At 44.3% G+C, this 71,887-nt stretch overlaps 1 protein-coding gene across 2 annotated transcripts; it reads left to right on the forward strand.

The window, feature by feature from the left end:
* The first annotated feature begins 447 nt into the window (after positions 1 to 447).
* Positions 448 to 13,768, forward strand: MIS18A (MIS18 kinetochore protein A). 2 transcript variants are annotated; one of them, XM_041735074.1, is made up of 5 exons: positions 448 to 791; positions 4,663 to 4,729; positions 9,459 to 9,581; positions 12,120 to 12,216; positions 12,781 to 13,768. In XM_041735074.1, exons 1-5 carry the CDS (start codon positions 458 to 460, stop codon positions 12,859 to 12,861), a joined length of 702 nt encoding a protein of 233 aa, XP_041591008.1. In that variant the 5' UTR covers positions 448 to 457; the 3' UTR covers positions 12,862 to 13,768. The 2 variants fall into 2 exon arrangements, with proteins under 2 accessions (XP_041591008.1, XP_041591009.1); XM_041735075.1 differs by lacking the exon at positions 9,459 to 9,581.
* The last annotated feature ends 58,119 nt before the right edge of the window (positions 13,769 to 71,887 follow it).

Raw genomic sequence — 71,887 nt, forward strand, 5'->3', positions numbered from 1 at the left:
CATGAGAGACACAGAGTGAGAGAGAGGCAGAGACACAGGCAGAGGGAGAAGCAGGCTCCATGCAGGGAGCCCGATGTGGGACTCGATCCTGTGTCTCTAGGGTCATGACCTGGGCCAAAGGCAGATGCTCAACCACTGAGCCATCCGGGCTGCCCGGCCTATTCATTTTAATAACTAGTAAAGGGGCTCAACACGGCCTCCCAAGCCTACTGGCCGCCAGATCTGCAGCAGCTCCAACCTCCTAATGATGGAAAATCTGACTCAGCCCCAGAGATCACCCGGTTGGGCTCAGCCCGACAAGGAGCATGCGCACTAGCGGGTTGCCCGCAGTTTCATCTCCCTCAGGCTCCGCCCCCTTAGGCCACGCCCCTTGCCGACCTCCGCCTCCTTGCCCCGCCCCGCGCATGCGCAGCGGCGCATTTCCCGTGACGCTCCGCGGCGCGGGCGGTTTGGAAGAATGGCGGGCGCCGGGTCGTCCGGTTGTCTGGAAGGATGCCCTTCTACGAGCTGTGCGTGTGGCGGCGACAAGGACAAGTGGGGCAGGCGGCTCTCGGAAGACTCGAGCCGTCACCAGCTGCTGCAGAAGTGGACAAGCATGTGGAACTCCGTGAGCGGGGACGCGTCGGTGGCCTGTGCAAAGGGGACGCGGCGCGAGGAGACTGCGGAGCCGGCCGAGGAGGAGGAGGAGGACAGGCCCCTGGTGTTTCTGTGCTCTGGCTGCAGGCGGCCGCTGGGCGACTCGCTGAGCTGGGTGGCGAGCCAGGAGGACGCCAACTGCATCTTGCTGCGCTGTCAGTTGCCGCGCGGAGGGTGGAAGAGGGGGGTGGGGGTGGGGAGGAGCCTGGGGCCGCCGCCTTTCCCGGGGTGCAGCAACCGAACGACCGGGGAGGAGAAGGGGTGGGGGTTATTTCGAGTATGCCCGGGGTTTTTACAAGCAGGAAAATCTGGGAAGGTGAGCTGTCCTGGGAAACGGGGAGGAGGATGGTCACCCTGGCACCTTGGGCTCGCGAGTGATGAGTCCCTTTTCTGGGGTTCCCCCCCCAGGCTCCCCAGCCCAGAAGAGCAGCGATTCAATCAGCATCTTTGTGTGCATTGCTCAGTAAAAAATGACCAACTAAACCGTAAGCATTTGGGGTATTAGCTAGCTGTTAATTGGTAATTAGCTAGCTGCCAGTTGGTAAGTAATATTATTATTGGTTTATTTGGGAAATTAAGCTTGTCAGCTACCTGATTCCTGCAGGGGGATGTCAGGATTGATTTTTCTTATCTTATTAGTTGTGTTAGCGGATGCCTTTCCTCTCGGAAGTGTTAACAACCATAGAGTTGCCAGAACACGTTACTATCAGAAAAAAAAAATTTCAAAAAGGAAACTTGTAATAAAAGCACCAATAATCCCTTGAGAATTGGGGAGGAAGGAGTTAATAGTAAAAAAAAGTCAAGAAGGTGGCTTGAGTTCTAGCTTCTAACACTAGCTCTGCCAGTTACCTGTATGTTTTCCCACTACTCTCTCATATTGTTGATTGCGTAGTATTTCTTTAGGGGAGCAGTTCACGTGTTTTTCTGAATGGGCGTAAAAATGGCTATTCCTTTTGGACTTGTGGTTATCAAGATCAAGTTTACGCTCTGAATTCTAGAAATATTTTAGTGGCAGAAATTCACCAGGGATTTATTGACCTATGTGGAATGTTTTCCCTTTTGGGATAGAACATTGAGAAGACAGAAGAACAGCACGTCCGCCAGTTACCTGGAACTTTTTGGGACCTGCTGTTTTCCAAAAAATGCATTCGCTCATTGACATTAACTGCTGGGTCCCTTTCGATTGTTAAACATAAGCCTAAGAACATCTATTTCCTGTGGTAATTCATTGGGATTTCTTTGCACCTACTAAAGGATATTGGAGGAGATTAGAGCTGCTGGAGATCTGGCGGCCAGTAGGCTTGGGGAGCCCCTTTACTAGTTATTAAAATGAATACGCCGCCCCACGCATCACCCAGAGAAGAGGATTTAGGAACACACCTGCTTTCTACAGCTTCGTTCCCCCCACCCTCCGGGCAACAGCCCCTCAAATGTTAGCATGCCTAAAAGTCACCTGCAAGCTGATGGAAACAGATTTCTGGGCCCTGTCTTCACAGATCTAGTTCAGTGGGTCGGGTGGGCTACAAAGTGGTAACCATGAAGATTCTTTGCACTTTAATAGGTGCAGAAGGGTATACAAGTAAAAAAGACTTCTCCCCCAACACTGACACTCACATGCCTTAGTTTCATTTATCCTTCCAGATACCCTTCATGCATGTATGAACAAATTTAAATTAAAAAAAAAAAAACCACACTTGAGATACTATTTATGCATTCTTATTTTTAAAAATTGTATATATATTGAATGTTTCCACATGATATTTCTTACATTTTTAGGAACTTCTGGTGTCCTCTTGTTGAGAGGCAATATTGCATGGTAATGGAGGTTCTGGACTTGCTTATATTTGAATCCTGACTTGCCACTTAATAGCTGTGTATTCTTGGGCGGATTAGTTAACCTGTCTGTGCTTCAGTTTTGTGCTCTGTAAAAGGAGGATAGTACATTCGTGGGGTAGTTAGGATTAAGTGGGTTACTGTGTATCATGAGCTCAGAATGTCTAGGAAGGGCCACTTAAGTGATTTTTCTAACGGAGGTACTGTTAATCCTCTTGATCTGTATCTGTTGATAGAAATCTAGATTGTTTTCAGACTTGCTGCCATTAGAACAGCTTGCACTTGGGTTGAGATTTTTGATACAGTAGGAGCATCGCTTTTTTAGTAGGCAAGAAATAGTATGTTTGGTGTTAAATCTTTCATTTTGCTTGTACTTTCTATCTTGCCTCTTTTCTATCTTGTCACATGCTTTTTTTCTTTTTTTTTTTTTTGCCTGTTTTCTTTTTTGTTTTATATATAAAAACACTTACGTTATTTACTTTTTCTGTATCAGTTTTTAAATTTTAAAAACTGTCAGCTTTAGACCATTCGATTTACTCCTCCCATTCACCACTACAGCCATGAAAGATAAAGAAATGAACTCTTGGGTTAACTTCCATTCCCTCCGCCTCAGTTTGAGTTAGTTTGATTACTTTTACTTCGTCAAGGTTTGTAACATTTAAGTTCAGTTCTCTAGCCATAGCAGGGTCATTGAGCCTTAATGTAACATTTGCATGATTTTGTTTTTCAACTCCAGGACTCTTACTAATACAAGAAAGCTTATTAATTGCTTTCTCATTCCTGAGTTGTTTATTTCTTTAATCGTCATCAGTAGACCCTCCCAACCTCTGCCCTAATCCCCAAGAAAACTTCAAGTTTGAGTGGTTGAAAATGTCTTTCTGTTCTCTTTTACATGAATGACAACTTGACAACATGTACAATTTTGGGATCATGCTCTTTGCTTTTTCCAGGCACGGAGCAGCTAGTTCAAAGGCCCCGAGGCTTCTGTGACTGAAGAGCAGAATGAAGAGGAAGGAGGCAATAAAAGAGAGGAAGGAGGGGGCTAGCAAATTCAGGGCCTTGGAAGGCGTTCTTCAGAACTGGAATCTATTCTATTGAGTGAGGTGTTTAAGCAAGGGGGTGATAGGACCCAGATGTTTCTTTGGAGGAAGCACTGAAGGGAAGAATAAGCATGGATGTGGAAGGTCAGTAGGAGCTAGTGCAATAGTCTGGGCAAGAGGAGGTAGTGATGGCTTGGGAACAGAAGTGCAATGTGTGAGGTGGAGTTGACAGGACTTATCAGTGGAGTGGAATATGGGGGATCAGGATGGAGGGGATGAAGAATAAAGGGTGATGCCCTGCTTTCTGATTTGGGCAGCTGGGTTGATGAAGGTGGAATTCACCCAGTTCAGGGGGACTGTAGGAGGTGAAATCAGTCGCTTTGGACATTTTTAGGAGTGATGTCCCTTCTTCATTTCCCTCCATTCCATGCCCTTCCTTTAGTGTATCTTGGACCTGGACCCTCTGGAAATGTTTCCTGTTCTCAAGTTATGGTCTAAAGGAGAGATTTCTGTACAGGTCCCGGAGATCTCCGCACTTAACATCTAGGGATGTGTACATTGGCTTTTAGCATCTTTCTTGGTTTTATCCCAATTTTATTATACCTTATAGGCATTCTTTGTAGTCTGTGATTGAGGTTCCAATTGTTCCAAGCTTTACTGGCAGTGGAATTTTCCCCTTAATTTTACTCATTTTATTAATGTCAGTGGTTTTCAAGAAAGAGAAGGAAATAACTTTCATTCTGCCATCTTTTTTCCAGAAGACCTCCGTACATTTAATTTTGAACCACCCTTGTGTATGTGTGACTTTGGGCTGTTATTTTCTCTGGTTCTTTGAGTTCTTTTTTTTTTTTTTTTTTAATTTTATTTATTTATTCATGAGAGACACACACACAGAGAGAAAGGGAGAGAGAGAGAGGAGACAGAGACACAGGCAGAGGGAGAAGCAGGCTCCATGCAGGGAGCCCGACTTGGGACTCAATCCTGGGACTCCCAGATCATGCGCTGGGCTAAAGGCAGGCGCTAAACCGCTGAGCCACCCAGGGACCCCCTGGTTCTCAGAGTTCTAAAGTAAAAATTAAATTAGAGGTTCTCTAAGTATCTGCACGTATATTATAGCAAACCACATTAATGAATTATTGTTACTTTGCTCCAGGTGTTTCCTGTAATGTTTCTGTGGATAAAGAACAGATACTATCCAAACGTAAGAACGAAAATGGTTGGTGAGTAAAGCTTTTATCTGTGTGAATATGTGTATTAGGGAAAATGTTTACTTTTCAACTAAAAATCTTTAATAAAATCATTACCGGTAAGATTAATTGGGGTAAGACTTTATTCATGGTGATCAGTATAGAATCAGTCATTTTAATGTATCAATTCTTGAGTGATGGCCATCTTTTTTAGATATCGTGTTGGAAGAATTTCTAAATATATTAAGTTACGTACTGCGCTCTTTTTGGTCTTTGGGCTTAGTGCTAAAGCAAACTGAAAATAAAAGTAGAAAAAGAAAATGTATCATAAAAATCTCAAAGTTGCCTTAGATCAATAGTATTTTTTTTTTAATGTCATGTAACCCATAGAAAATGCTAGTATCACACTTATACACATGTACATGCCTCTCTGCATGAGGCCAGAAGCAACCAGCACAGGGGCTCAGTGATCCCAGGCCCGGTACTGCCATTCCAAGGGTCAAAGGGATCACTCTCTTGGCATTATCTGCCACCCACTGCTACAAGTAGCATCCTCAATAAACTGAATGGGAGGCTTTCCCTTATCTAATTGTTGCCCAAAACGGGTCTTAACCAATATATATGAAGTAACTTTAGGTGATATACAAACAACCAAACAAATTAATAATCATGTATGTTTTTCTAGTGTGTATTTAAAAATACTGGTTTTTCATTTTATTTTATTTATTTATTTATTTTTAAAGATTTTATTTATTTATTTATGAGACACACACACACACACACACAGATACAGACAGGCAGAGGGAGATGCAGGCTCCATGCAGGGAGCCCGACATGAGACTCCACCCCAGGTTTCCAAGATCGCACCCTGGGCTGAAGGCGGCACTAAACCGCTGAGCCACCGGGCTTCCCCTGGTTTTTCATTTTAAAGTAATACTGGAGTATCCATCCAAATAAAGTCTTTCTTTCTTTTCTTTTCTTTTCTTTTTTTTTTTTTTTAAGATTTTATTTATTTATTCATGAGAGACACACAGAGAGGTAGAGACATAGGCAGAGGGAGATGCAGGCTCCATGCAGGGAGCCTGATGTGACATTCGATCCTGGGACTCCAGGATCGTGCCCTGAGCTGAAAGGAGGCACTAAACTGCTGAGCCACCCAGGGATCCCCCTAAAGTATTATTTCAATGAAAAAATTACTCTGGGATCTCTAGGTGGCTCAGCGGTTTGGTGCCTGCCTTCGGCCCACGGAGTGATCCGGGAGTCCCGGGATCGAGTCCCGCATCGGGCTCCCTGCATGGAGGCTGTTTCTCCCTCTGCCTGTGTCTCTGCCTCTTTCTGTGTCTCATGAATAAATAAATAAATAAATCTTTTAAAAAAAAAAACTCTAAGGAGAATTAAATTAATAGTAGTACACGTAGTATGTGGATGTGACAGATGTGCTGCAGGTGACCTCAGTTTGGAAAACCAGCCTTAGATATTCCTCATTTGAAGAAAGTAAGGCTTTAGGGAGATTAGAAGTTTGCTAAAGCCACAGGACTTTTTAGTAGTTAGAGCTAGGATGATGCCTGTATCTCTCCTTCCTTCTTGCAAAGTGTTTTTTCTTCTTTCCTTCCCAATTTTAGCCATTTTGAGGCCAATTTCACCATTTTTGCCATATCCATCTACCACCTTTGCTATCTTGTACTTCATAGCTTTTATTACATTGACTCAGGATTTTTATTTAATAAATTTAAAAAGGAATCTAATATTACTGCCATATCATTTGCTGTTAACTAGAAGTGGACCACAATGAAAACAGATGTTATTTAAACTCTAGCAGAGATGCTATTGCCTGCCTGATCTGAGCCTAAGGTCTGTTTTCTCACTGTTAAAAGATTTGCAGCTGTGAGGTTTGTGTTAAAGACTTCCTAGCACTTCTTAGGATTGATAAGAACTGTAAGGGGGCACTGACTCTTACTCTGTGAGCCAGTGTTATTTAGTCCTGTTTATGTGTGTCTCTTGAACCCATCATTTATGCCACACAAATTCAAATTCAGGACATTGACTAAGGTCCCATATTCTACACTTGAGGAGATAACCATATTGCCTTAGGATGCCTGTCCTATGGAATAGTTGCCTGAGCTGCCTGTAGCTGGTCAGCAAGAGTCCCTGGGGCTCAGAAATGTGTTGTAAAGGTAGCCGTGCTGTTTCCTGGGTTCGTTCTGTCATTTGTTAAGGTTCTCACATCCTTACTCATTTCTGTCAGAAAATCACTCCATGATTTCTGGCACTGCTTTCTCAGTATTGTTGTTCAGCGTTAATGGTGAGTTCTGGCCAAACCCTTGCCAGTGGTGAAAGCAGAAAGACACTGCAATAATTGTAACTACACTCTCGTCATCATTCCTTAGATCACTCTGGAAGTATGAATGGGTTTGTGTGTATTCTTCACTGGTGTTTACTTTGATTTTGGTAATTTGGGATAAAACAATGCTATCCGTTGATCAGTGTGTTTTGTATTTTGGGTTTATTTAAGTAGCTTTTCTTGGCTGATTACACCTACCTTATATGTTAGTTCACAATCTTGGTAATTGTGTATGGCAGCCTCAAGATTATGAGATTAGAGATGTTAGATTAGATGTTAGATAGAGGTTAGATTTTCCTGTACACTCTTGGTAGTATAGATAGGGTTGCCTCCCGGGCTTTATTTACTAAGAAATATAAAATATAAAAAACATATATAAAATATTAAAATATTTAGAATATACATAAAAATATAAAATATAAAAAATAAAAAAAAAATAAAATATAAAAGCATGTGGGAGCTTAATATATGACCAGTGTCATACTATCTAGCTAATTTTATCACTAGTGAGAACTTAAAATTTATTGGGCATTTTCTTCCATATGTAGATGCAGTAGTTAAGTCTCTTGGTATATTTAAGTAAACAATAATGCAGTCTATAATATGTTGTTTGAGTCTTGGTTGGCTCCATTTTTTCGGTAACAGGAGTAGCTATTTAGTTATTACAGGTGGCTCAATATCAATAGGAATTATATAATTCTTTTGAAATAATAACTATCTTTTGGGTTGTATATTATGATCACTAGATTTATGTATTTATGTATTTATTTTTAAAAGATATTATTTATTTATTTATTTATTCATGAGAGACATAGGCAGAGACATAGGCAGAGGGAGAAGCAGGCTCCATGCAGGGAGCCCGATGCAGGACTCGATCCTGGATCTCGAGAATCATGCCCTGAGCCAAAGTCAGGCGTCAAACCGCTGAGCCACCCAGGTGTCCCTGATCACTAGATTTCAATCTTCAGTTATCATCAATTTGCTATATGTTGGGATTGTGGTTTATTATAGATATTTATAGAATGGCAAATTTGGATAGATCAGCTTGGCAAGGCATTTGGGTGACTGGATTCTAAGATTTAAAGAAGACATGAATCAACATTGGTAGGGGAGATTATATTCAAATATGCAGAGCCTGAGCTGAGAAATAACTAGAATGAAGGAACAATTATGTAAAGAACATGAATCATTAAGTAAAATATTTGTGAGTTGCCTATGTGGAACATATCCATAGTGGAAGAAAAGTGTTAGGTCAAAGTATAATTATTATTATTATTATTTTATTTTTTTAGGTCAAAGTATAATTAAAAAGAGAAAGGCAACCCTAACAGATAGATGAACATGTTAGAGATTTATTTAACTCATTACTGAGGCAGTCAGAACATGGCAAAGCTGGTTTAGAGGAGGATACTCTCTGTAGAACAAATTTAGTTAATGTCCCACAGGACAATAAAGCCTCAGCCTTTGAAGTTTCCTTTCCTACTAGCAGAGAACATTTGTGTCTTTACTAGACTAAAATTATTTATAATTTTACAAATTACTAATTTTACTAATCTTTCTGTAAGTTATCATCTAACTTCAGAGAGTCTGGGCCCTAATCAATAGTAACTAGTGAACAACCAGTGTTACCTTCCAGGAGAGCAAAGTATGGCCCATGGGCCAGGCACTTTTTTTGTAAATATACTTTTATTGGAACATGGACAGTGCCTATTCAGTTATGTCTTGTCTGTGGGTGCTTCTGTGCTACAATAGTAGAGGCGAATCATTGCAACAGATACCACATGGCCTACAAACCTGAAATGTTTGTTCCCTGGATCATTATAAAACAAATCTATCTATGGTCATATTGGACAATATGACATTGAAAGGGCATGTGGAATCCTTATCTTATTTTCAAATTTTAGATACTTTTTCTTAATACCAGATTGAGGCATTTACATCCTAGAAAAACACTACATCAGTATTCTTTCTTGTCACTTTTCTGTATGTCACTAAGTGCTTAAGGCACTGTAGCCTCGAGGTGACTATCTACATTTCTTTTTTTTTTTTTATTAAGATTTTATTTATTCACGAGAAACACAGAGAATGAGAGAGAGAGGCAGAGAGACACGGGCTGAGGGAGAAGCAGGCTCCATGCAGGGAGTCTGACATGGGACTTGATCCCGGGTCTCCAGGATCACACCCTAGGCTGAAGGCAGTGCTAAACTGCTGAGCCACCCGGGCTGCCCTTAACTGTCTACATTTCTAATATAAACATTTTACTATCATTTCCCGCCCCCCTTCTTTATACACATGACTTAGTAAGGTTGGACTGACATATTTTAGCAACTTAAATGTTAAATGTTTATGGATTTGTAACAATGGGATTTTTGTTATAACGAGTTGCTACTTTGCTAAAACAATGGCACTTCTTCATTGCAGCATTCTGGAGACTTTGTACTGCACAGGGTGCTCACTCAATCTTGGCTACGTATATAGATGCACACCCAAGAATCTAGATTACAAGAGAGACTTGTTTTGCCTCAGTGTTGAAGCCATTGAAAGGTAAGCTTGAGGGCAGCCCTGGTGGCACAGCGGTTTAGTGCTGCCTGCAGCCCAGGGCGTGATCCTGGAGACCCGGAATCGAGTCCCACCTCAGGCTCCCTGCATGGAGCCTGCTTCTCCCTCTGCCTGTGTCTCTGCCTCTCTCTCTCTCTCTCTCTCTCTGTGTCTCTATGAATAAATAAATAAAAATCTTTAAAAAAAAAAAAAAAAGAAAGGTAAGCTTGATAAACAAATGGATACCTCATAACTGATTTCTCAGTTTTTTGCAGAAAAATTAATATGAAAACATCCAAACTAAATCAACACTATTTGGTTAAAATGTAATTTTAAGTAATAATTTCTGACAATAAAGCCAGTGATTTTTTGTTGTTTTGTTTTGACCTGATGTATTTGGTATTTGAAAATCATACATTCTAAATTATAAAGAGCAAGCACGGTGAAAACATTTTTCCAGAGTAAAAAATATGTTCAATTTTTCCTAAAAATTGAATTAATTCAATAGGACTTTTTTTAAGCAGTTGTGTGGATCAATACGTGTCGTTCATTTTATTTTCTCCCCTAGTTTTTAGCTGCCTAAAATATCATCAAGAATTAGGAATTTAAAAACTGGTTAGGAGAGAAGTCCCTTTGGTATTCTGGAAAAAGTAGAAATACAAAGTCCAGCTATTTTCATGGGTCTAGTAAAAGGAATCGCCTATTTTTTCTGAGGTATGCGAGGAAGTGCCTTCATTCTCCAAGATTTCTATACAAGTACATGTTCGGAAACAAGGTAAATAGGAGGCTGATGACAGATGTCAGTTAAAGCGTTTCAGATATCTTAAAGGTCTTCTAAATTCATTAGCCTTATTCAGTTAGAAACACAAAATTGAATAACTCATTTGACCCCAATGTATTTTCACTTATCCTACAAAAGATGTGACCTTCAAGACTTTAAAGACGTTTAAAAACCTCCTATATCAGGAAAGAACAATTTAAGAAGAAAAGAATGCCTATATTTTTCATTACTTGAGGTATTTTGTCACTGCCATTGAATTCCTTAGATTTTCTCCTGAAAAGATATGACTGTGTTTTTTTTCCTAATTATGATTTCTCAGCTACTTATTCTTTGATAACTGTAATATGCCACCTTGTTTGAAAGTAGACAGGTGTTGATCAAAATTTTAAACTCATAAATCTCTTACAGTCCTTAAACAAAAGGATGATAGAACAGGTATTGCTCATTGTTGTAAGCATGTATGTCTATCTGGAGAGAGATCTATTTTGGCTTAAATATATAAATAGAAGACCCAGGTCTAAACAGAAGCTCCCTTAATCTCCATGGGAATTTTACTAAGATGTGTGAAATTACTAAGATGTGTGAAAATTAAGTGAATTTCATGAAAGGCATGAAATTCAGTTGGGTTAGTACAAAACTTTCAAAAGTGATGAGTTTCTGTATAAAAGAAAACATTGGAAGACTGTTTGCCACAGGAGATTATAATATTGAAGTTGTTTTTTCCTGAACAGCTGAAGTTTAGGGTAAAAGTTACCTCTTAGGGCAGAGTTTTAATGCCAAGGAACCTGGCTGGTTTTAGAAGTGTTTATTTACTTTTTTGTTTAAGACTTTAAGTAGTCTCTGTACCCATTGTCGGCTCAAACTCATGACCCCAAGACCAAGAGTCACATGCTCTATGGACTAAGCCAGCCAGGCGCCCCAATTTACAGTTTTGTAAATGATTCACTGCCCCTTCATTTCCTTCATCTCATTCTTCCTTCCTAAACTGGATGTTAATTGGCTTCTGCAATTTCACCTCCCATGCAATTTTTCACTGAGGTGTCCAAAGCAAGCTTGTTCTTATTTGACAAAAGAAGTGACATTGAAGTTGCTACAAGTGATGAAAGACTTAGAAAGAAATGCAAGTTAATCAAGTTTTCTTCGGAGAAATCTAGCACCTTCTTGTTTGCCATTTAGATTTATTGGGTTAGCAACAGTGGGCCTGTTTTCCTCATTTGCAGGCCATATTTCTCTTATCCCGTATTTTCTACAGCAGAGTGTCTCCTAACCCAGGGACCCGAGCAGAACGTGAGTTTGAAGATAACCGTTGAAGTTGCCAGATTAAAGTAACGAAGAGTTGACTCCATACGTTATTTACTAAAAGTCAAATTTGAAAGTACACATGTTCCCAAAAAGTTATAGAAAGTAAAAATGCAGTGGCTTCTTCTGGATCTTTTTAAACTTTTTAATCATAGAATTTTGAACTATGAGTGTTAATCTTTTGCCACTCAGTTAACAAAAGAGCAAACTTGTTCCAGTAATGAAATGCTCAGAATATTGGAAAATATGTAGGAATACCTGGACAAATCTGTTATGGAGAAAAACATGATTTTATGCAGCACAACTTCCTATGTAGGTTGCTATTAACAAAAGTAGTTATTTTGTGTTTACTCAGTACAAACATGTAGTGTAACATACTTAAGAGTTTTAATATTATTTAATTAACATGAATTTAATATTTGCCTCATTTTCATATTTTAACTTTGTACTGCACTATACTTCAGTTATATCTTAGGATCCTCGGAAAAGCAAATTGTGTCAGAAGATAAAGAACTTTTTAATCTTGAAAGCAGAGTTGAAATAGAAAAGTCTCTGAAGCAGGTAATTCCGTTCTGTACTTTTTATATCTTTGTGTGAACAACTTCTTTTAGTGAGCTCCTCCACAAATAATCCTCAGAATGGCATCTGTTTTGATCTTAGTGCTTTCATGGTAAGAGAGTGCTTATTTTATTTCAGTTGTTAGGAAAGTTGATTTTGGGGGTTAGCCAAACTATAAACTAAGCTAAAGCTTAATCAAAAAAATTATAAGACATTTCATGCCTCAATCAAGACAGTATATATTCTAAAACTAGTAAACTATATTTCATTTGATTCAATTCTCATGGTATAAACAACCTGAGTTTTGAATGTTAACATCTTCTCACAGCCAGATAGGCAGGATACCCATGAGTGTATAAAAGAGCTCTAGGTTAGAGGTTGAGAACTACTGATAATAGAATTATGCCTTATTTACATAAAATTTAGTTTATGCCTCTAAATAATTTCATGTGTAATGCATAACATATTCATAAATCTCATTAGCAATACATATGTTAATAATTTAATCATGTGCGATTTTAATCATAATCATATGTGTATCTGAAAATATTTTTTTCAATTCAATAGATGGAAGATGTTTTGAAAGCGTTACAAATGAAGCTGTGGGAGGTTGAATCAAAACTGTCCTTTACCAGTTGCAAAAACTGAAATCTTTTCCAAGCCCCCCACTCTGGACTCCCTGCTGATGGACACTTCTTTCATATGCAGCAATTCTGGTTCTCATTTGATTTCACTTAGAATGGAAGGAATTCTAAGTGGCTGTATGTATATGTGGTGGTCTCGTGTGTTGACTAAGTGAGAAGGATTTCAGAATTACTTTTATGGATGTAGTAAATGGATGGCTAAAAGGATCCTAAAAGGATGGCTGTTTCCCAAAGCTGAATTTTAAAGTCATTTTATGATACTTGCTGAAACTGGAATTTAGTAGTTTTTGCTTTGATAAGAAACTGCCCTCATTTTCTGAAGTGTTTATTTCTCTTTATTGAATTCATTTCCTTTTAAAAAAAATTTTCAGGGCAGCCCGGGTGGCTCAGTGGTTTAGCGCCGCCTTCAGCCAAGGGCCTGATCCTGGAGACCAGGGATCAAGTCCCACATTGGGCTCCCTGCATGGAGCCTGCTTCTCCCTCTGCCTGTGTCTCTGCCTCTCTCTCTGTGTCTCTCATGAATAAATAAATAAAGTCTTTTTTAAAAAAAATTTCATTCACCTCTAATACCTTGGGAAGTATTTAATATTGAATGGCAAGAAAATCTTAGAGGTTTTTCCATCCACTGTTTGATTGACTCTCTGAAAACAGATCCATAAAGCTCTCTGAAGAAACTGGTCAGTTGAATTATTTGTCAGAACTGTTTGAAAACTTGCACAAGAGGAGAATAGAATATATTCTAATGGTAGTAGAATTCCACTTGGTCTGTTTGTTTACTACTATATGGCCCCCAAAACCTGGAATAATACATCTCTGAGGGTAGGATTCTGTGGAATTTTCAATCTTTGGTAATGTGAGACTTATGCAACATGTGCTATTTTTAAAAGTGGGAGAATAAAGATTAAAACCAAGCATTTTAAGATTGATTTTTACAAAACTGAGTTGTGGTATTTAACTGAACTCAGAAATCCTGATGCCATGACTTCAACACATTTACTGGTTGTGGTGATGTGGGAGGCCTGCTCAGGAATGTAAAGGTAACCCCAGATTTCTCCAGGCCCCTTTCTGTTTTGTGGTACAGATGAGGCCACTAATCTGAGTACCAGATTAGTACTCTGTGTGAGTGACAACTCAGTTTCTGCTCAGAAGCTCCCTATTTATTTCTGATAATTCTTAAAGGCATCCTAATAAAAGGTCTTAAGTCAAATCAGCTGACTCACTTACAGTTATTGAATTATTTTTGATAGATTAGCTGATAATGAGAAATGAGTGAGCGCTCTAGGTCTCCTCTCACAGACATGCAACCAGGTAGGAAACGGTGGAGAGAACACACATACTTGTACCTACCAGGAACAAGACAGTCCTCTTACCTCAGCTTGATGCAGTCCCAAGTGTCTGTCCCCTCAGGTGCTTTAGGGGCAGCTTTCCTGAAAGTTCATTCAGAACAGATGGGAGAGTATGGTTACAGCAGGATTCAGCTAACTTCCTGGCTGTGCAGGGAACAATACACCAGCAGTCACTTCAGGGCTATTCCAAAGGACAGGTGGTTTGGCTCCCTAATTCCTTTTTCCCTGCTCATACTGGGGCTAGATATCCAATCCATGCATCTCGAAAACTACCCACTTCACCAATGAAAAATAATTTCTGATATCCATAGTGCTGACTAAACCTCTCTTGTGGATCAGGAGATAAGCTTAGCTCAGGGTCTTTAGGCTACCTCTAGTGTGGGCCTTTGATTAGCCATCCCCACGGTTGTCTTTCCTTTTAGGATCCTACAGATGAAGTTAACTGACTACTCCTGGTACAGATGAAAAGGTCATCCACTCCATGTGGTCATTTGTACCACATGCTCTTCACAGAAGCATCTGATGGGAATCCCCAGGAGATGGTTGGGTTTCATAAGGTAGAGTCTGCATCTTTGGCCTCTGCCCGTGATGTCACCAAGGGGTTTGCCTGCCACTGCCGCGGAGAGAGATGTTGAGGTTCCCAAACTGTTCACCCTGAGGACTCTGAGTGGGACTGCTTTGTCCTCCCTGCATGCTGCTCTATGACACCTTGGAGAAGGAGGTGACCCCCCCACTCTGGACCAGCCTTTCCTGGGGCCACCTGTTTCCCCAAAGCCTGGCAAGCCTGGCTTTTCTGGCTTCACATGAGGTCTCATCAGAATGCTACTTTTAAAACTCATCCTGTATATCCTAAAATCTACAAGACTTGAGGCAATGGGTTCTTCTTTCTGAACCTTGTAACTGAAAAATAACTGCTTTCGTTTCTGGTTACCAAGTTCCAGTAAAGCACTGCTTATGAGCAGGAGTGAGGGTGCGGAAGCAAGAAACAGACGTTCAGTCCGAATTACGGAAGACCTGGCAAAGAGCCTTCAGGTAGATGGATCCAGAAATTGTTCTTAAGCACTTCCTGTAAGGGCACTCCCCAGTTCTTTAGTAAGAAGCTACGGAACCTGCTGCCAGAACTTAGTAGGTGGCCTTTCTAGACTCTTCTAACTATGTGTAGAACATTATAGAGTTTCACCCCAGAGTGTGGGTTCTGTAGTTCTCAGCAAATGGTCCCATCATGTTTTGTAGATTTCTAAGCCAGAGAGCCCACTGAGGTCATTGCTCTGTGTAGCATCTCTGCTTGGACAGAATGCAGTCTACCTGGATGATTCTAGTCAAGCTCTGGAGATTTAAAATGGGCAAAATCAGGAGAATGTCTCCTTGCAGAATTGGGTCTAGGCATTTAGTGGGAAGTTCTTGAACAAAGAAGTCGCGAGTGGGGCTTCCCTCAGCTTGTTTTTGAGAGATGGTCTTACCGGTAGCTGAAGTAAGCTTACCGGTAAGCTGAAGTAACCGGGATCCCAGTTCAACCGCTTTCTTAGCCATGTGACCTTGAGCAAATTATTTCATCATTTTGAGCCTCTGTTTCCTCATCTGTAAAATGAGGATATGATAACCTTCCCTTGAATCACAGGTTATCAAATTAGATAATGCTTATGAGAGTACTTTGGAAACAGTAACACATCACAAAAATCAAGTGACAACAATTTAGCCTTATTTAAAATAGAGTTGATCTGATTGACTCTCCTAGCTAGTATACTCATAAGATTCTATGGATGTAAAGGGAGAAATCTGGAACACCATAATAAATATGTTACCATTTATTGAATTTATTTTTTTCTCCAACTGCAAATATACTACATGAACATTGTAGAAATTTTGAAAAAAAGTGGCACAAATGAAGCACCTGGGGGGCTCAGTCAGTTGAATGTCCACCTCTTTGCTTCCGCTCAGGTCATGATCTTGCAGTCATGGGGTCGAGCCCCGAGTCTGCTTGGGGCCGGGGGCGAGGAGTCTGCTCTGGATTCTCTCCCCCTGCCCTCCTGCTCCCTCCACTGCTCATGCTCTCTCTCAAATAAATTTTAAAAATCTTAGGAAAAAAAAAAAAAAAAAGAATGGCACAAAGAAGGAAATAAAACCGACACATAATCTCACAACTAAAAAAGTTCATCACTTTTTGGGGTATATCTTCGTAGTCATTTTTATCTGCAAATTTGGAACCACACCAAACATACTGTTTTCACTTAAACTGTAACTGTTTCTGCATCATTAAATCTTTTACAACCTGATTTTTAGTGACTACCTATTTTTAAGGAAATGTTTATTTTAAAACCTGTTTAAGTGTAATCAGATGGTATGAAATGCACACTTTTTAGTGGCTTAACAGCTGAGTTTGCTTGTCAAATAAGAGGTAAGGAGCGAGAGAAATCTTAGACCGGTTACTTCTGTCTAGCTCCAGGCTGTGCAGGAGCTGAGAGGCAGCTGTTAAATTGTCAGGAATTTTGTGAGCTGGTTATTAAGCTGTTGGTAGCTTCGAGTGGGCCATGGCTAGGAGTATTTACACCAGAAAAACCAGCCCGAGCTAAAAAACCTGAAAAACACCCCCCACCCCCACCAGATGGTTCCCCAGGACATTACTGTGTCTATTTAAATCTCCACACTGTTTGACTTAAAGTTTAAGAGAAAGAAACGGATTTCTCTTTTCATCACCCAGAAAGACCCATCCTAACATCTTTTCATTTAATAAACCTAAAATGAAACACCATCTTAAGACTTCAGCCACATTCTTCACGGTCTCTGGAGCAAAAGCAAAAATAACCTGAAAGCTAACGACTAAAAATTTTGTATCAATAGTCAATGTTGTATATATATTTTTTTGTTCTTCCTGAATAAGATAAATAGGTGGGCGGTTGCATGCCTATGAACCAGCAGAGAAAGCTCATTTGCAATTACTTTGAACTGAGGGAAGATCATTTATTCTTTGATCTAAGCCAGACTTGTTTTGGGGACTGATCATTAATTTTGTTTAATAAGAGCTGTCTGGCAGGGGTTTTATCTAGGCAGGTGATCACGGTGGCATGTGTGTCAAGGTCAATCTATGTAACTGTAGTCTCTTCGGAATGTGTACACTTGTCTAAATTGTGATAATAACTAGACGGCAGCATGAAGTGAGGGGTCAGAGGAGTGATGTGCCGGCGTCAAATTTTATTGGGCCAAATGTGATTTGAAATAGAACCAGCCTCATTTCATTCAAGGCAGAGCCTATCGACTTCTGCTAGCTTGACAAAATTAAATTAACCCTAACTCTTTCCCCCCCTAAACAATTACCACCAGGGTTTTAGATATCCTCCATCTGACTTTAAGGCGAAGAGATGGACAAGGTCCCCTCAAGGGCCCTTTCAGCCTCTTAACTTATGTGAGCTGAAAAAGGAAATGAGAAATAACTCAAGGGGGGGGGTAGGTGAGAATCCCTGAGCTGATTTTGCAGACTTGAGTTCTCTTCCCCATGCACACTGTCACCTTCACGTGGCTCCCACTGACCCCTGTACCATTACCAGGAGCCCGGGCTTAGAATTCTGGAAGCTTCCTGAGAGTAACAGAGATTCTGGAGAAGTGGGGGTATATGTTTGATCAACGTTTTCCAAACCAAATATAAGAGTAGGTCACCATTTTGGAGAGCAATGTTCTGAAGCCTTCAAAGGTTTTTCCAGACAGCTGCTTCCTACCCCAGCTGCTTCCCCGGGGGATGACTTCTGCGCTTTGGTAGCAAACACCTAGTGATCATACCCTACGTACCAAGCACCGTGCTGGGAGCTGGGAGCTCACCCGGTTCTCACAAAACCCTCTTTCACTGGAATCCTTCCTCCCATTTTACAGATGCGGAAACTGAGGCTCAGAGACGTTAACTCAGGCCTAAATTCCCAGGGCTGTGCCGTGCGTTGCTGCCTCCTGGCTCTATTCGCGAGCTGCCATAGCGATGCCTCCTTGGTTCTTAGTGTTCAAATACGTAAGGGAAGGTGAGTCACTGCCTCTAGTGCTTGCAACCTTAGTGTCTAGAAGGACCTCGAAGCCACAAACCTCTCCCTTTTCTATAAAACGGAGCTGATTGAGCCCCTTTGCCTAGACTTTGCTCCACTTCCTTTGTCTCTCCCTTGAGATTCCCCGCTGGCCTGGTGCAGGGTCTCCCTCTTGCTGCATCTTGGATCTCCTGGCACCACCTCCCTGTGCCATCTGTTGGAGGGTTACCCCCCCACTCCCCCACCTTCCCCATCCCCCTTCACCCCCCCACCCTGGGCGGGCAGGGGTCTCGGGTCCCGGGTCATGCCCCAAGGGATGCAGCCCCACAGCGAGTGCTCAGTGAACATCTTGCGGGGGGTAGGGTGGGGGGGAGGGAATACTGCTGTATCACGTCCCCTTTTGCTCACACCCCAGCTACTGTCCACCCCACTAGTGCCCTGCAAGTGTGCTCAGGTGTCTGGTCAAACCCAGGCACCCGTGTGCTGTCCTGCTCCATCCTTACCAGCATCTGACCTGCCCTCCCACCCTCCCTGCTTGCCCCCCTTCCCTCCTGCCCTCCCTCCTCCTGCCTCCCCTCTTCTGTCTCAGACACCTCTCACCCTGCCATGACTTCAGTGACCATCCTGAGTCTCTAAGTCCCACAGGCTTGACTGTGCCCCTTAGGCCCTGGTTCTGAATTCCCAGCCACCTGCAGATGCCGCCAGGTGCCCTCCATGTGACATCGTCTCCCTCTTGTGCCCTGGACCTGAAACCCTGGTCACACGAGCTCTTCCTTCCTTGCCCCACCTCCACCTCACTGTCCTGTCTGTTGTCCTTTCCCAGACCCATTTGTCCCCCCATCCCCATCCCCACCATTTCCACCTTAGGCTTCATTATCACTTGGTTGAACTATGGTTTAGTTGGTCTTTGAGCTGTTAATCCCCTACCCCCGATCCAAGGAACACGCCGCTGTCAAAGGTGTCTTCCCATCCTTGGCATTACCCCAGGGCGCACAGAATACAGGTGTAAGTCTCTTAAACTGAGACTCTAGCCTCTGAGTCTGGCCCCAGATGGCTTCCTGGCTCTATCTCCCATTTTTCTTATTGGAGACTCTGAGCTTTTGCCAACCAGAACATTCTGTGTCTCACATATGCCATTAGAAAAAATATATATATATATTTACATCTATGTATATATATTTAATATATATGTATATATATTTACAGTTTTTAATTGTCCTTCAAGGCCTTGCTGTGATGCCACTTCCTCCAAGAAGCCCTTGCCGATTTCTCAGAAGTAATTTATCCCACCTCATCGTTCCTAAATTACTTCAGGATGTTTTTCTTGCCTCATTTGATTTCGTACTATGGTTACGTGGGAAACTTTCCGGCAAGACTAGCAGGTTTTGTTTGGTTTTGTTTTTCCAGAGGCCCAACATGTTGTGAGGCCTCATATGCTGGAGGCAGTTAATACTTGTTAAATGAAGAAAAAATTTTCATTCCCCATCTACTTTGTACAGTTATGATGGTAAATGGAAAAATCTGCAAGGAAAAAAACCCACAGAGCTCAGAAAAGTGTTGATGCCAGAGCATTCCAAATTGCTTTCAGTATTTCAGAATTGACATAGAAAAATAAAAAGAAATCTCCCCAAAACGCCATGGTGGTGTGGGGTTAGAATTCACCATTAACCACGTAAACAGGAATTCAAGGGAAAAATGATCAAATTGGACTCATTTACATGTGTAATTACCCACCTGTGATCATTCTCTGGTCTTATCTAGTCCCTCTTTCTCCTCCCACATGGAAGTTAAAAATACTTTGTATCAAACATTTTCTTCCTAACCTAATGCAGTGAATTCTTGGAATGGGGTGTGTGTGTGTGTGAAGACAGCCCTGCTGCTAGAAACAAGACCTGGATCACCGTGGACCTCAGGCCCCAACTTGTGGGTCAGGAGCCCGGCCCATAGACGTCGTTAGCCACCTTCAAAGGAGGTTTGGAAGTCGGTGGCCCTGGAAGCATCCTGCCGGTGATGTTCAGTGATCAGGAAAGCCAGGAAAGGAAACCGTGGCTTTTAATCCCTTGGGAATCCAGTAGGCACAGCCCTATGGCAACCTGAAATAGTTGCTTTTGCTGAAAAGATAGGTGTCAGGGAGTGGGCTCTGGCTCAGGACACTGTTTCCTGGGGGTGGGGTCGGGGTAGCGAAGGTAAACCGTGGAACTGGGGTGGACAGGCCCTTGAGCTTGCAGAGGCAAGAGAACACTGGTTGTCCACGCCTGCAGGTGTCTGGGAGATGGGACCTCTGGGGATGCTCTCCGGGGGCCCTGCAGCGAAGGAATCTGATGGTGCGGCCCGGGTCCACCCGAGGGCAGGGGCCTTCTGTCCAGGCCCCAGACACTCACAGGGTGGGCATCTCCTGGGAACTCTCTGGCCTGCTCTGACCCGGACCTGAGTTCAGCAAGACCCCCCAGGTGGTCCCCACGCGCGCTGGGATCTGAGATGCACTGGTTTAGAGGACGGTGAGTAAGACACCTCGTCACCATGCTCATGCTCATCTGTTTTTATCACGATTATGAAGTTCTCTGAGCACCCTGGTGATTTTTGCTGTCCCTCCATATGACACCCTATTTTTTAAAAAGTTTTATTTGAATTCAATTTGCCAACATAGAGTATAACACTCAGGGCTCATCTCATCACGTGCCCCCCTTTTTTTTTTTAAGATTTTATTTATTCATAAGAGAGAGAGAGAAGGAGAGGCAGAGGGAGAAGCAGGCCCATGCAGGAAGCCTGATGTGGGATTCGATCCCGGGACTCCTGGACCATGCCCCAGGCCAAAGGCAGGCACTAAACCGCTGAGCCACCCAGGGACCCCCATCACATGCCATTTTAATGCCCGTCACCCGGTTACCCCATCCCCCCACCCATCTCCCCCTCTGCAACACCCCTATTGAAGTAGGTTAGTATTACCATCCTGCTCCAGGGTGGATATTTTTTCCTTAATCTGACCACAAGGGGCCGCATTTTACCACATAAATATTCATCGTGTCTGGCTGGCCCAGTGGCAGCAGGAGGCCCCTTGCCCTGGGTGGGTGGGGGGGTGCTTCATCTCGACCTGGAAGTCTATCCCTCTGGTAGCCTTACCCGAGCTCCTTAATTAAAATCACGTTCAAGGCCTTCCCCCCCCAACCCCCCCCCACCTGCTAACCCCCCCACCAGATTGCCGGCAGCTTGGGTTGCTGGGTATTCATTCCTGAAATTCTCTACACCTACACTCCCACGAGCAGAGCATTTCCCCCAAGAGACTTAACGTTTTACACTGAGAAGTTAATTATGTTTTCTCTTGCAGTCACTTCTGGAGTTTCCATGACTCAGGTTCTTTACTAAGCCCCCTCCCCTGATGCTTTCCCAGTCCTGAATGTGGTGTTTCCCAGAGCCCTTGGGAATTGCCAAGTGAGAGGTGTCAGCCTGCCTGAAAAAACACATTTCTGATCACCTGGCTGATCTGATCACCTGGCTGATCCCAGGAATCCTAGCCTATGTATTAACGCCATCCATTCTTCTGGAAATGAGAAGAAATGCTATAATGCTATTATCTTTTTCTGGGATGAGGCCTCAAAAGCATTGTATTCAGATTCATCCATTTTCCAAAACCCTAAGGTAAATTTGGACAATCCCATTTGAAGTCAGACTTGAAATGGAAGTCTTTAGGTATGTGTGTATATACTCGAGCATTACATTATTTTACCCAACAGAAGGTGGCCCAGCCAAAGAGGTGCTGTGACCTCAGACTGGACTGGGAAGCCTTGAGCCTGGGGCGGGGGGAGGGGGTGTCTGGGTCCTGCCGAGCTTAGACTAGCAGAGCAAGTCTTGGTCACTTAGCCTTGGTTTCCCCATCTCTATGATGAAGAGGCTGGACTAGAATGATTGAGAAGGTTCCTCCTTTCATTAACCTAGTAAATCGGAAGGTCTTTTGTTCTAATGAAGCATTGACTTGAAGTGGCAAACTTGATCCCTGGCTGATAGATCCCACAAAGCATCTGGAATCAGATAGACGTTGACAATACTCTCCCTTTTGGAGAACCAAGACCACAAAAGAGCCTTCGAATGGAAGTGCCACCCACATTTGCTGCTGCTGCTGCTTGGTCGTACGTAGGTGGCTGGCAGGTGGCTGTCTTGAAGATATTCTTGAATCAGCTCCTGGAATTCTGAATAGAATCAACAAGCGGGCACGTGAACACTTGATTTAACAGCATCTCTGGCCACCACTGTTTCATTAAGAAGATTAATCAATTTTTTTCTTTTCTTTTCTTTTCTTTTCTTTTCTTTTCTTTTCTTTTCTTTTCTTTTCTTTTCTTTTCTTTCTTTTCTTTTCTTTTCTTTTCTTTTTCTTTTCTTTTCTTTTCTTTCTTTTCTTTCTTTTCTTTTCTTTTCTTTCTTCTTTTATTTCTCTTTTCTTTTCTTTTCCCTTCTCTTTTTTCTTTTCTTTTCTTTTTCTTTTTCTTTTTTATCAGGCTCCCCACCCAGTGTGGAGCTCAACACAGGGCTTGAACTCCCAACTCTGAGATCAAGACCTGAGCTGAGAGACCCAGAGTCAGATGCTCAACCTACTGAGCCCCCCAGCCTCCCTGAGGATATGAATCATTAAAATACTTTGGTTGATCCCTCTTGTCATGGCTCAGGTCCCGTTGAGCTGCACGTTCAGTGAAAAAGACGTACGTCCTGCTGTAGTCATTTTACTTTTGCCTGGTCTCCCCTCCAGCCCCCGTCACTGTACCCCCTTGGCAAAGCCATGAGCAACCAGAGCTGCAGTTAGGGCTGGATGTCAGCCACAGAGCAGGCCCAGCAGAACCCTGTGATGCCAGCCCACCCGGTGGTTTCCAAGGCAACCCCTGCTGTCTCCCTCCCCGGGCTGAAGGGGGGGAGCCCCGGAGCCTCTCTCCTGACGTGGCTCTGAAGAGAACCAGCACCCGGCAAGACAATCTGGGAATGAGGACTCTGGTTCCAGGCCTGTTTCCGATTTTTCTCTGGAAGGATAAGTCCTGCGTTTATCTGCCCCAGTGCTGAGATGAGGATTTGAATTTAAACGGAACTCTTGGGTGGTGGGCACGGAAGATCACTGGGCTGAGAAATCACTGGGTGACCCTCCAAGGATGAAGAAGTAACGGAGTCAGAATTCTCACCGGAAAAAAATAATTTCTGTCATGACATGGGGGGTGGGGGTGGGAGGATTAGCAGGAGCCAAGATGCGGATTAAGGGGCTAGGGATAGCCCCCAACCAGGGCAGCTCTGGTCTTGCAATGTTTTTCTCATTGTTGCTGAGACTGTAAAATTTATTGTCCAAACCAGGACTCTTCCTTCCTTCCTTCCTTCCTTCCTTCCTTCCTTCCTTCCTTCCTTCCTTCCTTCCTTCCTTCCTTCCTTCTTCTTTCTTTTTTCTTTCTTCATTCATTTGTTACATTCATTTATTCATGAGAGACACACACAGAGAGAGGCAGAGACACAGGCAGAGGGAGAAGCAGGCTCCCCCTGTGGAGCCTGATGTGGGTGGGACTCAATCCCAAGGCCCCGGGGTCATGACCTGAGCCGAAGGCAGATGCTCAACCACTGAGCCACCCAGCCTCCCCTAAACCAGGGCACTTTAGACAGGGATCGGGGGGAGATTTAACAATTAAGCAGGCCTGACAGACATAAACCATCCAAGGCAGGCCAGCACACGTCTCCCTGCCTTCTGTGTTGCACAGTAAGGAGTCCTTGGAACAAAGATCCTTCCCAGCCCATGGAGATGGAAAATCACCAGGCTCCTATGATCAAGATTCCTGGTCTCTTTGAGTCTCTCATGAATAAATAAATAAATCTTTAAAAAATAATAATAAAAAATAAAAAAAAATAATAAAAAATAAAAATCAAAGGTATGTTTTAGCCTGTTTGGGCTGCTCTAACAAAATGCCATGGACTGGGTGGCGTATGAACACCAGAAATCTACTTGTTCCAGTTCTGCAGGCTGGAAGTAAAGTCTCAGAGCAAGGTGCTGGCATGGCCGGGTTCTGGGGGGCCTTCTTTCCTGGCTGTGGGTGGCTGTTTCCTTGCTATATCCCCAAGTGGTGGAGAGAAGACAAGGGGCCTCTCTGGGGCTCCTTTTATAGAGGGCACTGACCCCAATCACAAGGGCTCCACTCTCATGACCTAATCACCTCCTGAAGGCCCACACTGTGGGATAGGGTTTCTTTTTTTTTTTTTTCTTAATATTTTATTTATTTATTCATGAGAGACACAGAATGAGGCAGAGACACAGGCAGAGGGAGAAGCAGGCTCCCTGAGGGGAGCCCGATGTGGGACTCGATCCCAGGACCTCAGGATCATACCCTGAGCTAAAGGCAGATGCTCAACCACTGAACCACTCAGATGTCCCTGTGGGTAGGATTTAACATGAATTTGGGGAGCAACACAATATTTGGTCCATTGCAAAGTACTCAAAAAATGTACTTTTGCTATAGAAAAATGAGAAGATACAGGTAAATGAAGACAATAAAATCATCTGTAATCCAAGCACTATTCAGATTTTAGTATGGATCCTTGCACACCCTCTCTTACGCATTTTACTTATGCCTATACCTATAATTATTAAAATGATAGCTGTAATAATAATTATTATCATATTATGAACAGTTTTCCATATCAGCAAATGTGCTTGTAGAACATTGTTTTAATAACTATGTAATGTTTCACAGTAGTGAGTAGTTCGTTTACCCAAATTCTTGGCATCAGGTACGAGACTGTTTCTATATTTTCTGTATTACAGACAACAGGGTATTGAACATCTAGTAGAATCTCTGTGCGTATATAATGAGTGACTCTGGAATGTGTGACTTCAGTGGGCCATCTGACCCGTTAATTCTGGGGTCTGTTGATGATCTGATTGTGGAATGTACACGTGACAAAAACGGAGGACCGGACATGGGTTCTAGTTCTGGCCCAGACACATAATCCCGAGTGCATACCTTAACCTCTCTGTTTAGGTTTTCTGATTTGTAACAGAACAAAAATTAGACATGAGCAATGCTGTTGTTCCTTGAACTGGATTATTGTAAAGATCCAATAAGGTAAGTGTGTGAAAAACCATTTAAAGTCATAAAGCAAAAAAAATAATAATAAAAAAATGAAGTCATAAAGCAATTTACCTTTATAGGGATTTATGACTTTCTTTGCAAAATGCTATTTCATTTTATTTAAAAAAATTTTTTAAAAAGATTTTATTTATTTGTTCATGAGAGACACAGAGGCAGAGACATAGGCAGAGGGAGAAGCAGGCTCCATGCAGGGAGCCCGATGCAGGACTCGATCCTGGGACTGGAGGATCATGCCCTGGGCCAAAGGCAGACGCTCAACCACTGAGCCACCCAGGCGTTCCTCATTTTGTTTTTTTAAAAAGATTTTATTTATTTATTTGAGAGAGAGAGAGATAACGAGAGAGAATGAGCAGGGGAAGGTGCTGAGGGGTAGGGAGAAGCAGGTCCTCCCTGAGCAGGTGGGGCTCCATCCCAGGACCCTGGAATTGTGACTTGAGCCGAAGGCGGGTGCTTAACCTATTGAGCCACCCAGGGGCCCCAAATGCTATTTCGAAAAATTCTATTACATCGACTAAAACTTCTTCCAATTTTTTGACATTCTCTAGGAAAACTGATTTTTATGAACCAACTAACAAACATTGCATAATTTGGAAGTCATGGCGCCTGAGTGAGCGCTTCCAGGGAGAAGCTACTAGAAACTCAGTCTAATCAGACACCTGCCTGCCTGCCTTCCAGATGATGATCACAAACCAAAGGCAGAGGGAGCACAGGCTTTGCAAAGGAAGTAACCCTTGGTGTAAAATGGTTGGGGGAGGGGGAGTGGGTGGGTATGGAGGAGGCATGGGTAGTTCCCCCCTCTTCGCTCCCTCACCCTCAGCCATCAGCCAGGACACTGCTCTGAAACAGGAGAGTAATTTGGGGCTGATCCTGTCCAGCCTGAGAGAGACAGAGGCCAGCCTGCTGTCAGAGATAACAACGGCTGTTGGAAGGCAAGTCTGGGGGAAATATTTTAATAAAGAATCCTGGGAATTCCAGCTCCAGTTGGAGCGGGCCCCAAGGGGGCAAGTCAGGAGCATGAATGGAAATTTGCAGCCTGAATTAACCCCAAAGACGACACACCCATGGCTGGAAACCATGCATGCCTCCCACATACCTGCCATTCACCCATGGGACAGAAAGGCCCGGTGGGGTGGGGGTGGGGGGATGAAATACTGCTCAGCACACAGGAAGGGGTCCAAAGACTCCCCTCCCTCTGACCCTCACCCACAGGCCATCAGTGCACAACTCCGGTGGTGGTGGTGGGGGTGGGCACCTTCTCATCTTGCAAGGAGCAGATAGTAAATGCTCATTGTGCTCCCTGAATGGGTGAGCCAACAGTAGGAGCCACAAAGAGGGGGCTGAGGACCTCCCACCCAGCTTGCCATCAAAGTAACTTGCAGGAATTCCACTGTTAATTCTCAGGGTCCCTAAAGAAAAGAACATTCACTCCCACCCACGTTGGAAGATGGCTTGCATTGGAAGGAAATGGTAAACCCCAAACCGTAAAGACAACATCTTCGAGTTCACTGCAAGGTGTTTTGTAAAGCTAACATATTTTTCTTCCCTGGAGATGACTCGAAAACATGAGTTTCATTGTAGTAGGAGGCCAACTTAATCAACAGAGGGAGCAGACAGGGGAGGGTATTTCTGCCAGCTGGTGTACTGGGGCCGAGGGATGGGAGTACACTGGTTCAGCTCCAGTGGAGACAGACAAGTGCCAGGCTTCTAGAAGCCCTTTCTTTGCCTGCCTGTAGATACCTCCACTGCAATTATTTTAAGTTCCCCTGGATATTTTAAATATGCCATATAACGCTGACCAAGTAAATGTAGCAGTACATTTCCCCAGGTTTTAAAATTGTACTGATGAGAACAGAGAAGAAGGGGGAGCCCTACTGGTATGACCGACTTTTATTTTAGTTGCTATTTAAGTGCAAAGAAAGGCTGGAAGTACCTGATAAATAGAAAAGGCGAGTCTCTACTACGGACCACGAGCAGAAAAACTCGGGCACTTCTGGGAGGGATTAATTCCCACTGCACAGAGATGGTCTCTTGCCTTCAGCGGAGCTTGGGAAAAGCCTTCGTTTGGAATAAGTAGGTAACTTTTTTGGGGGTTGCCTTCAGAGATCCAGTTCCTGTTTCTGTTTGATGACTTCATTTTTTCAATTGCTGACAAATCGTAAGGGGAAGGACAGACTTTATTTGGGGTTCTTCTCTTAAATGATGAGTTTCAGAAGAGATATACAGAAGCCCCAGGTGGGTTAGATAGAGGTCACGTTTGGAGCTTCCTCCCACCTGGGCAGCAAGTGCTTACGGGAAGTGGTTTCTCAAGGGGAGGTGGTGGTTAGTGACCTAAGGGTTTGGGGTTAGGCCAACTTGAAGAGAGGGAGTATGGAAGAAAGGAAAAGAGGAGGAGGGGGAGAGAGAGAGGAGGGGAGGGAGAGAGGTGGGTAAGGAGAGAGAAGGAAGGGGAGGGAGGGAGGGAGAGAGGGGGGTAGGGAGAGAGAGGCAGGAAAGGAGGAGGGGGGAGGGAGGGAGAGACGAGGGAGACTCTGTATTGATCTAGCATCTTTAGGAGCCACAAGAATCATCCTAGAGAATTATCCCTCAAGGCTATTTGCATGCTAGTGAGAAATAGGCTCACTGATACTTCTTCATCACCTCTGAAGGGACAGCCTTGGAGGAAGCTGTTTAAAGCCCTTCTTTGCCCTTCATGGCCCCACCAGGGCTCTTAATTCTATGGGGCTTTCTCAACTGAGAGAGAAGGGCAAGGAAGAAGGCTGCCCAAGGGTCTGTGCCAGAGTGGCTAGTGAGAGGTAAGACTTTACACTGTCCAGTCAGCCTCTGAGAAGCTCAACCCTGCCTTCTGGAAGCTCTGAGGTCTCCTCTGGACACCAGCAGGGGAAAGGAGGGATGGGCACTGCCCCAAAGGCCTTGGGGGGTAGCCTGTGTGCACTGTGTGTGTCTTTGGGGAGCTCCGAGAAGTAGCTGGGGGACAGAAGAGACTTGAGGTCCTGCTAATGTGGGTGGATTTATGGACTTGCTGTCAGGACAGGGGAGGCTTAGTTGGTTATTCAAAAAACATTTTTTTTTTTTTACAAGGGTGTATTATATAATTACTTAAAAAAAACAAAAAACAAAAAAAAACCCCCAAACAACTGAGTATAGATATTTTCATTTTGGAAAAAAAAATTGTGGGCGAGAATCGAGGCTTAATTAGGTTCAGATATTGGGGGCTGGTGGGATCCATGCTGGTGGTCAGCTCACAGCCTGGGCATAAGGCAAGGGAGAGAGGAGTCTGAAGTCGGAAGACAGGGGTTTTTTGTTTGTTTCTCCCCTGCTCCTTTCTGTCAGGCAGCAGCTGGCTCCTGAGCCTCAGTGTTCCCCTCTGCGAAACGGGGCTGTTGAGAGGCCTATGTGGCACCCCGCACAGGGTTTGAGAGGCTAAGAGGACTCTCCGTAAATACTGCTTTGCAAATTGCCACATCAATGTGGGGCTCTGAGCAGCACGTTGGTGTGTTTTTTCCCTGCCGAGAATGGACTATCCATGGTTCCTCCCCTTAGCCTTCACCTCAACACACTCAATTATGGCTTCTGGATGATGGAAACACAAACATTTGTCAGTGAGCTTCTGCTCAACATTGTACTGCATTTCTGTGGCGTCCTCTTCCCCCTGAGAGCCTGTGTTAGAGTGTGGGCAACCAGGAGGCCCAGGCAGTGGGTCTGGGGGGCCTGGGATAGAGTGCTGTGCAGTGGAAAAAAGACCTCCGCACGCAGCCTTTCTCCCCTGGTCTGCAAAATGTCAGAGAATCCTGAACTGCTCCCTCATGGCTCCAGGAGGCCCCCGCTCCCAAACTTCAGGCATCCCTGTTGAAATACAAGATGGCAAGGCCATATCCACCATCGTTCTCTCTGCCAGCAAACTTTGGAGCCTTGGTCAGCCGGGGAAGTTTAATGACAGCTATACAAGTGATCTCGGGTTTGTTTTGGGGGTTTTCCAAAGCAAGAGGGGGAAAGTAATTTTATTTTTATAAAGATGAGAAAAATGCCCAGAAACCCTTGCCAGCCAAGCCCTTTCTTCATATGTATGTATTTTTTCCCCCCTGGCTTCTTGATTCCTCTTACTTCCCGAGCCCCATGAAAGGCAAGTTTACTGTCCTGGACAAAGGGTGGTTTGTGTCCTTTTGCTATGAGACAAATGGGAGAGGGGGAGGAAGGAAGAGAGACTCAGGGTTCAAATATTTCTTCTAGACAATATGAAGTCCTGCTGCTGCTGGAGTAGCTGCCCAGCTCCATGCAGGGGAAGAGTTAGGGAGGACTTGTGAGGTCAGTAGGGCCAAAACTGTGTCTTGGTCTCCCTGAGTGAGCCAGAGCTCCACTGAAAACCTAGCTTACAATCTCCAACCTCATTCGATCTAAACAGAGAAGGGTAGAAAGATGAACACAACTCTTGCATGGGTTTTATTTCCCTTTGGCTCCAATTGTTTGTGCGTGCCACCTACTCACCTACGCTTTGGTGTGTACACTCTGATGTAAAGAGTCTGTGTGGCTCAGTAACAGCCAGAGGGGCAGGGTCCCAGTCTAGAAGCACGGGTAGGCCAGGAAGCAGATGCCTGTATTAGTCTGCTACTGCTGTCATGATAGCATACCAAAGACTGGGTGGGGTAAACAACAGGACTTGATGTTTTTGCACAATTTTAGAGGCCTGAGATTAAGATGTTGGTAGATGTGGTTTTTTTCTGAGGCCTCGCTGCTTGGCTTGTAGTTGGCCATCTTCTCCCTGTGTCTTTACATGGTCTTTTCTCTGTCCTGTCTGTGTCCTAATCTCCTCTGATAAGGACACCAGTCATATTGGATAAGGGCCCATGATGATGACCTCATTCTGACTTAATGACCCCTTTAAAGACCCTTTGTCCAAATACAGTCCCATTCTGTGGTACTGGGGGTTAGGATTTCAGTGTGTGGACTTTTTGCCAGACACGATTCAGCCCATAGCAGTTCCCTACAACAAAGGGGCTTGCTGGGGGCTGGGGAGATGTGCCTAAAATTATGTTCTCAGTAATGTCCCTACCCCGGTGATGGGAACATGGTAGGCTCTTTTTAAACAGTGGTCCACTTCTGGGGCCCCTGGGTGGCTTAGTGTTTGAGCATCTGCCTTCGACTCAGGGCATGATCCTGGGGTTTGGGGATTGTGTCCTGCATTGGGTTCCCTGTAGGAAGCCTGCTTCTCCCTCTGCCTATGTGTCTGCCTCTCTCTGTGTCTCTCATGAATAAATAAGTAAAATAAAAAAATTTTTAAAAGATGGTGGTCCACTCCTGTTCTCCAGGCAAAACACTAGGTCTCTATTATCAGGGGACTCACCCTCCTCCAGGGGAGCCATGAAATCTCAAGCCATGGGAAGAGACTTGGGACTCTGGGTTCAGGTTCCCAATCTGGGCCGTACCACTGCTCACCAAGTAGGTAAGAGATGTCATCTTTGAGTCTGTTCCTCAGGTGTAAAGTGGGGGTGGCTAGAGAGAGATGAGCGGACTCAATGATCCAAGGACTCACTGACTCCGAGCCTTGCAGTGGTTAAGGGCAGGGTGCCAAAGTGAGGAGTAGTAATTGGGTGTTGGCTAGAATAACTGAGAAAGCATTTGTGCTTGCTCAGAACTGGGTGTTTCCCATAATCTTTGCTTGGGCTGAAGCCAGTCATCCTTCATGAGTGGCTGACTTTTTTGGTCAAAAGGAACTCATCTCTCTTTCTTCTGTGCTTCTCTACCTACCCCCTCAAAACCAGACAAAGAAACTCTGCCCTTTGGAGCCAGAGCAGCACATGCTTTGGGAGGGAAGTCTCAGAGAAAGTCTCTCTCTGCTTGTTCCCCTCAGTCATCACCTCATCTGCCAGGCTCCAGCTGTGGCCGACACGGCTGGGATGTCTTTGCACAGCTCCAGATGCTGCCCTGGAACTCTGAAGGCCAGTTACTGAGAGAGAAGGCTCTGGCAACAAAGTGAAGGAGTTAGAGCAGGAGTCAGACTAAGATAACCCCAGCAAAGTCTCCTCCACTCTGGGTTCTGGAATGTTCCCACGAGAGAAGCCTGCCCTGGGTTGACTGTTCACTTGGATGACTCTTGGGGCTTTTACTTCACACAGGACCCCTTGCTGGAGTTTGAGGGCTCAAGGAATCGCACCCTTCCCTCTTCACCTGAATCTAGAAGTAACTGAGGATAAGCAAAAAGGGGAGGAGAAAGTGCCCTAGGGCACAGTGCTGAGTTTCCTAATAGAAACCAGAGAATCATACACAGGCCAAGGAGCAAGAGACCAAATCCGTGTGTCCCAGATCTCGATCTGGCCAGATCTGAAGGATGAGGGATGGAGCCCGGGGCTGAGTGATGACCCGGCAACTCTTTCCAACAGATGATGGAAGAGCCTTCTGCTAATGGATGTTGGCCTCATGAAAGGAAATACCAGGAATTGGGAAGAAAGGCCTCTCCACACTGCTGCTGTCCCCAGGACGACCACCCAAGATATTCAGGGTGAGAAGTCTTTACTGACACCTGATGTGACAGAGGGGAGGTCACACTGCAGGACACTGACAGCTTAACACTGCACATCAGCCATTAGCCCTCTTTGTCTCTGGCAGCCCTTTGGCTAGCCCGCCACCAGGATTTCTTCCCTGCCTTCCTCCTGGCCAAGCTGCAGCTCTTCTTGTGTTGCAGGGTCCTCTGCTCCTTGAAGACATTTCCCCCACAGCATTTCCCTTGTTATGCAGAGAGAATTTTAGCTGTTCATCCCCTCCACTGCACATCCAAGGAGCATCAAAGCACCCTGTCTCCCCGGGATTTCACCCTTTGACATCTCAGAAGAGTTAGCAGGGACTTCACCCTTTCACTCTCTCTGGTCTGTGCAAGTGGCAGGAAACAACACAGACATTTACTTTCCCACTGTGACGAGCGATGCCACCTCCCCTCGGAAAGCAGAAGTGCCTACAGTTAGCGTGGGTGTTTGTTAGAATCCTTTTTATTTACCGTAAGACCTTACCCTGATGAGCTAAGTGCTCTCCTCAGCATTCAACAGGGTAATGAGATCAATAGAGTGAGCCTTTATATTAGGTCAATGCCCAATTAACCAATTCTGGTTTAATTTTTGAGAATGGTGTGAATTATGGAGCTAACTTGAATTCTTTTTCTGAACAGAACCCAGATTTCAACTCAATTTCTTCAATGGTCCATTCTTTCCCCACTAATTAAATTGCTTCCTAAAATATTTGCTAGATACGTACATTGATGTGGACGCTACAGGTTTTGGACTCTAAGTCAGTTGATTATTTGTCTGTTGCTGGATCAATAGCACACTTTGAAAATTATGATAACCTTATGGTATATTTTGGTGTCTCCCGGAGCAAATTCTTTCATTGTCATGCCTTTTCTCAAATGTCTTGGCTTCACCTATGAGGCTTTGCCTCCCGTCAATTTTTTTAGAGAAATCAGCTTTATTGTGATAGAATTTATATACAAATAAAATAAAATTAGTGGAAAATGAAGTTTTTGTACAATTCGATGAGTTTTGACAAATAGGTATAGTCATGTGACTACCTTTATGGTTATGATATAGATATGATAATGTTCTACATCATAACTGTAAATTTTGTTACCTCAAAACTTCCCTTGTACCCTTTTGCAACCAAATCCCCTCCTCACCTCTGGCCCCTGGCCTGCTGTTCTGTGACTGTGGTTTTTTTTTCTTTTCTTTTCTAAAATTTTAGAATAAGGGAATCCTACAGGGTGTAGTCTTTAATGTCTGACCTCTTTTCACTAAGCATAATGCTTTTGGGATCACCCGCGTCACTGCAGGAAGCACTAGCTGTTCTTTATGCTGGTGATGACCCACCGTGTGAATGTAAGGCACCGTGTTTTCCATCCGCTGTGGAGGGACCTTTGGGCTGTCTCCTGCTTCTGAGTAAAACCTCGAGGGGTGCCTGGGTGGCTCAGTTAGTTAAACATCTGACTCTGGATTTGGGCTCAGGTCATGATCTCAGGGTTGTGGGACTGAGCCTTGCAACAGGGTTTGTGTTCAGTGGGGAGTCTACTTGAGATTCTCTCTCTCTCTCTCTCTCCCTCTGCCTCTCTTCATGCATGATCTCTCCCTCTCTCAAGTAAATAAATAAAATCTTTTAAAAAATCAAAACAAAAAAACCCCTTTGAATTAATATTTGCATACAAATTTGTGAGTGAACACATGCTCACACTTCCGGGTAAATACCTAATGGTGGGATTGCTGGGTCATGGTCATATGGCATGGTCTTATGTTCACTTTTGGAAGAAATATTTGTGTGTTATGGTTCCTCTACATCCTCACCAGTACTTGCTATTATCAGATTTTTAATTTTACCTATTTTAATAGATGTATGGTGGTGCCTTATGGATGTTCAAATTTGAATTTGCCTGAGGACTAATGGTGACCACCTGTTCATGTCCTCATCTGGCACCCATATTACTTTTCAGTAAAGCATCTGTTTAAGCTTTTTAAATTTTTTTAAAGTGGAGTTGTTTGCTTCCTTGCTGATTTTTGGGAGTTCTTGATATATTCTAGATACAAGGCCCCTCAGTCAGCTATGTGATTCTCAGATATGTAGCTTGTCTTTTTCTTAACCGTTTTCACAGACCAAAACTTCTAAATTGTGCTGAAGCCCAATTTAACAATTTTAATCTTTGGGGCCCTGAGAACTCTTTGCTAACCTCAGATTCCAAGGATTTTCTGCTATGTTTTCTTCTTTAAAGTTTTATATTTTTCATTTAGGAGTATCATCTATTTGAATTTCATTGTTGTTATAGAAAGTGAGAGGTTTACACCGAAGTTATTTTTTTTTCTTTTTGTTGGTTTATGGACATCCAGTTGTTCCAGCACCATGTGTTGAAAAGATCATCCTTCTTCTATTGAATTGCTTTTGCACCTTTGTAAAAAATCACATGGTCATGTTTGGGCGGGTCCAGTTCCTCTGTTTTGTTCTACTACTACCACACTGTCCTGGGGAGACAGATAAATGAATAAAGAGTTCACTCATTTGTTAGGACTCAGCTCACACTTTTATCGGAAGAGTTCTCTTGAAACATTACCAGGTAGAACTGACCTCTCCACCTTTGCCTCTTTGCAGCCCTGGTCCCTCTATCTCAGACCCTCAGCTCTGTGAGCTTCTTCTTCTTCTTCTTCTTCTTCTTCTTCTTCTTCTTCTTCTTCTTCTTCTTCTTCTTTTCTTCTTCTTCTTCTTTCTTCTTCTTTCTTCCTTCTTCCTTCTTCTTCTTTTTAAGATGGGGGAGGAGTGGAGGGAGAGAGAGAGAGAGAATCTTAAGGAGACTCCATTCCCAGCATGGAGCCCAATTTGGGGTTCTATCTCTCTCTTTTTTTAAAAAGATTTTATTTATTTATTGAGAGGGAGAGAGAGAGAGAGGGAGAGAGAGAGAGAGGCAGAGACACAGGCAGAGGGAGAAGCAGGCTCCATGCAGGGAGCCCGACGTGGGACTCTATCCTGAGACTCCAGGATCACACCCCGGGCTGCAGGTGGCGCTAAACCGCTGTGCCATCTGGGCTGCCCTGGGGCTCTATCTCATGACCCTGAGAACATAATCTAAGCCACCCAGGTGCCACAGGAGAATATATATATATTTTTAAAGTAGGCTCCATGCATAGTGTGGAGCCCAACATGGCACTTGAACTCAAAACTCTGATATCAATATCTGAGCTGAGACCAAGAGTCCGATGCTTAACTGACCGAGCCACCAAGGCACCCCAGCCCTGTGGGCTTCTGCAGGGCAGGGACAGTGGCATTCCTTTATATCTGCCCAGTACAGGGCCTGTCACATAGCAGTGCTTAATGACATTTGTTGAATAAAATGACTAACGTTGTATGAGCTGAGTGCTGTCTACATTCAAGAAGATGGATAAGAGGCCACATTCAGCGAGAGGCTTTTTGTTCACAGAGTAACTATGTCACAAATGAGGAACAGACAGAGACATTTTGCTGTCTTGCAGTGGTGAGAAATATTTTTGTCTTAGTATAGCCCAATTCAGGTAAAGAAATATATTTATGGCTTATAGCTTTTTTTCAATGAAAATGAAATAGTTATATTATACCCCAGGGGAGAAATGTTATTTTTCATATCTAAGATCACCTATTTTATTCAATAAAATAATATGAATGAGGAAACTGGCACTGAACTGTCCACATCTATTTGAGAAGTGATGGTCATTGGAAGCCTTATCATCCTTCATCCTGGAGTGGAATTGGCTCATATTGGGAAACTAGTCAGTATCAGGCTGTTTCTTACGTTGTAAAGAGTTTTTCTAGTAAGCAATTGATTGTCAAGAGACCAACAAAGCAAAATTTCTTTCAGCCTTTTGTGGGACATGGAAATAGCTTGGTAAGTCAATTTTCATAATGGTGCTCTTTATAATGAAATGTTGCCTGTGATGTCTCTCAGCTATGAAGGGTTGCCATGTGTTTCTCTTCTGGGTGTTAGGGGTCAGGGAGGGTCAGAAACCCAGGGATAGGGGACGTCTGGGTGGCTCAGCAGTTTAGTGCCTGCCTTCGGCCCAGGGTATGATTCTGGAGTCCCAGGATCCAGTCCCACATCAGGGGATCCAGTCCCACTGCATGGAGCCTGCTTCTCCCTCTGCCTGTGTCTCTGCCTCTCTCTCTCTCTCATTCTCTCATAAATAAATAAAAAATCTTAAAAAAAAAAAAAGGAAAGAAACCCAGGGACAGGCTGGGTTTCTGACTCACTGTCCCTTCTCTGATATTTCAGTCGGCTCCAGGAGAGAAGTGATAAGCCTGGAGAGGTTGGCTTGGAGGCTCTCTAAATTCTCAAGGACTTCATGTTTCTTCCTTCCCCAAAAAGGGAGATCCTCAGGATCTAATGCATTGACTTAGCACACCATCTTCACTGATGCAGAACTGTTAGTGAGTGACTTTTTTTTTAAGATTTTATTTATTTATGAGAGAGAGAGAGAGACAGATAAAAGGAGAAACAGACTCTGCAGGGAGCCTGATGTGGGACTGGATCCCAGGATCCTGGAATCACGCCATTAGCCAAAGGCAGATGCTCAACCACTGAGCCACCCAGGTGTCCCACGAGTGATCATTTTTAAGTCACCACTACCGTGTCACATCTATGGGAATTGGCCCTCTTATCTTCTTGCGTGTTTCTCACTGTCAACCAGACACTTTGCTTCTTCAAATAAAGCAGCACTCTCCTGGAATGTTGCTTGGATTTTGATTGTGTTTTCTTTGGTTAGTGAAGAATTTAAAGTTCTACTTTCATAATAACCACACTAAATGATTTTCTTAAACCTGAAAGTGAATAGTTAGTTATATGTTTAATTTTCAGAGCCATGAACCTGTGTATGAAGATTATGAGTAGGTAATACCATCATACTGACTTTGAAAGAAACCACACATACAAAATCTCTAAGGTCCCTCCAAAAATACTGAAAGCCAAATACAACCTTGACATTTAAAGGTGACTTTGAGGGGTAAGACCTCATTTTAGCAGCTCGAGCAACCTCTTTTTTTTTTTTTAAGCCCCTTTCTTTAAAGAGAAATTTCTAAAATATTTAACCAGCATCTGTCAAGTCTCCCAGAAGTAACCCATGAGCAGCACTACCTGTGTTCTGGGATTGTAGTGGCTGCTAGGAACGTAAGCCACAAATAAATGAATCCAGGGAGGAGATGTGTAGATGGACTTGGCAGTAACAGTTCACTGAGAAGTGACTGCTGGGCAAATTTTCTTGAGTAAATAATTAAAAAAGAAAACAGAAAACAAAAACCAAACCAACCAAAGCTCAAAAACAACAATGAAACTGTGATGATGGTGGTGATGATGATGATGATGATGATGATGATGATGATGATAATGATGCACCTGGGGGGCTCAGCTGGTTGAGCATCTGACTCTTGGTTTTGGCTCAGATCATGATTTCAGAGTCATGGGATCAAGCCCCATGTCAGGCCCCATGCTCAGCACGGAGTCTGCTTGTCTTTCTCCCTCTGCTCCTCCTCTGAGCGCACACACTCTCTCTCTCAGATAAAAATCTAATAAGTAGGTAAGTAAGTAAGTAAGTAAATAAAACAATAAACCTCTGACATTGTGGTTTATTTTCCTTAATCCTGATGACAGTGTCATGGCTGTTATCATCCTCACCTTGCAGACATTGAAACAGAGTCTAGCTCTATCCTTTGATTTTGCCCAGTGCCACATAAGAGGTCAGTGTTGGTCCTGCTGGTCTCCAGAACCTCTCCACACAGTGACCCTGATATCACTGAGTGCTCCCCACCAGATGTGGGCCTATTATTCCTACATGATTCCCAACAACTAAGATTCGATTCCTGCATCAAAGGCCCCTGTTTCTTTAGTTAGAAATGCCTTTGTTTCTGCAGTTTCAAAAAGAGGCAGAAGCCTGTGGTTCAGGAAATGTGAGCGGGAACAACCCGGGAACTATACTGTATTTTTCTTTCAAACTACTAAAGATTTTCTCCTTAGGAAAAGGCCCCCTGTGTATAATTAATGTACCAGCCCCATAGCACTTCTCCTCCACGGAGGGCCAGACGGAGTTTGAGCTTTCATTATCTGAGAAGCAGCAAACACCAAACCAGAAGGTGGAACTTAGCTGAGCCTTTCTCCCATTCTGTTTTCTTTCTTGTGGCTTCTCTGTGGTCAGAATATTATGAAAGCCTCCTGGGGCCCAGAGTCTGTCAAGGATCTCATTTCTCTTCTGCGGCAGCTCACACATGCCCGCCTGTAACCACCCCTTCATGGGGACCTTTTCCTGCTGAGAGTCTTATAAATAACAGCCCAAGAAAGCTTGTGGGGTTGGAAATTCTTTACCCTTCTTTGGCTTTCTTGCCAATATTTTGGGGTAAAAATGACTAGAATTTTATTTTCTGTCAAAGCTTATCAGTATCAGCTGGGGTCCAAAGATATTTGAGGCAGGTTGGAAGGTGGTTTCTGGCAAGTGAAAATCAAATAGATGGTCTCAACTTTAAGTCCAGGTAAAATAGCCTTCCCCCTGTCCCTGGCTCCTACCTCCCCTCCAGAAAATGAATCCCTGATAATTATGTTACTTGATGTTTGTGCTAGCAATTAACTTCTCCTGGTCACCCTGAGTGCAAATGTAGGGAAGAGACACTTGGAGCTGATAGAAGCTTGACTTCTTTAAAAAAAAAAAAAAAAAGAAGGGATCCCTGGGTGGCGCAGCGGTTTGGCGCCTGCCTTTGGCCCAGGGCACGATCCTGGAGACCCGGGATCGAATCCCATATCAGGCTCCCGGTGCATGGAGCCTGCTTCTCCCTCCGCCTGTGTCTCTGCCTCTCTCTCTCTCTGTGACTATCATAAATAAATAAAAATTAAAAAAAAATAAAATGAGCTGACGGGCAAAGTATGAGAAATAGGCATTTAGAAAACCAAGGGTTGCATGCAAGTAGAGAAAAATACGACATCTTACCAATTTCGCAAGGCATGCTTTAAAAAAAAAAAAAAAGTCCCTCCCCATCCTTATCCATTAAAGGGTTATGTTTGTATGTTAAGAAGAAAATCAAAATTACTCATAGTTCCATTACACAGGTATGAACACTATCAATATTTTGCTAAGATTTCTCTCCACTGCACATATAGGACTTTTTTTTTTTTTACACAACTGAAATTATAAAGTTGACATTATGTCAACAGGAGGGCATCTGCATCTCTTTTATGGAGCCAAGAAAGGTTTGTTTGTTTCAGGAAATGAATCCTCATAGGATGAAGTCAGAATGATTATTTAGACATTTTAGGAAAAAGCAGAACACGCCTTGAAATGAGAGACTCCTGATCCATCTCCTTCCCAAACTCATCCCTCCCTCTTCTCGACAGCAACAACAGGTAGCGAAAGAATGCTTTGACTTAGAAGAAGTTATTAAGATTCATGGAAGACTTGGACCCACGGGAATCTGAAGAAGGGAGAGACAACATTAGCCAGAGAAATAAGGGCACATTGGTGATGGGATTAGGGTTTGCTGAGGAAGGGGCAAGAGAGTAACACAGGGAGAGGCAATAATAAGAAAAAGCCAGTATGGCGGAGATGGGGTTTCATCCACCCCTGTACACATCCCAGCTTGCTTGCAGCAAGGCAGGGTCATGGGACAAGGTGTGTTTAAGGAAGGTGGAAGTAACAAATTACTCTCAGAGTGAGGTAAAGAAGAGTTGGCATATGACTCTCCAGCTGCCTCTTCCTCTGCCGCGGGGACAGAGGAGGCCTTGCATTACAAATGGTGCACCCTGGATCCTTGAGAGACTTCATGGACTTTCGGTATAAACGTATGAAACAAATGTGAGTTGTATTAAGCTATTGAGATTTGGGGGTGTTTGTCACTGCAGGTACAACCTATTCTGTCCTATCTGGCCCTGCAGGTTCCCACAGCAGAGGCTGATAGTGCCAGAACTTTGCTTTCCTGATCCTGCTTGTGGCTTGGTGTGGGCAAAGTGCCTGTGTAGCACAGTTGGGATCCACTGTGGGGCTTCTGAAAATGGTTTTCCAGCCTTAGGGAAAGAGACAAGTGAGGCAACACTGCCTTTCTTCCTCCCCCCTCTTTTTTTTTTTTTTTTTTGGCCAGAGGTTGTCATGGGTGGATATGGTGCTGGGGACTGTGGCAGCCTCCTTGGGACCATGAGGAGAGTGACATCACTGACATTCTGAGGATGGCAGAGCAGAAAGATGGAAGATATCTGGGTCTTCAATAATACCACAGAGCCAGTGAACCAACCCTAGAGCTTCCCTGCCATTTTGCTTTTTTTTTTTTTTTTGCCTTTTTGCCTTTTTGCTTTTGATGGAATTAGGAACATCCTTTACATTAAAAAAAAAAGATTTTATTTATTTATTCATGAGAGACAGAGACATAGGCAGAGGGAGAAGCAGGCTCCCTGGGGGGAGCCTGATGTGGGACTCGATCCCAGGACCCCAGCATCATGCCCTGAGTTGAAGGCAGATGCTCAACCACTGAGCCACCCAGGCGTTCCCATCCTTTTCATTTTAACCACTTTTAGTGGGTTCTTCCCCTACTTGCGGTCCTAATATCCTAGTCATCCTTCTTTTTTTTTTTTTTTTTTTTTTAAATTTTTATTTATTTTTGATAGTCACAGAGAGAGAGAGAGGCAGAGACATAGGCAGAGGGAGAAGCAGGCTCCATGCACCGGGAGCCCGACGTGGGATTCGATCCCGGGTCTCCAGGATCGCGCCCTGAGCCAAAGGCAGGCGCTAAACCGCTGCGCCACCCAGGGATCCCCCTAGTCATCCTTCTAATGGTAAGTAGTACATTAATAATAAAATCATTAATATCACTTTCTCCTAATTACTGGGAACATAACTTTATAGTTTTGCCATTTGTGAAAAGCTGAACTCAGGAAACATTTTTTGGGGCAGGGCTTATTCCCCAAAGATTCCTGTTTTATAAAAGGATTCATCCAGTAGGGTTATTTCAAGAAGCAGTAACCGGTGTGTATTTAAGTGATGAATTACAAAGCGCAGGCATTAGGAACCATCTGTAAATTGATTATCAACACCAGGTGAAGTTGAATGGGCCTAGCTCATCGTAAATGTTCGATAAAAGGCATCCATTAGTACTATTATGTTTATGTCAATGGGCTGCACTTTTTGAACCAAGATTCCATTGCAGATCTGCTGGCAGGAGGACATGGGTGCTGAATCTGGCTGGCTGGGCTTGGCTATGCTGCCGTGACACACCAGCCACCGAGCAATCTCACTGGCCCACAGCAGTATCAAGGTCTATTTCTCCCTCATCCTGTAAACCCATCTTGGGGAAGCTGGGGCTCTGTTCATACCATCTACAGTTCAGAGGCTGGTGGAGCAGCCTCTTTCTAGAGCACCCCTAGTCTCATGGCAGAGGGAAGAGAGACACACACCATGAACCATGCGTTGGTCTTTAAAGCTTCTGCCGAAAGTGGCACATATCACTTCTGCCCACATTTCATTGGCCAAAGCAAGTTGATGTGGAAGGAGGGACACAATGAAAGAAAACCAGAGTTTGGTGACCAGAGGCACCGACCTGGAGCATTTGAGACCATCAATCAGCCCACTTACCCTAAGATGACGCCATTTTTCAGGTCATTGCTTGTGTTTGTGACATCTTATCACCTCTCTGTCCCTGAAGATCCATTCTCTTTTCTCTCACAATAAAAAGAATGCTCAGTTTCTATCTGGACTGCAGGTTACATCCTTTCTTCCCCAGGCTCCCGTGGAGTTAGGTGTGGCTTGTATCAAACTCTTGGATCAATGGAAAGTGAGCCACTGTGATATGTGATCCAGATCATTCCCTTAAAAGGAAGAGACAGATGCCCTCTCCTCTACCCTTGGCCATTTCCAAGTGTCTGAAATTTAGAACTGTGTTGGACCATCAGTGGACAAGGATGACACCCTAGGGATGACAAATCAGCAAGGTACAAGGAGTTCCAAGCCCCTCAAGTTCTGTGCCATTGAGCCACCATACCAGCCTGGCTTTCTCCATAAGAGATAAATAGATTTTGGTTTATTTTTCGCCACTGTTATTTTGGGTTTGTATTTTAGCAGTCTTTACCCATTTCCTACCCAATACATTCCATTTTTGTAAAACTCAGCTGGCATTAAATAATAGCATGGAAAAAAGCAAGGTTATATTTAGTAATAAAGATGCCCAACTGTGATACTTCCCTGACGCCACCTGTGGGGATGCTCTTAAGACAGTGCACCTGCTCCTTAACTACGATACTCAGCCAAAGAGAGTGAGAAATGCCTCCTACTGTTAGATATGCCAACTTCTTGGAGTAAAGACTGTACCTCTTTAACTCCATCTTTATCCACTTTGTCTTGCATACATCCTTCCTGTAGAAATATTGTCCTGAATGATGGACTGAAGAAGAAGAAATACAAGTGGGCAGGTCTCCAAACCATACCTAAATCCTGCATCTCAACAACGAAGTCACAGAGTCTTTACTCTGCAGGAGCCAGTGGTTAAGTCAACAGTTCACCTAGGCTTCTGGACTCTTTGTCAATGTTTCCTTGTGTGCTGGTATAATTTCTCCTATTTGCTAGTATTATTTCCGGTAGAAATGTCACACAGGTTTCACCTCATGTGTCAGCTCATATCTTGGTAGGGGCACCATGGGCACCATGTTGAAAAGGACTCTGTGTCAGATGTCTTAGGTGGGTTTTCTGAAGCAGAACCTGAGATAGGGATTCCAAAGCTCTCGGTTCATTGAGGGAGGACTTTCCAGAGAAAGGGAGCAAAGGAAGCCAAATGGTATGGAAGGAGCCGCATGAAGATGTAGTCTCAGCTGCAGCCTAGCTTCAGTATGATGCCTTGAGGGCCTGGGTGCACAAATCACACCTTACAGCTGGTTCTGCCTTGAGGCAAGAGGGCTGGACTTTCCTAATCCCTTATTTGTCAGTTGTTGGTTGTAGGCTACCTTAGATGAGCCACATCTCATTTTGTGGAAGGCAATTCTCTGGAGGTGAGGGCAGCTGTAAGCCTCTAGCAGGTGGCATTCATAGCTGCTGGGAGAAGGACAAGGATACTTGCCGATAAAGAAGATCTGGCTTGCACACCCCAGCATCTATTATTCTGCGTTCCTGCTCAGAGAATGAATGTTGTGATCAATTAGCGATGTCTGCTATGGGCATGGGAGACATCTCTGTAGAGAAGTGTGTAGACGTCTCATGCTAGGAGAAGAGGGAGGGCTAAAAAAGGTGCTGCTCCACATCAAACTACTACAGAATTCAGTCAGGAAGGAAGTTCTGTGGAAATCACAGCAAGCGATTTGTGTTACAGCCCAACCATTGCCTTATAAACTGAGATCTGGGACTACCTCTTTCCTGAGGACACAGGAGCAGAAAGTGAGGGCAAGATCTGTGAGTTGCAAGCAACAGAATTCACCCCTGCTCACTTCACACATTAGGACTGTGGGAAAGAAATGGAAAGAACTAATGGAATTTAGGGCTAATTGCAGGGACCTCAGCAGCAGAACCATACAGATTGCTTCCCAGGGTGGTGCCATAACATTCAGCTCCAAGTACTTTTGGTCTCTATGTTTCTGTCTTCTTCTTCTTCTTCTTCTTCTTCTTCTTCTTCTTCTTCTTCTTCTTCTTTCTTCTTTTTAAGATTTTATTTATTTATTTAATAGAGAAAGAGAGAGAGAAAGTACAAACAGAGGGAGCAGCAGGCAGAGGGAAAGGGAGAAGCAGATTCCCCACTGAGCAGGGAGCCCAATGCAGGACTCAATCCCAGGACCTTGGGATCATGACTTGAGCCAAAGGCAGATGCTTAACTGACTAAGCCATCCGGGAATCCCTTACCTAACCTTATTTTTAATCTAATAACATTTATCTGTCCCAGGATCCTATCCAGGGCACTGTATTACATTTCATAGTGTAAATCCTTAGGATCCTTTACACTGTGAAATTTTCAGGCTTTCCTTGTTTTTTATGACTTTGACACTTTTGAGGAATACTGGTCAAGTATTCTGTAGCACATCTTCTGCTTTGAGTCTCTTCAAATTTTGGCCCAGTTTGAGCCTAGCGTCTCCCTCCTTGGATCAACTGGCCATAGCCAGGGGCAAGGTGGAGACAGAGCAGCCCATGGGGGTGGGAGTGAAGGTGGAGGTAGGGGTGGAGGGAGATCTTTGTGAATTCCAGCCACCCAAGCTTTTGCCTATAACTGGTGATCTAATTAGGCTCTCCTTCCTGCAAAATTAGATGACCCGAATTACAACTCCCAGCAAGACGATTTACATGTGCCCCAAATAGTAAAATAAGAAGCAGCACAGAACTAATGGCCAAGGTCAAGCAATTATAGAGAAAAAAACTGAGTTTTTCTGAACAGAACAAAATATGTGGCTATTGCATACTTTATTCTCTGTGCCTAAGCTTAAAAAAAGCCAGTATGCCTGAAATTCCTTCCCCATTGCTAGTCATTTTGATTACAGTGTCGCGGCACACAGCAATTTTTGCCTATAAACAAAATAGCAAATCCCCAAATGGTAGTTTCCTACAGATTACAAGATATAATTAATTTGTTATTTCTTTTGTTTCTCTCCTCCACCTCCACTCCGAAGATTATGGAACAAGGGATGTCTGAGACCCTTGGTTAAAAGCGACTGAAGAAAATTCAGAAATCGGATTCATCTCTAAATAGGTCATTTGCACAGCAAACAACTGTAGTGCTCACTGAACTGAGCTGAACTCATTGAATTCACTGACTCTTGCCTTTATTTAGAAAACAAAGAATTTATCCAGGAAAGCAATTAAACTCTGGCCTCTTTAAAGACACCTGTTGCTCTTTGGCACACTGGACTATTATTTGTTTGCATAGGTTGTAAAGGTTAAGGGAGTTTAGACACTTGCCTCTTTGTGGCTACATCACGTTGTCAAATAGAAATGGTCTTATTGTGTATGTCGAGCTGGGCAAGAAAGGTAGAAGGATGATTTCCAAGTTCCTCATGATTCTTCTCATCTCTAACACCCTGAAGAGAAAGAGGGAGGAAGGGCAAATTTTTGAGGCCACTGTTTTTCTGCCTGGCTTCTTTCACTTAGCATAATGTTTTCAAGGTCAATGCACATTGTAGTGTGTGTCAGGTGTCCCTTCCTTTTTACTGCCAAGTAATATTTCATAGCATTCACACATGACATTTTATTTATCCATTTATCCATTCACCCATTTATCCATTGATGCGTATTTGGGTTGCTTCTTTTCTTTTTTTGGCCATTATGACTAGACTGCTAGAAATGTGTGTACACATTTTTAAGTGAATTTGATGTTTATTTCCATTGAATATGTATACCTAGGAGTTGATATATCAGAGGTCACATGGGACCTTATTTAAATAATATTGGGGCACCTGGGTAGCTCAGTGGTTGAGAGTTTGTCTTTGGCTCAGAGCGTGATCCCAGGGTTCTGGGATTGAGTCCTGCATTGGGCTCCCCGTGGAGCTTCCCTTTGTGTCTGCCTCTCTCATGAATAAATAAACAAAATATAAAAAATAATATAACATGGCAACTCTAGGAATCAGATTCTTACCCTTCTCCAGGGTTTGTTGTGTTGTTTTAGTGGCTTTTCTGAATGAATCCTGTAAAGTCTGTGTTCTCTGTCATGGATGGCCATGAAGTCTCTGCTTATTTCACTTGGTGATGTGCTTCATGATGGGACAGAGGTTCCTTAAAAACCTAGCACCAATGAGTCTCTCCAGCTTCGTGGGGAGCTCTGTGTGTGTCCTGAGGGGCAGACCTTCAACACCCAGACAGGCAGTTTACAGCTTCTCCTTGGCCTTCACTTCCTGCTTGCACACAGCCTCAAGGTCAGTTGGAGGTGAGAGCTTACGGCCTTTGCAGCCTTTCCTGAGCATAATACAGTGCAGGGCATGCCTACCATCCTATGTATGTGTGTGGCTTTCTAGAAGCCCAGGAATATTTTTGGAGCTTTTCAAAAACCCCTGTGAATAACTCATTCTTTGGCTTTTTCTTTTTAGCTTCTTTGTTGTTGGTTGGCCTATTGTTTGGTGCATCATCAGTCTACCTTCTTCCACCATTTTGGCTGACACCTCCCTCGTACCCCCACTGCAGTGCATTTTTATGGTGATGGCATCACAAAGTCTTGGAATTTCATCTTTGAATGTTACTTTTTTTTTTGTCATGGTCTAGATTTTGGTATTCTATCTGGGTATCTTTTTGTTTACATGGAGTTTCAAATAATGGGAAAACCTACCATCGGAAAACCTTATATACTAAACTATCTCTCCATTTTGGGTTCAGATATCAGATCACTGTAATCATGGAGCAAAATCATCACATGCCAGAGAGACAGAGGACTCATGGTTACTCCAAGTAAGTTGGGAGGCTTCCTCCAGAATCCTCTATAGGACAAAGGGCATGAGAAACAGGGCAGAGAAGAAAGACAGCAATTAATTTTATGTCCCAACAAAAGGGGACATTCAGCATGGTTCTGCTTTCCCCCTAGAGCTCCCTCTGAGATGGACACCAACTCGCCATAGGATCTCAGTGAGGGTAATATATCCTGCCCTACCTTGGCCTCATTTAAGTCCTAGGCTAGCTCCTAGTAGACATTAGCCCAAGGCCCAACCCACTACCACCTCATGCCTCTATCCCTTGCCTCTGGGCCTACCAGGCTCCTGTCGTCTGGGAAATCGGCCTTGCTGGGAAGCCACTATCTTTCCTGTTTAAGAACTGGTAGGGGAGAAGCTTTTCACAGCCAGGCCAGAGCCAGAGCCAGCTCCTAAATGTTGCCCCGCAATGCTGCCCCTGTAGGTGTTGGTGGAAGGATGATTCAGCTCAGACGAGGTGAGTGCGGGGGGCGGGGTGGGAGGGAAGATGCCCCTTGGGGAGGGACAGCGGGGGAGCCTCGGCAGCAGCCTGCTGACCACCCCGGCTGTGACCCTGATTTGCAATGTCTCCTTCGGAGGCTTTCAAATCACATTTGGCTCTGGCTGTCGCTGACTTGATGAGCTATGTCAGAACTGCCAAGAGCTCTTCTGCTTGGCCTCACCAGGTGGCCTGAGCCCCTTGGGAGTCAATGTTTGCAGCCTCTAGGCATTGCTTGGCCTGCTTCCCTCTGCCAGACTGCCCCACCTGCCTTCCCAGCTGCCCTCCTGCTCCCACGCAGGCTCCCATGTGTTTCCCCCAGGCGTCCTGGACCAGCTATCAGACAGGGGCCCGGCGTGTTCTCTGAGGTGGCTAGATCCTGTTCCACCAGTGGTCTCAGCCCTGGCTTCACATTTCAGTCATCTGGGGAACATTTAAAAATACCAAAGCTTAAATCCCACCCTGGGCCTATTAAATCAGAGCCTTGGGCAGAGGCCTGTGATTTTCAGACGAGGACCGTGAGATCGTGAGCAGGGATGTGACTTCCCCACTTCGCACAGCTAGTGAGTGGCAGTGTGGAGACAGCTCCGGGCATCCCAACCCTCCACTCGGTGCTCTTGGTACTATGACTAACTAGCATTGCTGTTATCTCTGTGTTATTTCTGTACCTGCATTTCCCCACCCAGACTCCTTGGACTCTCAAGACTTTTATCCCTAGATATGATAATGGAGGTTTATGTGTTTCTATTGGGTGTTTTTTTTTTAAGATTTTATTTATTTGAGAGAGAGACAGAACATGAGTGGGGGGTGGCGAGAAAGGGTCAGAGGGAGAGGGAGAAGCAGGCTCCCCACTGAGCAGGAAGTCCAACTGGAGCTCAATCCCAAGACCCTGAGATCATGACCTGAGCTGAAGGCAGATGTTTAATCAACTTAACCCCTAGGCACCCGACTATTGGGTATTTTTGAAAGCTTAATGGAAATCATGCCTTAATTTGTGAGTAGAATGCACAGGCTGCTACTTAGTAAATATAAATCGTATGGAAGAAAAAAGCTTTTAAAACTCATGAGCTGATAGAAGAAAATTAATAAAGGGGTCACTGGTCAGCTTTTTATATGTAAAAAAATAGGTTGGGAAATGTGGCACAAAACCGCCCTATGACCCTTGTGACCTTGTCTAAATCCTAGCTGTCTCACCTTCCAGGGCTCTGGCCAATGTATCTGGCATTGTCAGAAATGTCAATGGACTGGATGCATTGGGCAATCTAGGTAAGGCCTAGCTGTTAAGATGTGGAGCTCTGAGCAAACCACCAGGGGAATCTAGAACATTCTCAAATGTCCCATCCCAGAGTGGAGGCTTCCAGGCTCTGAAGGTGGACCTGACAGCTATGCTTATCAGAGAATAAAAGTAGAGAAGTGTAGGGTCAAGGACATGGGCACTCAAGAGAGTGAGACAGTGAGGTCTTAAACGCAGTGAACCCTGCTGTGGAATGGCAGGTACTCACTAGAATGTTCTAAGAGAAACAGTGGAAAAAGTAACGAGGTGAGAACAGGAATACTTTTTGCCCATGCTCCCTGGGGTAGCCTGCATAATGGATGCCAAAGATGTCCATGTCCTAATCCCCAGAATCTGTGAAATATTGTGGACTATTCTGGGCCCAATTTAATTACGAGTGTCCTTCGAGGAAGGAGTCAGGAGGGTCAGAGTCGGAGAGGAGATGTGACCATAGAAGCACAGGCCAGAGGGGTGTGGCCACGTACCAAGGAATGCAGGCAGCCTCTTGAAGCTGGAAAATGCAAGGAATTGGATTTTCCTCTAGAGATTCCAGAAAGAACCAGTCCTGGTTTTAGCCCAGTGAGACTGATCTTGGACTTCTGACCTTTAGAATGTTAGAAGAATTCCAGATGACAGTCATAATGCCTTTTATAGATAAATGAGGGGTTTTCATAAGAGGCTCTTAATCATAAGAAACAAACTGGAGGTTGTAGGAGGGGGCCGGGTAAGGGGGTCGGGTAACGGGGTGATGGGCATCAAGGAGCACAGGTAATGTCATGAGCACTGGGTGTTCTATAAGACTGATGAGGGGCACCTGGGTGGCTCGGTGGTTGAGCATCTGCCTTTGGCTCAGGGCACGATCCCGGGGTCCTGGGATCGAGTCCCACATTGGGCTCCAGGCAGGGAGCCTGCTTCTCCCCCTGCCTATGTCTCTGCCTCTCTCTCTGCGTCTCTCATGAATAAGTAAATTAAAAATCTTAAAAATACATAAAATTTAAAAAGACCGATGAGTCACTGACCTCTACCTCTGAAACCAAATAATACATTCTATGTTAATTAATTGAATTTAAATCAAATAAAAAAATAACTGTGGGGTTTTTTTTTGTTTGTTTGTTTAAAAAATTAATACTTGGGATCCCTGGGTGGCACAGCGGTTTGGTGCCTGCCTTTGGCCCAGGGCGCGATCCTGGAGACCCGGGATCGAATCCCACATCAGGCTCCCGGTGCATGGAGCCTGCTTCTCCCTCTGCCTATGTCTCTGCCTCTCTCTCTCTCTCTCTGTGTGTGTGTGTGACTATCATAAATAAATAAAAATTAAAAAAATTAAAAAAAATTAAAAAAAATAAAATAAAAAATTAATACTAGACTACGGTCCATGCTGGAAGCTGGGAAGCAACTCTTTCTCCTCTCCTGACTCTCAGCTTCCAGAGGCTTCTCCTTAGAAGGAACTGCAGTTAACCGGTTCCTTGCAGACACTTGCAGAGTAATTCTGACAAGCAGGTACGCGCACAAATGTACGCTGCGGGCAAATAGTAGCATATTACACACAAGCTTGTGCCCTTCTCTTTTTCTACTTCATAGTATCATGGAGCTGATCCTGTGTCAGGGATTGATTGTAGGGGGGGCAGGGATTCTTGTGTGTAATGGCAATGTCAATTTTCTTTGTATGCATGTTATCATTTACACAACTGGGCATCTTGTGATAGACTTTTAGGTTGTGTCCAATTTCTTTCTAGTGCAAATGATGCTACGGCGGAGATCCTAGTGATACTGCACTTTGTGTACGTGGGATGGCTCTCCCAAAGGGCATGTGCATTTCTTTATTTGGCTAGATATTGCCAAGCTGCCCACCTTTGAGATAGGAGTTCACACTCCCAGCAGCAGTGTTTGGAGGTGTGTGCCCCCAGCCTCTGGCGACACAGCATGTCATCTGACTTGATGTTCTCTAACAACTTGACAGATGGGGACTGGGAGACCTTGGCAACTCTGGGAATGGAGTCTTGAGAAGAACTTGAGGCACCGATGCCCCAACCCTGGGAGCCTCCTGCCCAGTGTCCCCAGCACCTGCACGCCTACCTAGGCCGGGGGGGCCTCTGGATGCAGGCCAGCACCCTGTCTCCCCCCACTGGGCTTTCAGACCTCCTGGAGAAGTGGGTGTGAGAGCCTGACTTCTCCAGTTTTTTCTTGGACAGCATCCTTCATGGCTTGATATAAGTTAGGGCCTTGCAGCTGAGAAGCAAAGTCCAGGGCATTCAGGGACAGGACAGCGGCAGTGAGCTGCTGTGTAATCCTGCAAACCCAGAATATTAGAAGAACGAAGGCATGACTGCATTTTCAGGACACATTAAAGCCATATCTTCTGATTGCTCTGCATTTGACACTTATCAAGCCTCTCCTACTAATCTGAATAACAACTTTATGTAAGGGAAAGTCATCCAGCTACTCAGACAAAAAACTCACCGGGTGGCCTTGATGTTAGCCTTCTCTCTCCGACTTGCCTCGCTTCTGTCTTTCCCCCAGCAGGTTTATTTCATGAGTACTGTAATCACCCCATACTCACCCTCTGGTTAAAAGGCACTATTAATTTTAGACCTCTTTTCTTGCCAAAGATCTCTTATTTACCAATTAGTTCTCTAAATGAATCTGTTGTGCTGAAATCAGAGTGTGTATTGGGGCACGGAGTGCAGCTGCGGAGTCTCTTTGTGGATATGGAGATAGTGAGGGGCCAGCAGAGGAGGAAAAGGAGTCTCTGGTCTTACTAGATACTTAGTCCCTGAAAGCATAAAGTTATTCCATCAATGCAGATGGGGATGAAATCATGTAGTTTGGGCTATTCTCTTTGTGCATAGTATTTTATTTTATTTTATTTTATTTTTTTTTTTGTGCATAGTATTTTAGATCTTTCTTTCCTTCTCTCTCTCTCTCTCTCTCTCTCTCTCTGGCTGTTGTGGCCTGGATTATTATGAAGTCCACCAGAAAAATGCCTGGCCAAATGGTCAGAAATAGGATCAGAAAACTCACAAAGAGAAGTTTCAAATCCCCCATCTAACATACACCCCCCTCCTTAGGCTTCCATCATGGGTTGGTTGCCTGCTAGGAGGTCCTAAAAGCAAAGCTCAAAGATGGCAGGGGGGCTGCTGAGCGTACCTATCTTCCAGACACCTCGCAGACAGGGTCAGGGCGAGGTGGTAGTCATGTCTAAGAACAGATCCTGTTGTTAGGAGTTGGCCTCTGAGGTGCCAGTGAAGGAATACAGCTGGCAGGGGGTGCATTTAATTTCCTGATGGAAATTGATACAGAGGAAGAAGAGTGAGGTGCGATTTACTGAAATAGTCATACATCTACTCCTTCATTTCTCCACTTAAAAATCCTGCCCATTGGTTGGCTTGTGTGGGCTGCTGAGTGGCTGGACAGCAGATTGCAGGGGAATTTAAATATATTTGAAGGAATAACGGTCGATCCGCTTTTAATGCCTCTAAGGAGAATGAGTGGGTCATATTGTTTGCCTTCTCCCCAACCATGGAATTGTTAACACCCTGATTTATCAGAGACAGCATTTCTGCTCCTCAAACTTCATTCCAAGTGGACAATGAAATTAGTTTTGAGGAGACCTTTGTGTTCATGACAGCCTAGTGTCACCATTCAATGTACAGAACGAGGAGGGAGGAGGGCACATTAAAATACATCAATCCCATCCAATCAACACTGTCAGCCCAAAGCCCTTCTTGGCTTGGTGTTAAAAATGCATGAGCACGTGGTGAGGCCATGCACAAAATAAATATAAATGGTAAATAAAGAAGAGTTCATCTCTAGGTCTCCAAGTGTGAGCATCAAAACAACACCAAGATTCTTCTCTTCTTGTCTCCTGATTATTTTTGTCTCCAGATTGTGGAAGCTATTTAGAAATAATTTCCAATTTTGGTGACATGTAAGGATAATTATAATAGTATTACCACTAATAGTGCCAGTGAATACCATGGTGCTTATTGCTTATTACAAGCTAGGACTTTTAAGAAAGACTTTTACATATAAAAACTCACTTCTCACTGAAATTCTAAGAGATGGGTAGTATCACTGTTCTAATTATAAGGTTTAAGAGGCTGAGGCATGGAGAAGTTAAGTGACCTGCCTAAGATCACAGTGCTAAGAAGTGGGTGCGAGAGCCTCCCAGCAGAGCCTTCAGAGCCACCCAACTTTCAACTGCAAAGTCTGAGACTTTGCAGAGAACCCATCTGGGGAAGTGTCACTGCCTGGATGTCTCCCAAAGCTGGAGAGGTAGGGGAAGCAGAATTTGGTTAGGAGTCAGCAGCACCACCCCCGTTCTAGGCCTTGAGCATATTACGCAACTTCTCTGGGTTTTGATTTCTTTACCTGAACAATGATGGATGATATTTCTTACACCAAGGAAAATGGAGAAAATGGAATATAGTAATTTGGGCATGTGAGAGCCCTGTGCTAACTCTAGAATCCTAGGCAAGACGTTGGAGCTAAGACCACCCCCTGCTCTTGTGGGACTCTGTTAATTATGCAAGTGAGCCTGTGTGTTTGAGGAAGAAAGATCTCAAAGGTCCATTTAACCTGTCAAAATCACAAGACTAAATAAACTTTGGCAAACTGTCCCTAAAATGCTTTAACATACGCTCAGCTTTTTTGTGTGAGCAGCTCCCATCCGTCTCTAGGAGCCCATCCAGTTTTAACATGCTTTGATTCTACTTTTTTTCAGAGTTTATTATTATCAAGAGGATTCCATGAAAGGCAAGTAACTCTTAAAGTCACACTGTATCAAATGAATTTTCCTTTTGATGGGCTGCCTTGCATACATAAAACGACTCCTTCCAGACGGACAACTTTGCTTCTAAGCACCTAAGTTTTTGCCTAAGAAAAGAATCTAACAGCTGTGCCATTTCCAACCACTTTAAACAAGGGAAGGTTGCCCATTGCTTGGCGCTGTCCCCTGCATTGGGAGGGATGCCTGGTGATGAGAAATGTGAGCACATGGTTCAGCCTACAGAATGAACACATGATGTCATTATAATTTACACACCACCTACTGTCAACAAAATTGAGAGGTGATTTAGGATGATCTACACACTTATCCTGTGTTGTCAACGAGGAACTGGAAGGTCAAATCTCATTGGTGGTTCTTAGACTTTCGAGGGTCGTGGAATTTTTGAGAATCTGATATAGACTAAGACCTCAAGAAAAATGCACGGGTGCATGGTTTACATGTCTACAGAAAGGGCTGTGTGCAATTTCAGGAGCGCCAAGATTAAGAATCACAGACACAGAGAGAGACAGGAAAATATACTAAAACCTTGACTAATGTGTCTTCTTCGTTTAATTCTTAAATTTAGTACTGGACTTTAAGGCACATGCAAGACTGTCTGCAGAGTTTGCGAGACCCAGTGCCAAATGAAGATCCAGGGGCTTCCTGTCAAAAAAACTATTAAGGATTTTGAGACAGCAACAGCAGAGCACCAAGTGTGGGATCCTTCTGGGATAGGGTAGTACCCCTGTGAAGCTGGCCCCGGCACATGAAGTAAAGAGGCACAGTGGGCTCTTCTGGTCTGTCCTTGAAACTATAGCCTTGTAAAATGTAAGATCCTGCATTGAGAAATGTTTGGTAAACTTGGTATTATACTTTTCTTTTAAACTTTCATGTGGTCTTCATATTTATTGTGGATGAAAAAAATCCAACAAGAGCCAATCTGTTTGCCCACTTATGCCAACGCTGAACGGTTAGCAAGAGATCCAGCAGCAAGTTCCACAGCAGACAGCTGGGGGCAGATCAGCAGCAAACTCGGTATTTGGCAGCATGTGGTTCTACTGGGCCAGCTGCCCTGGGGTATCTGAGATGTGTCACCTTCCAAGTCTGATGCTTATAAAATGTGACCCCTTTAACAGTTTTATATTTATCAGGGTACCACATACACACGCTGTAAAAAAAAATTCACACTTCCCAACAACTTCTTTGAAAAAAAAAAAAAGCTATCCCTTAACCCACTACCCTTTACTTTCCATCCTTCTTTCCGGGACTTTCTGCTCTAGTTGTTTCTTGTGGCATTTACCATCATTTTTCTGGATAAGATGCTTGTCTGCAATTTTTTGGATTTATCAGTTTTTGTCATCATCTATTGACTTCTGGAAGGAGAAATTTGCTTTTGGTAGAGGCTTGATATTTTTTGAAGATTCCACATATTTTGGTCATTTCCTGCATTCCCAAGATAGAAGCCATAAAAATCGCATTCTCAGCCTCCCTGACAGCTGGGTGTGCAGCGATGTAATTTGGACGTCATCAATCAGATGCACCTGGTCGAAGTTTGATTCTGAAGTGAGCACATGGAGAAAGAGGCATGCAGAGGAAGGTGTATTCTGGTGCCCATGGAGGTATAGGTCTGGCTTCAGGGAGGCCAAAGGGTCAGAGGGTCAGAGGCTCTGACACATGGTCTAGGGTGTCGTGGCATGATGTGCTGGCTGCAGCTTGGGTGCCAGGCACTGGCAACAGAGGAGCATCCACGAGTGCAGCCTGTAGTATGTCAGACATTGCTCCCAGAGATTCTGGACTGCACCTGCTATATATCCTCTAAAAACCTCATTTCCTGCTTTAATGAGCCAGAATAGAACCTGTTGTTTACACCTAGGAGCCTTGACTTACACACTCTGTGGATGAAATGGCTCTGTGATGCTGCTTCCCATCTCTCATTAGGTTCCCATCATTATTTTTGGTTATATCAGTCTCCCATGTTTACATTATTAGGACCTTGTAAATATTGTTTACTGCTGAGCCAATTTGTATATTATGTGCAACAGGATGTTAAACAGGGACACTCCCCCCACTTTTTTCCTCAATTAAGGCTGCATCTCCAAGACAACAGATCGTAATGATTCCCACTTTCCAAAGTGAGGAATGGGGTCACCTAAGCAGGACTTGCAGTAGAGAATCGAGTAACTAGATTTTGCCCTTAGTTGACCACCCAGCTCCAGTCCATAAAACAGGGCTGTAGACACCTAGGAAGTTGGGGATTAGATGAACATTTTTGTAGAGAGCTATCAACAGCTGAGAACTGTAACACAACACTCCCTGACTCCATCCCACAGCAATACATATGGAGGTGATGGGTGGTACTTCCCCCCTCACCTATAGCCGAGGGAAAGGGGCTTCAGTGGGTCCCCCCAGAGCCTACTCCAAGTCTCCAAGAGCTTGAGTGAACCTAGTAGTGTCTGAATCACTCCTGAAAAAATCTGAAGATGAGACCTTGTGGCTCTGGTGGTAGGGACAAAAGAAGTGGCAGCATTGGGGATGCCCTGTGCTCCCAGAGTTTGTCAGAGCAAAAACTGAAGGCTATGTCACTTGGGCCAGATAGCTCACATGGGAGACGTCACCTGTGTCCAAGAGGACAATCTGGAAGAACATCTTGGTCCTGAAAGGGGTGTAGACCACTGGATTCCCAGGAGCCAAAGGGGAGGGGGGGGGCCAGCCAGGGAAGGGCATTTGCCTGTCAAGAGAATTACAGATGAGAAATTCCCAAGAATTGTTGGGGTGGGGCTATCTCTGCTCTCTCCCAAAGTGCCCCATAAGAGAAGGCATCATCTCTAAACATACACCCAGCTCAGAAATAGCTTTTCCATCTCACGATAGCACTCATCAGAATAAAAAGGGGCAGTGGGGGGAACCTTCTTATCTCCTTACCTCTCCCTTCTTCCCTCTGCTCCCACCTTGAAAAGGCTAGAACTTTTGCTTAGCAAACTGAAAAGAGATGAAGCACAAGTCTGAGTTGTCCATCCCCTGTGACAGTCAAGCTATCATAGACCTGAATAGTCAAAGGGGCATAGCTTTAAATTTGAGGGACGACCATACCATTAGATAGGTCTGGACATTTCAATTACTGAAATGAAGCATTTTTATGATTATAGATGACCGGAAGTCTTTTAAATTATTTAATAAAGGCATCCTTCTCCATACACATACCAATCAGAGGACTTGCTCTACATTTCATTCAAATGGTGGAACAGAAAGTAGCTTTTGCAGAGTGGATTTAAGTAGGGGGGCAGGAGAAGAAGAATAAAGTGGGGTTTATTTTCAGTGCAGGTAGTTTATTAGAGATGTGATCCTAGAAACCAAGAATGGTGGAGGGGTAGAGAATGACACAGAAGAAGGATAAGCCCATATACAGGTGTGTTAGGTAAGTCACTGAGGTAGGCAAAGGTGGCTTCATTCTGCCAAAACTTCTGAGGCATATACAGAGTGCCTCCCAGAACTGGCCATCCATTTCATGGAAAACAAGGGTTTTTTATTTATCAACTCTTGCTGTCCATTAAAAGTTGTACTTTAAGGTTGTTGCTATTTTATTTTATTTATTTTAAAAAGATTTTATTTATTTATTTGAGAGAGAGAGATAGAGAGAGTCCCTCTGCTGGAGTCTATGGTGGGGGTGGAATTTACTGAAAATTTAAAACAATAATAAAAAACTAGTGTTCTGTCTCCAACAGTATCTCTAGAACCTGTGGTTTCACAATCCCTAGTTTGTTTTGTTATTTGTCTTTAATGTTGTGGTCTTCCCTTGAGTATCAGGGACCATCCAGCTTTCTATTCATATTTGAGTGAGGTAATCCAAAACCGAGTGGAGATTCCTGTGTTGGGGGTGATATCTTTGATGGGTAGGTTTCGCCAGAGAATCAGTGGACAGTGAGGCAGTCATTTCAGTTGGGGATCCCAAGATGTCAACAGCTGGAGGTCTTTATTCTGGTGTTTTTTCAGAAACTCTAGAGACAAGTTTAATTGCCTTCCCAAGTTCAGAGTGGGGGAGGGCACAAGGGTTCCACCAGTTTGTACATACACTTTCACTTAATTCCCATATTTTTAATCATGGTTCTCCATTTGCCTCCTGCTTGCCTGAGTTGAACCCTTTTTAGTTCAATTTCTCTACAGAACGAATTTCTTTTATCCGTTCTAGGAGGTGGGGGGGGGGTGGGAAAATAGAGACTCAACTGTCCTGTGTATACTTTTAGACTGTCCTCATCTTTCAGCCTTGAGACTTACCTTTTCTTTCTGTGTTTTTGGGGTCTCCATTTCCTGGGCTTTCCCCATGATTTGTAGAGTGGGGGGAATGGCTTACTTCTTTGTACGTCTTCTGGAGCTCCTTTACCTGTACTCATCACTCAACACCCTCCTTCTACTTTGTAATCTTTTATCTGGGCTCCTGCCCCATTCTTTTTGTCCTTGTGGTTTACACTTAAATTTTTTCCTTTACTGCCAGTTTTGGAGTTTTGGAAACAAGAGAAGAATAATCTGCAAGGTTAAGCTGTGTAACTGCAAGTTACAACTGTTGACTTCACAGAAACTGGCCGTCTTTATTTAGATGCTGGGCCAGGCTTGCAAAATAAGTCATTTAAGTGACCAACAAATGGCGTGGCATTTGCTATAACAGAGCCTGCCCTAGTTAGCGGTCTGCCTGCCCTAAGGAATTTTTGAGTTTTGTCTTTTGTAGATTAGGTTCCCTTCTCTTTATCCTCAGTCCAAAAAGTCTGTAGTTTTCAAATATTTTCTAGGAAGTAGGATATATCTAGGAAATAAATTTCCCCTTTCACCCCCAACCTCGGGTTAGTAGTGTGTCAACCTTATAGCATATGTGTGGGAAACATTTTAGTGGCACTAACTGGTAATTTCCTACTCAACATGTGTCCTCTACATCTCTACCAACAGAACCTCAATTTTTGTTTCAGACAGCAATCATTTAAAATTAAATCTCCATCTCCCCATCTCCTTTACAGACAAATAGGATGCAAACAAGTAGGACTTTTTAGGAAAGCTGTTTTAAATGGGGCTCACTTAGCTGGCATGACTCTCGATCTCTCCCCTTCCCCTTGCCTCCACTATGGACAGGGTGCTGAGGCTGGAGTTGTCATCTTGCGGCCATCAGTTGACCAACGTGAGGTCAGTCATACAATTAGGATGGCTGACGGTAGAGCAGAAGGAGGCTGGATCTCTGATGGCATCGCAGGGGCCACCACGTTAGACCTGATGGGCTCACAACTTCTTGTTATGTGAAAAACAAAACCTCTAATATATTTAAACCCCTATTTAGTCACATTTTCTATTATTTGCAGCTGAATGCAGCCCATGCTGACGTCAATTTTCTCTGTCTGTTAGTAGGAATCTGTGCTCAGTTATATGTTCAAAGAGGGTGATTATAGAAGTTGTGGTCTAAAAGCATCTGGGTGGCTCAGTGGTTGACCTTTGGCTCAGGGCATGATCCCGGAGTCCTGAGATTGAGTCCCACATCGGGCTCCCTGCATGCTTCCTCTGCCTATATCTCTGCCTCTCTGTGTGTCTCTCATGGAAAAATAAATAAAATCTAAAAAAAAAAAAAAAAAAAGAAAAGAAGTTGTGGTCTATGATGACCTGGCAGATGTTGGTGCTCACCATTTCTCAGCATGGCAGCCTGATTTCTATCTGCCAGCACCTGTGACTTTGCTTGAGGTGTTTTTCTAGCCTGGGACAGTCTGGAAGAATGTTTCAGGGCAATCATATTCCCCTCATTCTCACTATTTGGGAGCATCCACCAACCAATGGCTGATGGGGTTGGTATATAAATACCCCAGCTCCCTTGCCCCTCAGGTGAGATAATTCTGAATCAGGTTTCACACCGGCTCCCAGGATGCCCACGGATACTTCGAGCAGATTGGAGCCTCATTTGCCCACAGTAGTAGCTGGCTTGATAGCACGTACGTTTGTGGCTTCCTTCTCTTCTCTGTCTCACTTCCACACTCTCCTATCGGGGGCCTCTGGGATCACCTCACAAACAAACTACCTGCATGAGAATCTCTGTCTCAGGGTTTGCTCCTGGGGGAACCCAGACCCAGATAGTGGAATTTTACAGGGTTGCTTTGAGGTCACAGAAGTTAATGAGGTCCAGAAGTATTTGTTGGTCCTTCGCATAAAACTAAGCCAGTCTTTGCAATGTCAGGCGAGGGTGCCTGCTAACTCAGCATTGAAGTGCTTCTGGCTGTCAGTCTTTTCTCGGTGATTCTTTTCCTCTTCTAAAGCTTTCTGTGATCCGGACCCCCATACAGCAGACTAAGAAAGAGGAGTTAGTATGAGAGGCACACATCATGATGGGGGTTACGGTCTGGCCATAAAAGATGAAAGGGTAGGACACCAACCCCAGCTCTAGTTTACAACTGGGCAAAAATGTTTGTAAGCTCTGGTGAACTATGTGGGGTTTACCTTAAGTAACTAATTTTCTTCTTTCTCTGGTTCTCTTACCTACTGAGGATCATCTCAGGAGATAATTGCAAGTGCCCCAAGCAGCCAGTGCAATAACCTAAATTTTAAGCATGTCTTACAATCAGAAGCATATTTGAGGAGCACCTGGGTGGCTCAGTCAGTTAAGCATCTGGCTTAGGCTCAGGTCATGATCCCAGGGTGTTGGGATCAAGCCCTGCTTCGGGCTCCCTGCTCAGCGGGGAGTCTGTTTGTCCCTCTGTCCCACCCACCACTTGTGCTCCCTCTCTCTTTCAAAGAAATAAATAAAATCTTAAAAAATATATTTAAAAAAAGAAGCATATTTGAGGAACAGGACTAGATCACATGTCCCTAATTTTCTTCTTTTTAAAAAATTTTTTTTAAATGTTATTTATTTATTTATTTATTTTATGTCCCTAATTTTCAACAAAAAGGCCTTGATTTAAAGTATTCCGTCTCACAGACAGGGCTGGGTTCAGAAGCTAGTGAGTCCCCAAGTTTAAGATCAGATGTAATCAAACCTATAATTGGTCTAGAATATTCCATAATGTATGAAGACACACTTGTTCCCTTAGAACAGGGGTCAGCAAACTACTGCCAATGAACCAAATGGGGCCCAGCACCTACTTTGTGTAAAGTTTCACTGGAATTCCATCATGCCCATTTATTTACATACTGTCCATGGCTGGGTTTTTTTTGTTTGTTTGTTTGTTTGTTTATTTGTTTTATGGTGGTTGTTGTTGTTTTGGCCCCACAATGATAGGATTGACTAGTAGTGACAGAGACTGTATAGTTTAAATATTTGCTGTCTGGACTTTACAGAAGAAGTTTGCTGACCCTTGCCTAGCTAATCACCAAGAAACCCACCCAAATCTGCTCTTTCAGGAAACATCTCCTCAGCCTTACCCCATCCCACCATGAGCTCTACTTCATTTCTAGGATCTGCATCTTGAAACTTTAAGTTGCACACAAGTCAACTGGCAATCAGTTGTTAGAAATACCAGTTCCGATTTGGTACCTCTAGGATGGGGCCCTGTATATCTAACAGGCTCCCAGGGCACACTGATGCTGCTGGTCCAAGGACCACCCTTCAAGGAGCAAGGTTCTAGAAGGGTGGGTTCTCCACACTAGGACAGCAACTTCTTCTCAGCCTTCCTCATTGTTGGGCATCGTCAGGAGGTACTACTGCCCTCCCTGACCCTCTTCCTTCCCTGACACAGACCCTCCTATGCCCCCCAAATACAGGGGTGTGGAGTCACTGTCTCCTTTTCAGTAAGTTCTGGTTTTCCATCTGAGGAGCATTTCAAGAGTTAACGAGCTATGAAACCAACAGCCGGAGAGATGCCAGGACTCTAATTAGTCTCCCTTTTTATATTTAGTTTGCTATTAGATAATGCTCGACACCTGTTCACCAGACAAATCTGTTTTTAATCTCTTCCATTTCACTTTCTTGGACATGTGGCTGCACAGACATGTTGCACTGCATGAGAAATGGGGTGAAAGCCAAGCAAAATAGCCATTTCTGTGGAATTAGAGGCACGACAAGGGACTGGAAACAACGGAGGGCTGGTTTGGGCCAAGCGCTGGTGAGGAAGACAGCTCTGTGGCTGGGGTGCACCATCCAGACCTCAGGCTCCGGGTCTCCCTGTCCTTCCCTTGACTTACAGCTCCAGGGCATCTGTGAAAAGTGTTTCCCGCCCTCCAGTGAAAAAGGGAGGAGATTACAAGGAAACTCTCCTCTGCCGGGCTTTAATCAGAAAGCAGGTGGACGGTTTTCACATAAACGATCGAAATATTTCAAAATTTAATGTGATTATTTCATTTGTGTGAAGTCACCCAGAATATGCAGTTTCAGCCTTATGGATCCCGGGACCTTTCCCTCGATGCCGCAAGCACTGAATCAATCAAAAACCCTTTCTTTTTGATCCATCACTTCTTGAATCTACACGTGTTCTAGAAGTGGAAATGACCTCTTCCATGGAGCCTGCAGGGTTGCCCATTTGGACACATGGACGCCACTTTCACCCAGTTTTTTTGCAAAATAGCACCTGACTCGGTTCCATCAAGTGGTGGTGGAACCCTTGTGGAGCTGGGAAGCACTGGCCTTTCGAAGAAGTGCTACCAGCCATGGGGATCCTCCGGGCCCACGAATCGTCCTCCCCGATGCGTGCGTCGGAGCCTATGCAGAGTGCAGATAGTGCATTTCCTTTCCACTGCTCAGAACTCATTCATCAGCATTAAAAGTTTTTGGCACATGCTGAACATTACATAATCATGATGTCAGTACAGAAGCTCTTAGCATCTTGTCACCGTTTGTGGTAAGCCGTCCCCAAGGTTGTGATATCATTGATCTCTCCAGAAGATAACCCGAAGCTGCCTACTGGCCATATAATTTGCCAGACATTAATCAATAAAGACAAGAACGATCAGAAAAGAAGAACAAAGCACAGTGATCAAGGACAACAAAAACTCTTTTTAGGTCCTTGGGCTTTATCATCTGTTTGGCAGTGGCTAGAACTGACTGATGGATGTGGAGACGCAAATCCATGCATCGCACAGCACCCATAGACGGACAGTGGATATCTAAATGCCAGCCACACGTGGGTCGATAGGAAACAGGTATTAGAGCCTCGGAGAGCTCCAGCTATGGAGATAAATTTCATAGGGTGACGTGAGAAACCACCACAAGGCAATGTCTTTTTGGTTTGGTTTTTGTTTTTAAAGATTTCATTTATTTATTCATGAGAGACACACAGAGAGAGGCTGAGACACAGGTAGAGGGAGAAGCAGGACCCCTGCAGGGGAGCCTGATGTGGGGCTGGATCCCAGGACCCTGGGATCAGGACCGAAGCCAAATGTTCAGATGTTCAACCACCCAGCCCCCAGGTGCCCCAGCAATGTCTTTTTGGAAATAATGAGGACAGAGAATGTGAAGAGAGGGCTTGGTCCTGAGCCCAAACTCCCCAGAGTCTAACATAGCACAGAGATGCTAATCCTAGATTTGAACAGGGAGTCATAGCAGGTCACCTTTTTTTTTTTTTTAGATTGTCACGTTAGCATATATCCTTAAATTAGGACTTTGCTGTCCTAGCTCTCCTGAAATGTTGTGCAACTTATTTTTCACTCACAAAATGAAAATGCAGCGTTGGGTGACTACCTCGGAGCTTGCCTTGCTTTATTTTATTTTAATTGTTTCGTGGGATGTTCCAGACAGAGGGGAGGTTCCGTCCGAATGCTGTCTGGGGTGCTCACCCCTGAGTGCACAGAGCCACGCAGCCACAGATGGGGACTCCAAGCTTGGTGGCGCTGTAGAAACATGGCCAGCGAAGAGCCTGTGCTTTGAGTCTGAATTGGGATTAATTACCAATAGGGAGACTCAGCATTTCTGCTCTCAGTGTGTGAATCCTGAGAGGAGAAAGGGCTGAATCGTGAACTGACCCCAGATAAGGCATTTGGTGCTGCCCCCACCAGAGCCCGGTGCCCCTAGTGCCTGGCCCTTCACTCCCAGCCTTTGTCACACGTGCCCTCATGTGCTGTGCTGGGATGATAGATGGCCCCCCAGACAGCAACCTCATCACAAGACTCCCCAGGGCCTCTCTGGTTCTCTCTCTTGACTCTTGGACCTTCTCTTCAGTTCCTCCGAGCCTTTGGCCCCTGATTCTGCACTCTGGTTTACGGTGCCTGCTTCTGACCTTCCTCTTACCCCTTACCTGGGCCACCAGCCTTGGCTCCCTGCAAATGAGCTCCCCTTCCCGCAGGAACCCTCAGCTGCAGCCCCATGGCCTCTCCCTGGGGAGGCTGGGACCTCTCCTGGGGGCCAGGGACTCAGGAACCAGGGGATGAAAGAGGCAGGGGATCTCTGGAGAACCAGGGCAGTCATCCTCCTTAGCTACTTGAATCAAGCCATTTTCTAACACCATAGCGTGAAGGGGTTGGCCCTTGACCCCAGAACCTCTCTGAAGGTGGTTCTCAGTTTATGGGATTATGTCTTTGCCACATGGTGAACCTGCATTAGTTTATCTGATGGGGTGGGCTCAGTTCTCAGCAAGTTTGTTTCTTTTTTAAATCTTACCATCCTAGGATTAAGATATTATAAAAAAAATAAGTCTTTTTTTTTCCCTCTCCACCCTAGGAAGTGGAACTATAGCCTATTTCTGTGTGCGTTCACCACATCTTATGCAAACATTTGTACCATGGACTTTAGGCTCAACTGGTATATTACTCGGGGTTTTCCAGAGAAAGAGATTCGATAGGATATAGGTATATATATATACACACACATACATAAATCTCTCTTTCTATATATATATATAATCTCTCTTTCTCTATCTATATATACATAATCTCTCTCTATATATTCATAATAAATCTCTAAGTATCTTGGGATATATAGAAATTTATTGTAAGGAATCCACATGATTGTGGAGGCTGAGAAGTCCAAGCTAGAGGCCCAGGGACCTGATGGTGGAGTTCAGTCCAAGTCCAGGTCAGACGGCAGAGGACGATGATGCCCCCAGCATCAAGACAGTCAGGCAGAGGGGGGCCTGGGTGGTTCATTTGGTTAAGCAGCTGGCTTTTGATATCGGCTCAGGTCATGATCTCAGGGTCCTGGGATTGAGCTCCGAGTCGGGCTCCCCCATCAGCAGGGAGTCTGCTGGAGATTCTCTCCCTTTCCTTCTGCCCCTCATCCCGTTTGTACTCTCTCTCTCAAATAAATAAGTCTTAAAAAAAAAAAGACAGTAGACAGAGAGGGTGAATCCTCCCTTCCTTAGCCTTCTCTCCATATGGGCCTTCCGTGGACTGGATGAGGCCATCCCTACTGGGGAGCACTCAACTTTACTTAGCTCACTGCTTCAAATGTTAACCTCATCCAGAAGTACCCTCACAGACAAACCCAGAATAATATTTGACCAAATATCTGGGTTCCCATGGCCCAGGCACATTGACACATACCATTAACCATCACAGATGGATGGAGTTGTAAAGCACTCCCCTCTTCCTCCATTCTTCCAGGCTTCTCTAGAGTGCGAAGTCCATATTTAAAAATATACAAATACACTCATAATATCCTTCACGTACAGAGTGGATCCTCCTTGAGAATTTTGCCAGACAAGTTCCAGAGAGGACTCTGATTTGCTTGGTTGTCAGCTACCCATCCCTGAGAGATTCACTAGGGCCATAAGGAGCTTGGGGCACCAGGTGGTCCCTGCAATGACGGAGGCATTCTATGAGGGCATAGAATCTGCTGGAATCCTCGGGTCTCTGAATTCTGAGAGTTTGGTGAACTGAGACCTTGCATTTCTATTTCAACCATGCTTGAACTGAAATTGAATGTTTCTTTTAATGACAAACATAGGCCAGTAGTATTAATAGTGCCTGCAACTCTGAAACCAATAGAAATCACAGATGTATCTTTATCACATTACAATTAAGGCAGACATCTCAAAAATCCCATGTGTGCTCGTCACCACTCTGAAAGTGCCAGAATTATTAGGCTCACCCCAGACCCCATGAGCTAATGCATCAATAAAGACACAAGACTATAACTCTATCATGGAGTATAATCTTTTTGATGACTGCCTTTCAATATAATCAGTTCCCTTTGTAACTTTATGAGTCTTATTTTATAAACTTTAAAATGTTTTCCTTCTTTTTAAGAAAAAAAAATTTATTTATTCATGGAAGACACATGGAGAGAGGCAGAGACATAGGCAGAGGGAGAAGCAGATTCCCTGTGGGGAGCCCGATGTGGGGCTCAATCCCAGGCCCCTGGGATCAACCTGAGCTGAAGGCAGATGCTCAACCACTGAGCCATCCAGGAGTCCCTTTATTATTATTTTTTTAAAGTCCAACATGGGGCTTGAACTCACAACCCTGAGATGGAGACCTGAGCTGAAATCAAGATCCAGACACTTAACTGACTGAGCCCCCTGGCACACCTCTTCTTGATTTTTAGAATTCTGGCTCCATTGATGGAGTAAGGAAGATGATGGTTGTTTCTCTATTTCCTGCACAGGTACAGGGAGGGACCAGCATGACAAGGCACAGGTGCAGCTCCTCCCACGTCTGGAGAGTTTAAAAATCCTATGTCCAAACTTCAGTGTGGCTGACTCAGAACCCCTGTTGCCACAGCCTTATTACTTTAGCACAGTGGGAACCACTGCCTGACTGAACCACCCAGGCATCCAATTTATATAATCAATCAATCTGTGTAATCTATCTATATCTATCTATCTATCTATCTATCATCTATCTATCTATCATCTATCTATCTATCATCTATCATCTATATCATTATTATTATTTGTCATCTACATATCATCTAACATCTATCTATCATGTCAGGAACCAATTGCTTGAACTTTGGTCACAAAGGATGAGATACTTTCCCTTTGGGCCCAAACCAGGGGATTCCTATTTACGTGGCTGGTGCAGGGTCTAGCTGTGGATTTCAGACTCTCATCCACTGTGGCTGGAAGCACCATGAATGCAGAGCTGCGCCCTGAACTCTTCAGGATTTGGGAGACCCTCTCTCCCTGCTGTTAAGGATGGAACAGCAGGCAGAGCCCCAGGCTTGGCCCTCTCAGGCCCTCTCCCAAACTATGCTGACTGCTCCTGGGGCAGAGGTGGCAGGGGACCCTTTTAGCTCCTGTTAAAGAAAACAAATCAAAATAAAAACCGGAGACAGATTCTGAGCATAGGACCTTTGCTGTCTTCCCTCATTTTTATTATCATGAAAGCAAAGTGTTGCTCCTCTTATTTTCCCATATGCCCATGGGGAGCCCTTGATGTTGATTTAGTCTGACCTAATCAGGTAAACAGGAGAGGTGTGGGGGCCCACCTGGAAGCCATTGCAGGTGCCTACCTCATGGCTCCCAGGAGCCCTGCAAGCTGTGTCTGGTGAAGACCTCCTGCTGCTCAGGTGGGCTGACAGGTGACTGCTCCTCCCTCCAGGTTATTCAGCAAAGATCCACATTTGGAATCAAGGAGGACTAAAGAGTATGGAGGCACCTGAGGTGGGGGAGGGGAGATGGGTGGGCCATGAATTCTTGGAGAGGAAGGAAATGTTAGCATTTGTACCATGCCCCCCACCCCCCACTAATGTATCACCTGACACCTCTTAGACCATGGGGTCAGGGCAAGGGGCCAAGGAGGTGAGTCATGAAAGATCATGGGAGGCTATAGCACATCCAGATGAGGTAGTTGGGGAGGGGGCTAGACTCCATCCTTCTTGCACAGCTACAGTGTGGCTTCAGAGCCCTGGGAGTCTGGGAACCCCAGCAGAATTGGCCAAGGTCTGGACGGGGTCAGGGAGGGTGGGGCAGACATGAAGGAGACCTGGTGTGGAGACCAAGGAGAGAACTAAGTTAAACTGTTCCTGAACAGAAGTCAGACCCCCCAGGAAGATCCCAGGATGGGGTTGGGGTGGGTCTGCCCGTGTGCAGTCAAGTGGAGGATTTGGTATGAGGTCACTACGAATGAGTACAGGTGCATCTAGGACTGATGACCATCTAAGACATGCAAATGCAGGATGGCTCGTCCCATCTGGGCTGGCTGATAGGACTGGGGGACTCTCAGGGCGAGTGAGTGGAGGAGGGTCCAGGTACAGGAATCCACAGAGTCCAGAAAGCAGAATATGAACTAGGCGCTACCAGCACCATTGTCTTAGTCTATTAAGGCTGAATAACAAAATATCACACAGACTGGGTGGCTTATAAATAACAGAAATATATTTCCCACAATTCTTCAGGCTAGGAAGTCCAAGATCAAAGTACCAAGATTTAGTGTCTGGTGAGAACCTGATTCCTGGTTCATAGATGGCCGACTTCTCTCTGTGTCCTCACATGGCAAGTGGGACGAAAGAGCTCTCTGGGGTCTCTTTTAAAAGGGAACTAATCCCATCATAGGGCTCTACCTTCATGTCCTAATCACCTCCCAAAGCCCCACCTCCTAACATCATCACATTGGGGGTTAGGATTTACCAGATAACTGGACATTCAGTCATAACAGCTATGGTCTCACCTTCCTCCGATGGGCTTCACTTTGCTGTTGTCCTCAAACATCTGTGCCCCCCTTAAATTGGGGGTGAAAGAGAAGAGGTAAAAGAGTGGCATGAACTTTATGCTGAAAACTTGAGATGAATTTTGAGCTATGGAATGTCGTCAATTTCTATATCTTTGAAGAGAAAAGACATTGGGGGCCCCAGAAATTTACGGTGAACTCTAGACTATAAACATCCCTCCACTTGTCTATTCATTTACTGGGTGTTTATTTGCTGAACACCTATTATGAGTTGGGTCTGGGATGCAGACGTGAACATGAAGGTAGTCCTACCTGTAGAGAGTACATAGCCTATGGGCTAGACAGGTGTCTTGGGCTGAACTCAGCTCATAAACCCCATACAAAAGATGCCTAGCTCTGTCATTTTACACTTGTTCTGTTTTATTTTCAGGGAAATCTGTGTGTTTTGGAGGATGGGGCACATGTAGGGAATGTATTTATGGCACATATGACTCAATTTTGCTGGTTCAATAAGACTTGCAGTAGCAGAAGGACCTCAAAATGGCCAGGAGCAGGAGGAGGTGGAATTAATGAATGCAGAATTTCTAGGTCAAGCTGAACTTTCACAGGGCTAAAGATTATGGAAAACTATTTTCATGGCTTCTCTGCCTATTTATCACCCCCATGCAGTGAGACCAATGTCGTCAAATGGTCACACACCATCTGCTCCTCGGTCGCCTCTGTCAAATACTATGGTTGGTTTACTTTACAAAGAGCTACAGGATCTGAGCCCTTTTCTGAGATTGTGTGCTCTGTGCTCTATCACTTTGGAGGCTTGAGGAAAATTAAAGTAGTAAGGGGCATAATTTGGGCACTTGGTTTAGCGTTTTTTGTTTTTTGTTTTTTCCTTAACCAGAGGACTATGGGCTTCTAGCAACTGTAGGCATTTGTTTGCAAAATTTTAAGGGTAGGCGGGTATACAAATTTAGGCAGGGAGAAGGTGTATGTATTCATCGGATTCTCAGAGGTATCTATCACCAGTGCCCATCGCCAGCTCCCAAAACAAAAACAAAGCTTTGGAACCATCAGATAATTGGGCATCTTTCACTTCTCATTTTTTCCTTCTGTACAACAGAGGTGGGTGGTACCCTCATGCCTCCAGGAGATTATGCAATACTGTTGCATACAACTGGTATGATTGTACACAGCAGGGAAGAGGGAATAAACGAGAAAGAGAGACACAGAGAGGATGATATAGCTAATGCTGCATTTCAGAAGAGGAAGAGGGGGAAACAGTAAAAGAATAATAGTGGGGAGGGACACCTGGGTGGCTCAGTGGTTGAGCGTCTGCCTTTGGCTCAGATTGTGATCCCAGGGTCCTGGGATCGAGTCCTGCATCGGGCACCCAGCAGGGAGCCTGCTTCTCCCTCTGCTTATGTCTCTACCTTTCTCTCTGTGTCTCTCATGAATAGATAAATAAAATCTTAAAAAAAAAAAGCATTGGAGAAAAATAACTAAATTTCACTATCTCATGACCCTTTGGGGCCTACTTGAAAATAACCAAGTTTTCTGCAACACGCAGTTGAGTTGTGCCATTTTCACATTTGTTAATGATCTTAGACCTTTGTGGACTCAGATCTGTGATGTCAAGGACACAGTGGAAGGGAAAGTGAGAGTTGGCCATTTTAGTGAGCCTTTGTTGGATAACTGCTTGGTGCTGGGGGCTGTGATAGGGGCAGAAAAAGGAAACAACATTGCTCCAGGTCTCTCCATGCCCAATGGGGAGAAAGGACACAGATAACCAAGAGTGGTATGGAAGGGCAGTGAGTGTGGTGGACACAGAAGATTCCAGGAAGCACAGGAAAGGGCACTTCCCCAAGGGCAGTGAGTGAGGTGGACAGAAGATTCCAGGAAGCGCAGGAAAGGGTGCTTCCCCAGCTGAGGTGATTTAGGAGGGCTGCCTGTAGGTGACAGCATTGGAGCCAGGTCTGAAAGGAGGGGGAATGAGTCCTGTGAACGGAGTTTTCAGATGAGAAGAAACAGGAAGGACTACGTGATAGAACATCAAGGAGTGAGAGAAACAGCAAGGTGTGGAAGTAAGACCATAGCAGTAGGAAGCCCTTGCAGTATGAGGTATGAGGCAGGGAGCTGCCAGACATGTCGCTGGGGAGTTGCACGAAGGGCAGTTGATGAGGGTTCCGCAATGCCTCTTCCTGTCCCACATCTGCTGCATCCACACACTGAGCCACGTGGCTCTCTGCACCTAGCCTGCTTTTCCATGGTCCCTTCTACTCTTTCATAGGGTTACAGCGGAGGGGGTTTATCCCAGAAGTGTCACCATGGATTGTATTTCAAGGGGATCCCATGGATAGCCCAGCCTGAGAGAAATGCAACCTTGAGAAAATTTCTGCTTCTTTATATGGATGTGTCTTGGGCTTTAGAAAAATCTTTTGATGGAGAACTGACATTCATTGGTTTGGTGCCCTCTGTTGGAAGCCAGCTCTTTATGGGAGAATTCTTGGGTAATTTTGCACATCTGTGAAGGAGACATTCGCTATCTTTCTTCAAAAACCCTCTTTTCGGAGATGTTTTTCTAGTGAACAGCCTTGGGAGACAGAGTGAATGTCTTTCTCTGAGGCAAAGGGCAGGCATGCTTACTATCCATTATAAAAGATTCGGATTCCCTCAGCTTAGGGTTCCCCTCTCATAATGTAACTCTGAGTGTGTACAGGTGTCACTTGGCCTTCGGGTCATTCTGTGGGGATTGGGCTTGGGGAAACTGCACATAAGCTGACACTGCTATTGCTGTGAGTTATGAAGTCTTTTGTCTGACTCAGGAGTCTTGTGTCTTTGAATAGCATCCATGAAACTGGTTAGCTGTCCTAGCTCAAGCAGCTGTAACAAAATACCATTGACTGTGTGGCTTAGACAACTGACATTTATTTCTCACAGTTCTGGAGGCTGAAGGTCTGAGATCAAGGTGCCAGCATGGTTGGGTCCTGCTGAGAGCTGTCTTCCTTGCTTGTAGACGGCTGCCTTCTTGCTGTGTGCTCACATAGTGGAGAGAGGTAGCTCTGGTCTGTTATTATAAAGACAGTAATCCCATCATGAGACTCCCTCCCCTCATGGCTTCATCTAAATTACCTCCTGCAGGTCACACCTCCAAATATTATCACTGGGAGTTAGTGCTTCAATGTACGAATTTGGAAGGAGATACAAACATTCAGTCCATAGCGCCAGCTAACCTGTAGCTTGCAAATAGGAAAACCGTTAGACCCTTCACAGTTCTGGGAAGCTTCTTCCTTTAATCCTCTAAGGAAGAAGAAATTATCCCCTCATCTCTGACCCCATGGCATTCTATTTTATTCCTATTATAGCTCATGTCCTATTATTGAGATTTATTATGTGAGGGGCTCTTCTTCTGGCCTATCAGCTTTGGCCTCAAAGAGATGGACTTGAATAGTTTTGTCCGCCATGTCCCAGAACTTCTGATACCATAGGGGGGCACACAGTGGATAATTGGTAAATGTGTGTCTGATTTGATTGAGGCAGGAACTATGCATATTGGCTCAAGAGGTGAGTTTCCCTCACTCCTTTGGTCCCAGGATGACTACCTGGCTTCAAGAAGGGGAGCTCCAAACTGCTTTAATCTCTGTCTACTCCCATGTTCTGCAGACCTTGGTGCTGAGTCACCTACAACCAGCCACTGCCCTCGTCCTTGAATTAATTTCAAAATATGACATGACGGGAGGCTAACTTTCCAAGTTCAAGCCCCAGGAAAATAAAAGTAAGTAAATAAGAATTCAACGCCAGATGGCTTGAAAGGACAGAGCCAGAGTGCAGGATTAACTGGCTGGTAATAAAAGCTGTCATTACAGAGTGTCATCGTTGGCGGGTTATTTATTAGCTCTTCCCTTTCGATACCAAATGTCAAATGTGTTAATGTGCAGAAACCAAGCCTTCCCCTCCCAGCTGCTCCGGTGTCAGGCTGCCAGCTGCATTGTCTCCTTTGCAAGAACTGCCAGGAATTTAGCATTCATATGTCATGTTATGCATACCATATTGCACTTAAAAAAGGCCAGATGAGGACAACTCAGCCTAATAATCAGCCTGTCAATCATTATGCTGCATTGTGCATGGAACTGCTTTACCCCAAACCTTTGTTCTCTGTTAGAATGGGCTCTCTCTGAACCCCGGGCACCAGACAGGAACTTATGGTTTATTTCGCCAAGTGGTGCCTAGGATCAAAGAGGCAGATCTACCCATCCAGTGCTCATGGAGGCTGAGGGAATTGCAAAATGACTGCACTGAGAAAAGTTTTGTCTGAGGGAATGGTACTTGGTCTAAAGACTGTCCTTAAGTATCTCTCTGTCTCTGTATACTTCATTGCCTCTTTCTCTCTCTTTCACAGACACGTACCCTAAGTTAGTTTTATATGCATCATACTCTTTTTTTTTTTATTATATCTGCAGCTAAAGCATGAAGTTTAACCCCAAGCAACCAAATGCTATATTATGTAAGCAAAGAACAAACCTAACCCTGATGAGAGTTTGGAGATGATTCCCATTGTTAAGAAGAAATTGAGCTAACCTGTGTTCCCTGAGCACCCACCTCTACACGGCAGCAGCATCACTGGGGAGGCCCAAGAGACAGAAGGCCTGTTCTGAAGGAGCCCACAGGTACACAGGATATGGGAAGCTAACATGTCTGT

This window comes from Vulpes lagopus, chromosome 20, assembly GCF_018345385.1.
Source record: "Vulpes lagopus strain Blue_001 chromosome 20, ASM1834538v1, whole genome shotgun sequence".
Lineage (NCBI taxonomy): Eukaryota > Metazoa > Chordata > Mammalia > Carnivora > Canidae > Vulpes > Vulpes lagopus.

What these genes read in the sequence shown, in the direction of transcription:
- MIS18A (XM_041735074.1), top strand. Translation starts at nt 458, where the DNA reads ATGGCGGGCGCCGGGTCGTCCGGTTGTCTGGAAGGATGCCCTTCTACG. An exon ending in CGTAAGAACGAAAATGGTTG is followed by an intron (nt 4,730 to 9,458) that starts GTGAGTAAAGCT and finishes TCTTCATTGCAG; the next exon opens with CATTCTGGAGACTTTGTACT. An exon ending in AGTGTTGAAGCCATTGAAAG is followed by an intron (nt 9,582 to 12,119) that starts GTAAGCTTGAGG and finishes ACTATACTTCAG; the next exon opens with TTATATCTTAGGATCCTCGG.